The sequence below is a fragment of the Ostrinia furnacalis genome, unplaced genomic scaffold (assembly GCF_004193835.3).
Source record: "Ostrinia furnacalis isolate ACB-3 unplaced genomic scaffold, ASM419383v2 OfSCF5130, whole genome shotgun sequence".
Taxonomy (NCBI): domain Eukaryota; kingdom Metazoa; phylum Arthropoda; class Insecta; order Lepidoptera; family Crambidae; genus Ostrinia; species Ostrinia furnacalis.
The window spans coordinates 1,494-66,132 of record NW_021135369.1 but is presented as its reverse complement, the minus strand read 5'-3'; the positions used below and the strand labels follow the sequence as shown (position 1 = coordinate 66,132).

At 38.2% G+C, this 64,639-nt stretch overlaps 7 protein-coding genes across 8 annotated transcripts; 3 read left to right on the top strand and 4 right to left on the bottom strand.

Annotated features, from left to right (window-relative positions):
- Positions 1-4,044: 4,044 nt before the first annotated feature.
- Positions 4,045-5,216, top strand: LOC114360737 (uncharacterized). The gene is made up of 2 exons (XM_028315525.1): positions 4,045-4,234; positions 4,764-5,216. The coding sequence occupies exons 1-2, from the start codon at positions 4,054-4,056 to the stop codon at positions 4,883-4,885; spliced, it is 303 nt and encodes a 100-aa protein (XP_028171326.1). The 5' UTR covers positions 4,045-4,053; the 3' UTR covers positions 4,886-5,216.
- A 3,221-nt stretch (positions 5,217-8,437) lies between these two features.
- On the top strand, positions 8,438-10,035 carry LOC114360735 (uncharacterized). Its single transcript, XM_028315523.1, has 2 exons — positions 8,438-9,001; positions 10,003-10,035. Exons 1-2 carry the CDS (start codon positions 8,438-8,440, stop codon positions 10,033-10,035), a joined length of 597 nt encoding a protein of 198 aa, XP_028171324.1.
- Hil (peptidase hillarin) lies at positions 9,838-21,637 on the bottom strand. Its single transcript, XM_028315521.1, has 12 exons — positions 21,608-21,637; positions 20,972-21,088; positions 19,842-20,041; positions 18,521-18,743; positions 17,325-17,551; positions 16,132-16,350; positions 15,076-15,284; positions 13,821-13,951; positions 13,007-13,150; positions 12,255-12,368; positions 11,376-11,553; positions 9,838-10,867 (listed from the first exon to the last, which is right to left on the bottom strand). Exons 1-12 carry the CDS (start codon positions 21,635-21,637, stop codon positions 10,731-10,733), a joined length of 1,929 nt encoding a protein of 642 aa, XP_028171322.1. The 3' UTR covers positions 9,838-10,730.
- Positions 21,638-23,433: 1,796 nt separating this feature from the next.
- On the top strand, positions 23,434-25,237 carry Mccc2 (methylcrotonyl-CoA carboxylase subunit 2). The gene has a single exon (XM_028315522.1). The coding sequence runs from the start codon at positions 23,508-23,510 to the stop codon at positions 25,179-25,181; it is 1,674 nt and encodes a 557-aa protein (XP_028171323.1). The 5' UTR covers positions 23,434-23,507; the 3' UTR covers positions 25,182-25,237.
- A 21,955-nt stretch (positions 25,238-47,192) lies between these two features.
- On the bottom strand, positions 47,193-54,246 carry LOC114360739 (uncharacterized). Its single transcript, XM_028315529.1, has 2 exons — positions 53,742-54,246; positions 47,193-48,142 (listed from the first exon to the last, which is right to left on the bottom strand). Exon 2 carries the CDS (start codon positions 48,121-48,123, stop codon positions 47,218-47,220), a length of 906 nt encoding a protein of 301 aa, XP_028171330.1. The 5' UTR covers positions 48,124-48,142; positions 53,742-54,246; the 3' UTR covers positions 47,193-47,217.
- A 90-nt stretch (positions 54,247-54,336) lies between these two features.
- On the bottom strand, positions 54,337-62,293 carry LOC114360738 (zinc finger protein 845-like). Of its 2 annotated transcripts, XM_028315527.1 has the most exons (8): positions 62,076-62,293; positions 61,477-61,596; positions 60,748-60,916; positions 59,544-59,716; positions 57,812-58,039; positions 55,885-55,982; positions 55,094-55,213; positions 54,337-54,451 (listed from the first exon to the last, which is right to left on the bottom strand). In XM_028315527.1, the coding sequence occupies exons 1-8, from the start codon at positions 62,205-62,207 to the stop codon at positions 54,337-54,339; spliced, it is 1,155 nt and encodes a 384-aa protein (XP_028171328.1). In that variant the 5' UTR covers positions 62,208-62,293. The 2 variants fall into 2 exon arrangements, with proteins under 2 accessions (XP_028171328.1, XP_028171327.1); XM_028315526.1 differs by lacking the exon at positions 55,094-55,213 and having other exon boundaries at positions 55,765-55,982.
- An 831-nt stretch (positions 62,294-63,124) lies between these two features.
- Positions 63,125-64,258, bottom strand: LOC114360736 (probable galactose-1-phosphate uridylyltransferase; the record flags this gene model as incomplete). The annotated part of the gene is made up of 3 exons (XM_028315524.1): positions 63,125-63,403; positions 63,826-64,045; positions 64,163-64,258. Coding segments are annotated over 3 exons (528 nt in total), but the record flags the coding sequence as incomplete, so codon positions are not given.
- Between the last annotated feature and the right edge of the window lie 381 nt (positions 64,259-64,639).

The following is a 64,639-nucleotide window of genomic DNA, read 5'->3' as shown; positions in this document are numbered from 1 at the left end:
TTTTTTTTTTTTTTTGCGTCAGGAAAATGTATTGAAATGCATACCCACCGGTCCGGGGGTTCCGGTGGGTTATGTGGGGCTCTCCCTGCCAGAAGGGCAGGGCCTACCCACTAAAAACCTGACGGGTCCCTCGGGTGGCGCTTAGTGGAGTAGCACGTAAGGCGCCGTTAAGTCGTTCACGTGCGTACCCCCACGCTTTGGCCGCAGCCTCACTCAAACTGTCGCCCTTAGAAGGGCAACTCTCTCCGAAGCGCGCGGGGACTCCGCGCGCACTTCGGGCCTCAATGTTAGGAGGCAGACGCCCCCGCGTCTACCTCCATGAGGCTCGCCGTCGTGCCGGCTCGCTGCGCCGGCTTCGGCTTTTGCGCCGGCTGAGGGCAATCAAAATTACGAGACATACTGTATCTGATGTAGGACAGTTTGGGCGACCTGATCGTTTCCAGCATTTACACATAGATATAGTAGGGCCTTTACCAATTTCGGCTGACGGTTATAGATTCTGTGTAACGATGATAGACCGATGTACCGGATGGCCTGAAGCATTTCCTGTTCAAAACATTACAGCGGAGACTATCGCTAGAATAGTGTTTGAGGGTTGGATATCTCGTTTTGGATGCCCTTCAAAGCTTACCAGCGACCAGGGTAGACAATTTGAAAGTGATCTTTTTAGACAGTTAATGAAATATTTGGGAATACACAAATTGCGCACGACACCTTATCACCCTCAAAGTAACGGCATGATTGAGCGGTGGCATAGAGCACTTAAAGTGGCTTTGATGGCACGCTTACAACGCAACAGTTCTTGGGTAGACGAACTACCAGTTGTATTGTTAGGTTTACGCGCCGCTACTAGAAGCGACAGNTGAAATTTATTTGCCACATATCGTCATAATGTTAATCTGGGTTATAAACAATAATACTGTAAAGTTTCAACAAAATCCGTTCAGTAGTTTTTGCGTGAAAGAGTAACAAACATCCAGACATCATGACATCCAGACATCCAAACTTTCGCCTTTATAATATTAGTAGGATATTTCACAAGCCAAACTAATATTTACTATTTAGCATTTACTTACAGTAAATATTAGTTTGGATCGTGAAATATTTAAAATAAAAAAAAGAATAAAACAAAATAGGGTTTCAAACACAGATATGGATTAGAGTAGATATAGCAAGTTGCTAGTCAAAGCGTGCCATTCCGATATGTCCAAATGGACATACATGGTCGAGTGATGTTCATGTAATCCGATTACAACAATCGGATACGATGATTTTACGAGGACAGTAGTACGAACACGGTAGAGAGAAGAAATTATATACGGATTGACAATTGTAATTAACAGCAACTAGTAACAAATATGTAATTAATTAGAATAAAGTAGCAGTAGAAGAATTACAAAACAAGTTAGATCAGTGATCGCGGAAGACAGAGTGCACTGTATAACGTCGAAATATACAAATCAAGAAGTCAAGAGGTCAGTGATCGCTGTATACACTATTACTAGTCTATGTATACGACGCCCGAGATTTTGTCGTTTAGAAACATCTTCTTCCTGACTTAGCTTTATGAAAGAAAACGTATTGGCAAAACTACACATTTTTACATTTATTATAAGCTTGAGTAAAATAGTCTTTATTTTATGAAACTAGGTCATTTACTTACTAGGATATTTAAAAGTATGGAATTAAGTATGAATTACTAGTAGTACTATTTAACATAATGGAATAACGATCATTACTTTCATAAACATTAGGCACAACAAAAATATTATTTGCAAATTAATAATGTAGAATTGTAGAATAACGTCTACCGCTACATAATTATTTTAATCCACAGTCAGACTAGCTATAAATTTAACAAAATATCAGTTTTATCGGAATTAATTAATTTTTGAATCGAGTCACACGATATCATTCGATGACTTTGCGAATGCAGTACGATGATACGATTACTTTTACGTTGCGGCAATCACTAAAATTCGCTAAAATGACACTAATGACGTTTAAAAAGTGGCACGCTCGGCTTCATACAATTTTTGACACATGCTGCATCTATCCATATCTGTGGTTTCAAATTAACTATCTATAATCTAATATTATAAAGAGGTAAAGTTTGTGTGTTTGTATATTTGTTAAATTGTAAGGGGTAATCTCGGGATCTACTGAACTGATTTTAAAAAATCTTTCACCAATAGAAAGCCACATTATATCTGAGTGTAATAGGTTATATAAAAACCAAAAAATTCCACGCGGGCGAAGCGGCGGGCGGAAAGCTAGTTTATTTATAATTATGTAAGAGCATAATTATTAAAGTCGAAGTCAAACATTCTTTATTTGTGTGGACCTATATTAACGAGAGATTACAAGAGATTACAAGGCGTCAAATATTTCAAGAAAAAAATTAAAAACTATTATAAAGCTAAATTTTGCTCTCATGGAGCCTTTACCTACTCTGACAAATTAAGACTTAGAGAAGAAACTAATAATAAAACTATTTAACTGTCCTGCAATGAAAAGCTTGATCGGGTACAACACCTCAAGTTATTTCAGAACTTGATTTCATTAAAAGACTCCGAATATCAAATCGCTTAGGTATCTAAAGTCAAACGATTCTGAAATGTCAAGTGGACTAATGAATAACCCATTAAGATAGTAGCGCCCTCCTGTCAATGACATACCTGGAACGATAGAGTTTTGAACAACTAATAAAAATGCTTTGTCCTAAATGACTGACGGATATCGTAGAGACCTGAAAGTTGGAAGGTGTGTTCTTTTTATGACGTAGGCATCTCATAAGAAAAGATTTTCCGAAATGGGGTCATGAAATGAAGGGGGTGAAAAAAGGGGGCAAAGTTTGTATGGGACAAAGTGATTCCTTGGTTCAATCTACTTGAAATTTAGTTTAACAATACCTTAATATAATTCATGAAAGACGTGTGGAACGGGTAGAAAGTAATTTTGGCAGTCATTTTCTTCGAAGTTGATATCAATACTACTTAGTGCCTTTGATTTAATTACTTTTTATTTTTACAAGTGTTTGAAAACTCCATTTCAGATTGTGTTCAATGTCAAGTGAAATCTCAAATTGAAATGTCTCAATCTCAATGAGGAGACTCTGTATTTATTCCTAGAATTCCCCAAACACCGTCAAATTACCCTTTCGAATTCAAGACAGTGCAGTTTCCCATCAGTCTGCTTCGTAATGACTATAAACAAAGCTCAAAGTCAAACTCTAGGGACCTCTGCTTAAACTCCCATGAGTGCACAGAGGTACGCAGGTAACCGCGTGTGATGCTTATAGCAATTTTCGATAGGTACAGAACCCCGTACATACGTCATACATATTATAGAAAGAAAACACCCAGACCAATACAAACAAATATGTTTCTGCAATTTTAGTATGATATTTTTATTTATTAATAAACAAAGAGACTGAACAAAATTGATGCGTACCTATACTGATTAATGTTATTAACCACATGCAAAGCTTCGTGAATTGCAACAACTATAATTAAATTTATTATCCAAGCTCTAAATAATCGCTACTAAGAGTAACTTATCATAAAAAAAAATTCCAATCGCTCGACGTAATCTTGAAATTCTTAAGCCGGCGCAGAACTTCCAGAAGGTCGGGCGACGCCACGGCCACTTTGAACCGTGTTTACTTCTGCAGTTATATTTTATATTTATTCGATTCTAGAATATATTCCCAAAAAGTCTGAAAGGTGTTTTAATTTGTGTCACTTGGATATGATTTCTATTAGAAAGTGTTGTGAGTGTGACGCTTGAAGGGAAGGAAGTCAACCTAACCTAACCAACTGCGTATTTCTATACTGTGTAGCTGGAAATTGTGGCGGGAGCTCTTTGACGCGCTGTTTTCGGCGAAGAATTGCGCGCGCAGATTTTGACAGCGCGAAATACCTACTTTAGAAGAAATACCAAGCCTTAAAGCGACACGTCACCTGTCGCTGCTGCGTGAATCGGATAATAACTTGTTCCTTTTGGACCTTTTATGAATTTACTTTAAATTAATTCACAGAACAAGAGTCAGTAATGAAGTCACAAGCAGCAAGATTAGACAACAACCAGTCGATCTCAGCTACGGAGCAGAAGTACGCAGCAGATATCCGCAGCGTGGCGTCCAGCAACGACAAGATGAAGGAACTTAATGCTGACCTGGATACTGTTCTGGACCGCCTCCAGCAAATACTCACTAACAACTTCGCTATGGACGGTGAGTGCCTTCAGGCTCCTAATAAGCAAAAAAAATCATCATAATCATCAAACACATATTGAAATCTTATTCTAGACTTCCGTGGTTTGCGGTTAGCCACAAAAGATGTGGATAAAGGTCGGAAAACGGTAAATTTTTTAAGAGCTCCAACTTTGTTTGTGATCGGACGCCACGGTACGTGACTTATGCCCGTTTTTACCATCAATCCCTAATTTTAGGTGACCCATATGGAAACAAAATTCCTGTTATGTATAGAGGTCACTTAAAAAATAAGGGTTGATGGTGAAAACGGGCATTTAGTTCTTTACCGTGTTAAGAAGACAAACGAGATTTCAAACATTCTGTTTAAGTATTTCTAATAAAATTGGAACAAAACCTGGGATGATTTGATGATGTCAATGCTGATGAAATAATGCCATGCTCATTCTTTATTGGTAACCGTTGTGTGTCAGTCATTACGAACCGCAACCTAACATAATGTGTGCCCTATTTTTGTCCTAGATCTTTAATTTATTAACCTTTTTTCCAGACTCTTGCTTCGACAACACAGCGCTACGTGAGACAGCCACTGAGATGGAAGGCCTTCTGGGTACATTAATACGCGGCGTGGAGCAACGAGCCACGCTCAACGCCACCAAGGGACTCGTGTAGAAAAGAACTAAGAGGTACCTGTGTAAACGCCACGTTATCACGAAGTGTGCTTACCATGGGGCGTAGTGTGAGTTTACGTAAACGTCGTCACTAGTGAGCGCGAAAAAAATTACATTAAATGTATGACAAATTGTACAGTGCCCTTAGCTGGATACTTTTAAGAACTAACTAAACTAACTCCAGGACACTTACTAGTGACGACGTTTGATGTAAATACACACTAAGCCCTCAGGGGGCGTAGTGTGAGTTACGTCAAATGCATTCGATATCTACTGCGTTAAAAAATATATGAAGTTTTTAGTTCTTATAAGTTTCCGCTAGGGGCGCTGTACAACCCGTCATACATTTAATGTCAATTTTTTTCGCAAACGATTTCGAATGCGTTTGACGTAAACTTACACTACGCCCCCATGAGTCCGTTGTTAGTTGTGCTCGTTAGCAAGTGCGTCAAAAAAATCTATGAAGTTTTTAGTTCTTGAAAGTTGCCGCTAGGAGCGGTGTACAATTTGTGTTAAATTTAATGTAATTTTTTTACGCAGTTGCGAGCACGCCTAACGTAAACTCGTGGTAAGCACACAGCTGGCTTTGGATGTGCGCCATGATAAAATGTTATCGATTTTTTTAGACAATGTTAGCTTATCGACTAAAATCTATATAATGCCTCGAAAAAACTAGTGTCTAGTATAATGACGCGCATTCTAGGCTAGCAGTAGTGCTTAGAGGCTGCGCAAATGTAGACACTTAATCTTCATAATAATCAATATAGATCGTTTCATCCACGAAGACGCGCCCCACCAATTTTTTTCCGAGCAATCCGAGCGACATTATTGTAGTGTGCGTGTGCACTCATGGATCATTTAGCGTGTACCGATAACACTCAAACATTAGCGGAAAAATGGTGGGGCGCGTTTCATGGATGAAACAATCTATACACAGTAGAGCATAAAGGCTGCGTAAACGCAGACAGCTATGTATCTTATGTGGTATACCCACGATTGACGTACACTAAGGATTGATTCCTAAAATGTTGAAAATTGTACTGTACTCTAAACAATATGTATAAGATATGAAATACAGTAAAGACGTCTTATGAAGCCATGGAATTTTAAATTGCTCAAATAATAGGTAAATAAGGATAATTATTTTCTGTTTGGGAATCTCAGTAGACTAAGAAAAAGTAACAGGACCTAAACAGGGACCTATGCCCGTTTTCACCAATAATCCCTAATTTTTAAGTGACCCCTATAAAATTCCTGTTATGTGTTACCATAGGGGTTACTTAAAAATTAAGGATTGATGGTGAAAACGGTCATTAATGACTTAATAATAAGGGCGAAGTCACTTTGTGTGGCGGTCTTGTGGTTTGTATTTTGTTTTGACTGTGTTATTTTTTGTGTGTATAGTTAGTATCAAATGCTTCTACTAGACAAGCTTAGTATCACAGCTTAAGAGTTAAGCTTAAGATAGACAGCTTAAGTAGTTTCAAATAACGTATTTAAAAGAATGAGGGTTTTCGCGAATGAAAAATCCGCCAGATGGCAATACGTAGACGCGAGGTCCAATTGCTGCATGATTGGTTATTTTTGACATGACATTGACAGATATGTCAAAATCCACCAATCACGCAGCAGTCAGACCCCACATCCACGTCCCGCCATCTAGCGGATCTTTCATTCGCTAAAACCCTCATTGCCATGTTGTTGTTTTAACGACGTTTTTGTTAATATTTATAACCCGGTCAAGCTAACTACGTACCTCGCTGGAATGCGACTCCCTCCCACTTACCCGCACACCTCGCGTTCTCCCCGTCCGTACCAGAGCGTAGATGTGACGTCACAGCCACCAGGTAGCACCACGCAGTTAACTCGGCCGGGTTGTAGTATGGGCGGTCGGTAAATCTGTTCTTGTCGCTTGCTCATAATCAAATTCAAATTCAAATAGTTTATTCAGTACATAGGCCCTTACTAGGGCACTTATACACGTCCCAAATATGGCTTGCCCTACCACTACTTTGGTACAACATAATATGGGCTGGTGGCGCTGGTGCTGAGAAGAAGTGGCGGAAGAAACTCGGTCACCTTTTATCGACTAAATGAGTTACTGATATAAAAAGATTGTCGACACGTTGTGTCATATTATCTTGTCTAGTAGTAAATAATAGAAGTTTTTGGTTAGTGTTGTAGGATAGAAAATGTGCCGTCCCACTGAATTTGGTGCTTTATCAATGTATTGAAGACTCTCTTTATAAAAATAAGAAGGGTCAGTTTGACCGGTTCCTGATATAGTCTCAGATTATCTAACACTTTCTGTCAGATATCTTTCTGAGACCTGTGCAACCAAAAGTTGTAGTTTATCTGACAGAGAAATACCCAATAGGCTATCAGCGACTTATCAGCAAGTAGTGAAACTGGCCCTAAGTATCGTAAGTAGTAATCATTTGGGGAATGAATTGGATCTGATATTTTGTAAAAAAAATGTGGTTTTAGAAAAATAACATGCCATATATTTTATAAAAATTTACATAATTATATTGCCGCGTTTATTAAACATAATACGTTATAAATTAGAGTAATTAGACGTAAGTAATAATTATATTATTGTTATCTATACTAAAAGTCATAAATTGCTGTATTTCATTTTGTGCGTGCAACAAATTAAACTGTAGAATAATAAAATAGAGCAATCTATTTTGTATGTATCCATTATTTTAAGCGTATGAGTAAATATCTCTGATATTTCTATGAACACTGCGATTGTATAAAATAAATCATATCCAAAAATACCACAATATAATAATATATCTTATAAAGTTTATACAAAAACAAGTATATCTAATTAATTTAATTTAAATGTATATATAAAAGCAATTTCATTGCTTCAGCACAACCACTCTCAAGAATTTCACCAATGTTTTCTTCTCTCATCTATTTCCATATACAAATGACATAGAATGTAGCTATAAGTTTAAAATATAAAATAAAGGTTGTTATTGTAGGTACACATTAATCAGAGTAATAAATTAACTTCATGAATGAACAGAGAGTATTGAGTAGCGCCCTGCGTTCCCACATCATTGCCCAATACAATTAACAATAGGAAACAATAGTTATACTGTTCCTTGTATGTGTCGGCGGCTGAGCCCGCCAGTTTTATTTTAGTCGCAATTACACCTTTAAAGAAATCACATGTTTTACTGTTCCAACCTTCTGACGTACGTTTTGTGGATTTAACTTATAAAGTGGACATTACTTATAAGTGGACAACAACAATAATATACCTGAACATAACGTATATCAATATAATTACGTACATCGGGTATATAAAAAAAACGTACATTGGTGACGCCCGACGTGATCATTACGTATACAGTGTATCAATACGCCCGACGTGATCATTACGTATACAGTGTATCAATACGCCCGACGTGATCATTACGTATACAGTGTATGAATACGCCCGACGTGATAATTAGGTATACAGTGTATAAATACGTACATTGGTGACGCCAGTTGAACAATTTTTTTTACGTTTGGGACAGTGCAAGTTTTGAATATGAATCCTCAAGACGGACCCGCACCTATTTACGCCGCGCCTAATACGCCGGCGCCTTCTTTAGCGGCACCGCCCGCACAGGCGTCGACGGAGACGGAGACTTTGGCGAGTATAAGTGTTTCGTCAAGGATACCTGATTTTTGGTCAGACCAACCGCGACTCTGGTTTGTCCAATTTGAGGCCGTAGTAGAATCGCAACGACTAGGAGATGTAACAAAACAAAACTTAGTCGTTACCAAACTCAGCAAATCTGCCATACAACAAGTCAGCGACCTGCTGCTGTCACCACCACAAGAAAGACGATATCAGACATTGAAGGACCGTCTGTTACAAGTGTTTGAAGAGTCTGAGACGCGGCAATTTCAAAAGCTTTTGGGGGAAATGGAACTGGGCACCCAAAAGCCATCGCAACTTCTCCGTCGGATGAGAGACTTGGCTAGAAACAAACTACCAGACTCCACGCTACAAATAATGTGGACCAGACACTTGCCGTCGGCAGTTCAGGCTGTTCTTGCTGTCACCGAGGTCAAGGACTTGGAGAGCTTGGCAACGGTGGCGGACAAGGTTATGGAGGCAACCAGGCCAGAATATACAGAAATAGCCGAAATGAAAACCTCCACGCCGGGAAGCATTCACGAATTATCGGAAATGATTAACCGACTGCAAGTGGAAGTCGCTGATTTTACTTTACTCTTTATTCAAATTGATTTATTGTATTTTGTTTGGCAAAACATTTTTGTTATTGTGTTTCTGAGATGTTTATTGATGTTTAGTAATTGGTAATTGACATTTTTATATTATATAATGATAGACACATACAACCTTTTCTTATGTTTTTACTTTTTACTTAAACTTGCGCATTGCTTGTATTTTCGCAATGGACCAAGTGTACAATTTGATTGAGCGTATTATGTCTCTAGATATTTTTAATTGACATAGAATTTTGTTTTATAATGTTGTTTCAAATATTCATTATTTTGTTATTTACTCAATCAAGCGTTATTGTGTTTTATTTTTTGTATAAGGAGGGGGATGATGTAGGTACACATTAATCAGAGTAATAAATTAACTTCATGAATGAACAGAGAGTATTGAGTAGCGCCCTGCGTTCCCACATCATTGCCCAATACAATTAACAATAGGAAACAATAGTTATACTGTTCCTTGTATGTGTCGGCGGCTGAGCCCGCCAGTTTTATTTTAGTCGCAATTACACCTTTAAAGAAATCACATGTTTTACTGTTCCAACCTTCTGACGTACGTTTTGTGGATTTAACTTATAAAGTGGACATTACTTATAAGTGGACAACAACAATAATATACCTGAACATAACGTATATCAATATAATTACGTACATCGGGTATATAAAAAAAACGTACAGTTATTTACCTTACATTGGACGGATTTTATTTAATTTTAGCCTACATAGAGTAAGGTTTCATTATCTACATTTGGGTAAAAATCCATTATAAATATAGTAATTTAATAAAAGTACAACCCACCGAGTCATTCAACAACTATACTCTCTTTTTTACTCTAATCTAGCAATGGGCGATTGTTCCAGAGAAAACAATCGATTGAATCGATAACCAAGTAAATATCGACTAACGATTATTCGTTATTCGAATGGAATGAACGATCAAAACGTTTATGCGTTGTAGCTTCGTATTCGTAACATTTGAGCTTATTAATTCGTAATAAAAGTATATGTTATCGATACGCTATCGAATAATATCGATTGTAATTCGAATTGTATGTAACAATCGCACCATTGTATCGCGTCTTCAATCTTTTAGTACTTAGTTTGTAAAGATTAGAAATTCTGGAGATGCTATAATAAGTAACTTAGCGGTATCTCGGTGATCTTTCAAGTTGAGTTTGACCTACTCCTCGAAGTTTCATTGAGCTGGAAGTTCGATAACATTGCAATATAATCGTGTCTGGTCTGATGATGAAGCCAGAAGACGGCTAGTTTCTTTAAAAGATTCTTTAAACACGTCATCTTTTCCAACTTTAACTTTTTTTCTCATACGGTTGGCCTATTAATTTTAATCGGCAGTGACACTAGTTTAAAATAATCGATTCCGTGGCATATCAATATCAATTCATCGAGATTCCTTATCCACTTATCGTCACGTGAGCTCTATTCTCCTACAATTTTTAGTGCATCCCAATTTGGCGGTCATTGGAAGGTATTAAGGTTCAATTTCTCTTACTGCTGTTGATGAGGTGTTTGCAGCAGTGGGCATTTTAGTGTATCCCAATTTGGCGTTCATCAGAAGGTGTTAAGGTTCAATTCCTCTTGCTGCTGTTGATGAGATACTTGCAGCAGTGTGTGAGGAGGTGCTTCTCTTTCTCCGTGGAACCGTTCTGGTGGATTGCGGTGGGTCCGCCGCGCTCGCGAGTGTAGATGTCTAGCCCGTATTGACCTGTATAGAGAAATTAACGTTAGGTGTATTGAAATAAGGTTATGTGTTGCATAATAAATACTGGTGCAGTATTGAAAGTTTTTAAACACACAATCATACGCGGCATTGTTTCACGACGCGATCGTGGTAATCTACGATATATATCGCAACGTGTCTCGACTCTCGACTCGTCGTGTCGTGTCGTGTATCATAAAAACTGACGGTGCTCTCGTAAGTCTAATGTTCATAGGCAATATACGATCGATTGAGGTCAATCAAATCCCAACTCGAGGAGCACTATGGGTAATGGGACAAAACGTCAAAACAATTCACGTTGCACTTTATCGACGACGTCGTTGCACATGGCGATGTATCGTAGATTTCACGGACGACTGCCGTCTTACTCATATCGTCTAATTTTAAAGAGCCCTAAGGCCATCATCATTTAGTCTCCACTGCAGGGGCAATACTATCTCTAATGTACCCTAAGGCAGAACATGAAATAGAAAAACGTCAAAAAGACACGTACCTTCTTCAGGGAAAGTGATGTAGAACGACACTATATCATCCGACACGTTCTGCTGCACGTATTTCGACAGCCGCTTCTCATCGACGCCGTTTTTGTGCAGCGTCGCCATAAAGTCGGCCAGCGGGCGCGACATTCGGAACTGGATCTCTAGTTCGCGCCCGGCAAAGACCAGCGCCTCCTGCGGGGTTCAAGTTAAAGTGGTTGTAAATTTCAGTTTCTTTTTACGACATTATATTTTTGTGGGAAAAATCAATTAATCCATTTCGAAACGGAGCTCAAAAACCAGGTTCAAACTCAGACATAGATTCAAATTGATCAAGTCTGAATTGTTGAACTTCAGTGTTGGAAGCAATCTTAGGTTTGAATCGAGTTTCGAGTGTCGTTTCATCATGTACTTAGGAGTTCTACAGGGTGTTAGGTAAATGGGTATATGAGCCGACACTAGCCCATGTTAACATGGCCATATAAATGGTATGGTGAAGTCAGAAAATTGATATCTTCATTTAAATTATTTGAATATTCATACAAATCGGATTATATAAAATTTATTTTGTATGAAAATTTAAAAAAATAAAATCATGATATCAAATTTCTGACTTCACTATACCATTTATATGGCCATGTTAACATGGGCTAGTGTCGGCTCATATACCCATTTACCTAACACCCTGTATACTAGGGACTTTCTTCAGAACAGAATTACTGTTGCGGGATCTCACAAAACTGGACTTGTGTGTTTGCAGGTGCAGGAAGCTACTAGCACAACTACTAGTTAGAATACTTCTATTAAATTAAACTGGCTCCTGCTGTTTTTTACTTATACAGATGGTCTGGAAAGAGCTCTCAGATTACTATTAAATGTAACCTTCAACAACGTACCTGATGAGTGATAGGTACAAGCCCGAACAGGCGGGTGGCTTTGGTCGGGCCCCATTCGCCGCTCGCGCAGTCCGGCAGAGGCACCATAACCGTCTGGAGCTCGGCGCAGCAAATCTGAGGGTTAACGTGATCAGTACAGGGTAGGTACTATCGGCAACAGTGTTAACTGCCCATTGCCAGTCATGTCATCTCGTTCTATCGCAAAGAATCACCATTTGATGAGAGCGAGAGCAAAATCGGAAATAGATAGTTAACAGTGTGGCCGTGTGTACAGGAGTCAGCGTTGGTAGAAGACGAAGACATTCCGTCATGACCAAATGCGTCTGTCAAAAGTGGCTTCTGCTATGATTGAAGATGAAGTAGTAGGTGATTGTGGAAAGTATAGTCAAAACGTGATGATTGACAGTTTCAGGAAAAGTCCGATCTTCGGTATACTTACATAAATTCGTTTAGGTACAGTATGGGTACAGTAAAGAGTTTAGAGAAGGTACAAATATCAGGACTGACAAGTCCTCGTGGTCAGCGTATTTTTGGGATAATATGAGATAAAATGTGTTTATCAATGATAATAATCATAATATACCAAAATAATCAATCACCAAACAGAAAAAAGATCGTAATGTGGCTAATCAACAAGGTTTCCCAAATTCTCGTTCTCTCGTCGACAAGGTTAAGTTATTAGATGAATGCAAACCTAAGTGGGGTACTTTCTCCCTGTGAAGATATTAGTAAATCTAAAGTGGCGTCAGTACCTTGAACTTGCAAACGCTCTTGAACTTCATGGGCTCGCCGGTGAGGTATTCTCGCGGCGTGACGGCGTTGGCGAAGATGTCTAGTAAGAAGGCGCCGCTGCAGGGCGCGTGCACCCGGAACGACACCACGTTGCCCACCACTGACTGGAATGTAAGGAAATGAGGGTATTAAGAGCCACTGTTTTGTTCCGCAGTCGATGAAGCACATGATGTCGTGCCCTGAATGCCCGAGCAACTGCACGCTCCTGCGTGAATGCTGTCGATAAAGCCACTCTTGTAGCGGAGTTTTGGGATGACACTGTGTAGGTTTGTTGTCGACACGATAAGAAGAAGAAGTGGCACTGTGAGTGACAGGACCTTACTCTACAGACTGGTCAAGACCACAGCTAAGATGGTGTGGTACTAGCGTGAGTGGTGCAGCGGTATGAGGATTATAGGATTTGCTGTCTTAGCTGTCTTCTTAGCTACTAGTGAGTGCAAATGCTGCAGTTTTCTTACCGCATCAGTGCTCACCAGTTGGTGACATTGTTGTAGCCTCTAGTGAGTGATAAGACGTTTTTTACAATGAGCGTAGCCCTATCCGGCAAGAAATTCAGAGATGAGTAAATTTTTAGATCATTTCACCTATTGCGAACTAAAGCACAGGCAGCACCATCTCTTGGTGGCAAAGGGAACTGCTAACAAACTCTTTTGGCGATAAGTTACGTTTGAAAAATATTCTTATTTTGAGACAGTAAAGTGAATTGAACATCTAAGTACCAATTGAGATCCAAATCAAAGGCTATTAAATGAAAAATCGTCATAGTTTTTTTACCTGCATTACAAATCTCTTTAAACTGACGCCGTCGAAACCATCGCCCTCTGTGTCGTAGAACTTGAGGTTGTAGTGGAAGATCAGCGAGCTCTGCATGTGTGCTGGCATGGCTATGCGCATAGTCGCCGCACCTGCAACAGAATATGCGCGTTTTACTTTCGATAGACACACGAAAGTCATAAAAGAACTATCAGCCTAATGATGTTTAGACACATTTTGCTCACGTTTGTACAAGAAAGTCATAAAAGAACTATCAGCCAAATGATGTTCAAGTTGTTGGAATTTTATATTTCTCCCATTACTTTTTGTGGTTCAATGACGTTTTGTAGGAGTCGATTCCAATAAAACCAGGGGTGCTCCCACTATCGTTGAATGGTGTCTTGGGTCCCGACCAAGACGTCTTCCGCAGTTTCCTCGCCCTATAGGTAACGGCAGCAGTCGCTTCGGACCAAAAATCCCACTTTATGGGGGAGCTAACGGGAATAGCCAGGACGAATGGGGCCCGTGCCCCAGACGCTCTCGCGCCTGCTGACCTGATCCTAACCAAAGTGAGGTAAACGCTCTAGGTTCAAGTCCAAGCCATTGCAACTCACCAGTGGAGTCAGTGTACATACCGTCGTGTGTAGCTGATGGTTTCCAAAGAAACATACTAAAAGTGGCTGCCTTGCTAGTGTTGGAAACTTGGGGACAACTTGACTCACCAGTGGAGTCTGTGTATATAACCGCCTTAGTATTGGGGTCGCTAAAGTATAGCCCGTATCGGAAGAACAGCGATCGCACGAAGGGCAGCTCTTCGAAGTCGTGTAGCTTCACGCTACACGGGCGCACATCAGGAAATATATTTTTTTGTTGCAAAATTGCGCCTATTATAGCCACGCAAGTTACCACAGTGTTTTGCTTAACTTGCCGTCGTCTGTAGCTGATGGTTCCTAAAGAAACCAACTAAAAGTGGCCCGTTTGCTAGTGTTAGGGACTACTTTACTTCTGGTCCAAGGACGCGCGCCGTATTCCTCTTAGACCCGTCCCTTTTTCTCGCGGTATCGGCATGTGCCCGGCCGTTTCTCTCCCCCAACCTATGTTAGGTTACCGTCACCCAGCAACTCCCTAGGCCGAGGTCCGAGCCCCACTCAGAGGCGCCCTTAAGCTCGTTGCTTAAATTTTGAGGTTGAGAGCCATCTGTGCTCACCTATTGCTGAGAAAGCCGCTCTCGGCTATCAGCACAGTCCATCCAAAAAAAAAAACTGGTCCAACTCACCAGTGGAGTCAGTGTACATGACCGCCTTGGTATTGGGGTCGCTGAAGTACAGCCCGTATCGGAAGAACAGCGATCGCACGAAGGGCAGCTCCTCGAAGTCGTGGAGGGTGATGGGCGTCTTCAGCAGCTGCCAGTCCGGCTGCAGCGGGAAGAACTCGTAGATGAACTCGCGCGGGTCCGTCAGGAAGTAGTGGTCGTCGTATTCGTACCTGGTAGAGGTTATAGCTTAAAACTCAGATAAGTAACAAGGAAGAAAGAAGAGCAGGAAGTAAGACTGGTAAGACAATGATTTGATACATGATTATATGCTAACCAAAGCGATGTGAAACCAAAGCGTGTGTTACTTTCCAATAGCATTTAATCACACACAATCAAATCACAAAGTCTTACCAGTCTTACTTTTTAAAAATTAAAAATTAAAAATTGTTTATTGACAAAAAGTTTTATACAATATTTGTGCGGAGGCTTCCCAGTAAGTAATCGGAGATACTTGTGTTGGGAATGTCTTACTTCCTCCTCTTCTTTCTTTTTATACAGCAATATAGGCTTCTACCGCTTCGTATTGCATTCCGCTAATTCCCTTTCATTTAAGTATGTCGTGAAGACATTAATTTCATATTTTTAAGTGGTGGAAGACAATAATCTTCACTGGAGGAGAGGAGTAACTTCAATTGAGACAGTAGTTGGGTAGTAAGTAGGTAGAGTAAGAAAGAGTACTTCTCAAATATGTGAGAGTTTGAGTGAAAACTTTGTTAGTCCCGTTAGTCCCGTTAGCCCCTCTAAGGCTGAGTTGCACCAATTAACTTTGATCGTAAACTACTACGTTAACCGGTGTTTTTGTATGGAGTTTGACAGATTTTTGACGTTTGTCAAAGTTAAAGTAAGATGGTGCAACCCAGCCTAGATATGCTTGTGTTACGAGTGGGCTCACCACAATAGTCGAGCGGCGGTGGGATTGGAACCCGCGTTCCTCGGATCTCGAATCGGCTAGTTCGACCCCTTCACCGTTCGGCTATCGTGGCTTAATTTGCCCTACAGTACAACTATTCTACGCACCTCAAGCTATCACTCTTCCCTCTGTTCCCTGGCTTGGGGGCGTCTTTCGCGTTGACCAGATGCCTCGCCCCCCAGTTGCACTGGACAAACCGCCAGGCCCCTGCCACGTATACCGCGTTCCAGGAGTTTCGGAATCTGTTGTCTTCGAAGCGGACGCCAGGCTGGTAGCCCGCGGATTTGCTGTAGCCCTTGATCACCACGCAGTGCAGGCCTGCGTAGCTGTATGGAAAAGGAAAAGTTATAGTCAGTTCTTCAAATTGTTTGACTAGTATATTCTAGTCTTTTTTGACTTCTGAGTAACTTTCTTCCTTCAGGATTGAGAACATTATAGTGGGTCCTGTAGTAAGCATGAGCGCACCCAGGGAGACTTATGAAGGCACCTTGAGTTCTTGCTAGTTTTGACATAAAGTGTGATGGTCGGTAGATGAGGTACTTTGACTTCTGAGTAACTTTTCTCATTCAGGATTCTGAACATTATAGTGAGACATATCTTGTAGACATGAGCGTATCCAGGGGAGTTCGGGAAGGCAGCTGACCCCATGGAAATGTATGCCCCTAATGACTACCTTATGATGCCAAAAAATCTGATTTACAAATTGACTTCCCCTCCCCTGGGTCCAAAACTGTATAGGTACGTATCCTCACTTTGCTGTGACTACTAGACACATCTACTGCTGCATGGCACTAAGATAGCATCCTATCTTACCAACCTCTTTGGAAATTATTTTTACGAAAAATGTTGACGAAGACGGCTTTTTCTTCTCCTTACCTGCACAACCTCTTAAAAAGTACATGGTAACTCTCGCGTATTGCCCCACTAGTTATCAGACTAAGCCTTACCTGTTTCGTCCTTAAGTAGCTAAGCGTGGAGGACCATAAGCCTAAAACCTTGATTGCACCCCCTGGTCGAAATGGTCCCTTCCGTCTGAGCCAAATTGCCCCTCCTATAGAGCCAGAACCCGAGTCAATCCTGTTCAGTGCTGTGGATGGACTTATCTACTGCTGCATGAAGCACTGAGATAGATGATCAAGCTCTTTTAAAAGTATTACACGAAGAGTTTTGATGAAGACTGCTGTTCTTACCCATACAACCTCTTAAACAGTACATGATGACTCTCCATTTCGTGCTTGATGAAACTAAACAGGGAGGATTCTAGGAATTTCATAAAATTATGACGAAGACTGCTTCTCACCTGCACAACCTCTTAAACAGTACATGGTAACTCTCCGTCCCGTGCTTGATGCCGCGCAGCAGGCCTAGAGGCGAGTCGCCCCGCAAGTTGTCGTCGAACTGGATGTTGTTGAGGTTCTTCACCGTGATCCAGCGGAAGATCGTCCGCGCCTTCTCCACGTCGGTTGCGCATCTCCCCACTAGCTGCCGGACTAGATCTGTGAAGGTTTTTTGGTCTTCTTGCGCCACCTGGAATTGATGAGTCATTGTAAGTCTTTGTTATGGTTGTGGTGTGGCAATAGTGCTATCAGTCATTGCTTGGATGTTGTGATGTGACCGATTCAATGATAAAACGAAAATTGTTGTAGAGATTGACATAAGCCATAATTATGCAATATGCAATGCCATAAAAACCGTTTAAGAATCAAACACAGGATCTAACTCTCTAACCACGCCAATGATCACACTAGATGATGATACAAGCATTGTGAATCCGTTAGATGCAGCTCTGTAATTCTATTTACTGTGGGAAACTGTAAGCAATGGATGTAGAGCATTAATTATTACATCCACTAATTATAACAGACACGGCCGATAGTTGGTTAGAGCGTCTTCCAACTCGCTGTTGTGATTATATGAGACATGATGCTCATTTCAAGCAGCCATTGATCTTAAAATTCTTAAATTACCTACATACTAAAAACGTTAGTGTTCGCATTGGAAGCCATTTTTGTAACCAAAGTTCAATGAAATGCAACTGGTTTTTTATTCTGCGGTGCAGTCAACATTTCATTTTTTACGAGAATAGTTAATTTGGACGTATGACATATCGTAACATTTTGGACTCAAACTACAGCAACAAACTAATACCTAGTAAGTTATTTAAAAGTAAGTTCTGGTCTTACAACTCTAAAATTCCTTCTTTTCTCCCCAAGAGGCCACTCACGGGGCCACGAGGACTGCGTCGTAGTTAGCAAGAGACGTTCAGTGCAAGAATTCCAGTCCAGGCGGCCGTCCACGAAGACGCGCCTCACCATTCTTCCGTGAATGTTTGAGTGTTATCGATATCTATGAGTGCACACGCACCCTAAATAATGACGCTCGGATTGCTCGGATTAAACTCCCCGCACCCCGCGTTTCCCTCGACCAAAAATTTGTGGGCACGTCTTCGTGGATGGCACGATCTATTCAGGCTAAATTAGAAAATGGCTGACTCACCGAGATAGCGATTTTGTCAACATCCGCGAACTCCGCCGGGTCGGTGTATATGTGAAACTTGGACACCAGGGGAGGCTGCGGCGCGGGCGCCCTGGACGGGTACGGAGGCGCCTCCTCCCCGTCTAGGTATAGTGAAGAAGCGGCCATGTACTCCGAGCGCCTTTCCTGGATCAGCTCCATCATCTCGTGGCTCTGTTTCTCAACTAGCGCTGCCGTGGCTGCCCTGGAGATATTTGACATTTTGAGAGTATTTTGAGACAATTTTGTTGCAAATAGCGTTTTGTTACAAGTCATCTATGTAAGATGGATTTATTACAGTGAGAAGTAGTCGTTTGTCGTTTAGTTAATTTCATCTGGCGGCTACCTATTCCCTAATTTTACTTCTCTTTCTTACCGTTTTTCAGATTTAAGCATTTATACCGGCGATATTACACTATTCTAGATTAGGGAGATTCAAGTTGATCCGAAAATGCGATCCATTCGGGAGAAGCCTCATGGTCTTTGGAATTACAATCCATTCTTATACTTTTTATGAGCTGTCTAAAAATTATTCTGAATGTAAAAGGCAGTAAGTGCTTTTTTAACAATTTAAGACCTTTTGCCAGGTAGGCGCTGCCTCCCTTGCCCGTATACTTCGAACACCACTGTTACATCCTATGATGAGTTACCATGCTATCAATCGTATTCCTACAAGAGTTTGACTCTCTACTCATTCAATGTTCGGTCGGAATTCATACGCGTGTGTGAAATATTGTCGGGGCCCGATTGATTTGTCACTTTTCATTCGACAATACAAAGGATAGAAAGTTAGCAGGCAGGTTAGGTAATACGACAATACCAAACGGTGTCATTTTCCATTTTAATAAATCAACCATAACTTTGAAATGGGTTAGGAACATTACTTAGCTAGATAAAAAGTAGCTTTATGAATATGAAGATTGCTTTTAGCACAAATCTGTAAATGACGTCACACAAAGTTCTAATTGATAGTCACCAGCATTTAGGCATACTACGAAAATTACGTCAACTAGTAACGTCATAATATCATCATCATCATCATTACAGCCATAGGACGTGCACTGCTGAACATAGGCTTCCCCTAATGATTTCCATGTTGATCAATTGGTAGCGGCCTGCGTCCAGCGCCTTTCTGCTACCTTTATGATGTCGTCAGTCCACCTTGTGGGTGGACGTCCTACGCTGAATTTTATGGTACGCAACCTCCACTTGTCATATGCCTATCGTCAAAACGAGAGCTTAAGGGTGTGCCTAAGAGGCTTTCAAAATCCCATGTTTTGTGTTCCCCAACGTCGCAACTTACCTTTCATGCTCCAACATCTTCCTCGTGAGGCTCTCCTTCTTCTTATCTCTCCTGAGCGTCATGTTCTTCTCCAGGTCAGCCCTCTCTTGCTGGTGCCTGAGCGTCAGGGCGCCTATCTCGGCATCTGGCCGTCTTTTCTTCACTTGCATTTCTTGCTGGAACCGGCTCGTTAGTCTTTCTAGCTCCCTTTCCCATTCATTCTGGAAAATACAAATATGAAGACTTTAATATACTATTGAATTTGCGCAGTCTTCTGCAATTGTGTTATACGGAATTGCTTGAAATATCTACAGTTAGCAGCTATGGAGAATGAGTAGTCTATTTAAGAAATCTAGAAAGGTGAATGAATATCGACCTTCTGCATCATAATCAGCTGTACCACCCCCCCCCCCCATCGACTTTAAAAATTTAAGTCCCATCTCCACAGTGTTTATAAAAATTCAGTAATTCTCTTACTAACGCTACATACAGGGTGGAATTTTGTGATGCCACCTGGAGGAAGAGTACTCTTAATACTGTAGATATAAAATTTTACTCAAAGAAAACATTCCTTTAATTTTGAAAACAAATAGAATCGTAATTATCTTGGAATTGGGCTACTTCAAGTCTTCAAAGCCTTGTGTTATGACTGCATTAAAATTTATTTGAATGTTAGTTATTGCGACTTTAGAACGTTCATCTTATTGACCTTACTAAACATTTCTTGTGTAATTTGAAGCGTTTATTAATAGCGTGAATGTTTCGTAAGCCTAGGTGCAGACTATCGACTTTAAGTTGATTCTAATTTGGCAACTAGTCGGTGGTCTGCGCCTAGGCAGGTTTGTGGCGCGCATGTGTTCACGCGCACCGTTAGCGAAGACCAGGGGAGGTACTACTCCCCTGAAGCCAGTCGTCGCTTGCTCAAACAGAGCGAGCCACAGTCTGGGGCGGAGCCGCGAAAGAATGTCTAGGCCGTCTAGCTCGGACAATAACTCGCAGCACCGTCCCAAAGACTTCGGGAGGACACCGTCAGGTTTTAGTGAGTAGGCCCTGCCCATCTGGCAGGGAGAGCCACTGGTTCCCCCGGGCCAGCGGGTATGCAATTTCATGCATTTCTTGACGAAAAAAAAAGGCAGGTTTGTGTTACTTACTTGTATTTCTTCTCGTATTCTTCTGTTTTCTTCTTCGCGGTGTTTTGAGAATTTCCTGTACAAGTCGTCTTCTTCCTGTCGATGTTTCATTTCCAGTTTTGTTTGTTCATCGCGATCCTGAAAAAAAAAAGACAATAAAATTATGAATATTGTCCCGACCATGGTAATCTACTGTTAGATTATTATTATTGTTTAGTGTGAAAGTAAAATTAGTCATTTCATACTTGTTACTAGATACTTAGGTAACAAAACAATTGTAAATGTTTGCTATCTTTTTATTTAGCGAAAAAGCTTAACTATCTTCCAGTCGCTTAATTAAATTAGCCTATCTAGTAATTCGTGCTAATAATATGTTACTGTTTAATGAATTATTTAGCCATTTAGATTTTGATGTCAAGGATGAATTGACACCTGCATTTTATTTAGATTGCGGTAGAGATTTCAGTAATTTCTTTCTATATGTACACTCAACTTTTACAACATTATTGCTATATTTGTATAACAATAGAAACAGTAAACAATAGTATGGTAAATTAATGTGGACAAAAATTTATTATTTACAGAAAGTAATGGGCTAGTGTGCAGAACAGATTTACACAAATTATTTGCATAACCAAATGTAAAAAAATGTCTCACATTTCTGTCGCGCAGGCGCGAGCTTTGCATGTCGAAAGATAGTGAAATATTCGCATTTGGAGTGTGAAACCTCGTAACGAAAATTATGCGGCTAGGCTTGTCAATCATACAGTTTCAATATTCAATATAATTAAATTCTTTACCAACCTAATTTTCAATGAATAATTATTAAGATTCAGTGCACAGGCACGATTTAAACCGATTAGTACAGTACTAACCCATGTCAAATGCCAATAGCGGCTCATAATGTTTGACACAAAAATGATCTAAGATATAAGTAAATTCACACGATAGAACACGAAATAACTCCTTAAAAATAGTAGGTAAAGCTGAGTGTGATGGTTTTGAAGCGTTAACTGTTAAAGCGTTTGGAAGAGGTTACTAATGAAACCATTAATGTCTGTGATTTGAACCAAATGCTTTTGGTGAGACAACTCCTCCAAGTGTTTTTTGGTTTGGTCCAATAAAAATGTCTTTCAATAGGCCTGCGCAACCCTATATGTATGCGCGGGTTACAAAACTATGCCTATTAAATAATTTAATACTAAAACCACAGATAATATAATACTAGTCTAAAACGTAATAATTTGATCTTTTATGAGTGCAATAATCTGCTCGTTAATCTTCTATACGGTCGAGCTTGCACATTCTTAGTGGGTTAATGAGATTGTTCCAACTTCTAGCAACATTTGAATATATTTAGATAACAATCATAACTGTTGTCCCGTTTGTTACAAAGATCCTAACGTTTAAAGTCGAATATGATGTACTTTAAGACAATTAAAACGAAGTACAAGATCTAAATTATAAACGCTTATTTCGAATGGGAGAATTAGAAACGCTTATTTTTAACGCGAAAACCTTTTGAAAATATTTGCCGGCCGCACCCAAGACTCTATGTTACGGAAAAACTTATTTATTTATTGTACTTGTATCAGTAAGTAGTTCTACTTAATTTAACCTATTTAAATGAACTTCTCGTTAGTTAGGCGTTATCATCACGTACAGTTTATCTTAATAACATTAAATATTATTCAATAGGTTCGTTAAATATAAATAATAAAATTTATTTAAGGTCATATTATTCAGGTAGCCTACAGTTTTATTCGCAGATATTTTGTAAACGCAATTTATCAATCGCTTTAATTTGTGTACATGGTGTTACGCAAGGTTGTATGTTGGGACTTCAACTATTCATCCGATAAAAACTTTACCTACATTGTTAATCTCGTGTTACAGTTCCGGACAATTGACTAATCTGTCACACGTCATAGGAAGGAAAGTGCCGCCACCTTGCGGTCGGGTCGAAGAAAGTGAAACGATTGAGTTGTGTCGTTCACCCTGCGCCCGCGCGGCCCCGCGATCTAGCGATTAGATTTGTCTTCTGTTTGTTTAGCTGTAATTATCATCTAGAAAATGAGATACATTAGATGGGTTTTTAATTACTTTAGAGACGTATTCCTTGCAGATAGTTTTACGTTTAATATTCAAGGTAACATTATTTTCACGCTACTTAAGCATTCTCGAATACGAATCTTTTTTCGACTTATGTGGGTCATGTCGTGCTACAATGATTGAATATCTATTCAATGTGTGACCTCACCAACCAAACTGAGACGTTCAATAGCAGTCACTGCCATTTATCTGGTGCATAATATGACGCAAAGCATCATACAATCTTGAGTCAACGATACACTGTAAACATTGCATAAAATCATCGACACAATACCACATTATCATTTCATACATAATGACCGTTTTTATCAATGCGAGGGTCGAGCCCGCTCAAAGAATTTGTTTTTGTACGACATAATCGTATAGATAACGGTACGCTATCGTCAGTGGCGCGGCAGCGAGTCGCCGACCGGTCGTGTTTCGCTTCGTAATTTATACCGCAATAATGCTCAAACTAGTTAGAGGCATTCCACGGCTCGCGGCTCAATGCCGGCCCTACAGCCACGCCGCCGTCGTCGGCAGCGAGCCCAACCGAGCCGACCCCTACTACCAAGACAACAAGGCGCGAATGGATGAGCTCGTCAATGAACTCCAACAGAAAACCGCCGCCGCTATCAAAGGCGGGCCAGAAGACGCGGTCAAGAGGCACACCGCAAGGGGCAAACTCATCGTCAGAGACAGGATTAACCGGTTGGTCGACGAGGGCACAGACGTTTTAGAGCTGAGCACGCTCGCCGCTACGGATCTCTACAAAGGACAGGTGCCGAGCGCCGGAATCGTCACCGCCATCGGCAAAGTTCAAGGTCGCGATTGTATGATAGTCGCAAATGACGCAACTGTTAAAGGAGGAACTTATTTTCCCGTCACGGTGAAGAAACACTTGCGGGCACAGGCGATTGCGCAAGAGTGCCGGCTTCCTTGCATTTATCTTGTGGACTCCGGCGGCGCTCACTTGCCGGACCAAGCTGATGTGTTCCCCGATAGGGAACACTTCGGCCGGATCTTTTATAACCAAGCTAATTTATCGGCGGAAGGTATCCCGCAGATCTCAGTCGTCATGGGCTCTTGTACCGCGGGCGGAGCGTACATTCCTAGCATGTCAGACGAGAGTATTATAATTAAAAATCAAGGCACCATTTTCTTAGCAGGACCGCCTCTAGTCAAAGCCGCAACAGGCGAGTCAGTGTCCTCAGAAGATTTAGGTGGGGCGGATCTACATTGCCGTCAGTCTGGAGTCACAGATCATTATGCACAAGATGATGAGCATGCGTTGCATTTAGCACGAAACATCGTTGCCAATTTGAACTGGAATAACGAACAAAGAACCAGAATTTACTCCCCAAAAGTTGATGAACCCTTACATGATATAGATGATTTACATGGCATCGTAGGAGCAAATATACAAAGGCCTTTTGACATGCGCGAGGTTATAGCGAGAGTGGTCGACGGCAGCAGGTTTCATGAGTTCAAGCAACTGTACGGCGATACCCTAGTGTGTGGATTTGCATCGCTTTATGGTCAGCCAGTGGGTATTATTGGAAACAATGGCGTGTTGCAGTCGGAAGCCGCTTTAAAGGGAACTCATTTCATTCAATTGTGTGCTGCTAGGAAAATTCCGTTGATATTCCTTCAGAACATAACTGGGTTCATGGTGGGAAGGGAGGCGGAGGCCGGTGGTATAGCCAAGAACGGTGCTAAGATGGTGACTGCTGTGAGTTGTTTCAAGGGACCTAAGATTACAGTCATTGTTGGAGGCAGCTTTGGTGCTGGGAACTACGGGATGTGTGGTCGTGCTTATTCACCTAGTTTTATGTACATGTGGCCAAACGCGAGGATATCTGTGATGGGAGGACCACAGGCCGCTACTGTTCTCACTTTGGTGGCTAAAAAAAAAGCCTTGAGGGATGGGAAGACGTGGACTGATGAGGATGAGAAAAAAGTCAGAGCTCCTCTTGAAGCCCAGTTCGAGAAAGAGGGTTCCCCATACTACAGTACGGCCAGATTATGGGATGATGGTATAATCGCTCCTAGGGATACCAGAAAAGTTCTTGGATTAAGTTTATCGGCTGCTTTGAATGCTCCATTCAGAGACAGCAAGTTTGGTGTGTTCCGTATGTGATGAAGTGTTAGTGAATTGACTAATTTTCTATTGTTATTATATGTTTATAAAAACTTCACCTCTTTCTTCTTTCAAACGGAGATCGTTCTCTTACACCGAACTTGATTAATTTTTGTCAATCAATCAAGCTCGGTTCGTTGTGAAAGACCTACCTAGACAAGATTACAAAACACATGAAAAGAAAGGATCGAGAAATAGGTACACCACCCACCAGTCAAAATAAATAATGCGATATTTCTGCTTCTCTTTTCATTTTTACTGTAGAGCTAATTAAATTTTCAGATTTCTAATAGCCTTAAAAATGTTAGAAGTTATCTCATTTCATTTTGATAACTGATAAAAGCACTTTATCTTATCATTGTATGATAGTATGCGTACCACCAGCACTGATCTAAGAACGCTATCGTAATATTACTAAGCATTATACTGATTAGTTTTATACTCTATCCTATCAAAAATAAATCTGTACCTTATCAAACATTGTAATTATGTAAGCATTTGTACAATAATTACTTAGCACGTATTTGTGATTACTGGCTTTAAATTTTTTATAGCAAGTTTGCAAATTTTGCAATAAAGTCTTCTCAAATGGGTTAGAGGTCAGAAAATAAATGATTGGAATAACAGATTAAGAGTCGCTTCAGTCCGAATAAACCAAAGATAAAAATTTAATAAGGTTTACAACAAATTACAAAACATTATTGGTTAGTTAGGCAATTAGTAACTAGGTATAATTAAACATAATTAAATTGGTTTTATATTTAAACTAGGTTATTATCCTGGAATTCAATAAGCCACAAAAAGTTACTTATTATTGCAATATGAACATAATCTTAAGAACTCAAACAAACAATAGCTCGATAACAGGAACAAATGACTGATTAAAATGCAAACTACTTGCGGCGACCCGCGAACTTGAGTTCAAGTTTACAACTAAGAATAGATTATCACTTATTTACTTTTTATCCGATGGAAAAAAGAGGTTCTGATGTCAAGGCTCACACCCCAGCAAAGCTGATGATAAAATACAGGTAGATTGTGTCATAGGAGTTATTGATAAGCATGATGACGTTAAATACATAGCTTTGTACGGACGACCATCACAGCACATTAAGGTAAACACAGTAGCATCTTTAATAGTTGTAACAAGTACTATTTTGCAACCAAAATGTATTTGTGAAGGGGTTGAATAATAAGTAATCTTTTAATACCATTTCCATCAATATCATGACAAAGATAAGCTACGGAACACCGTTTGCAAGCATGTGCATAATAAGAAGGGTAATGATTAAGAAAATAAATTATCCTAATCCAATCAACTATGCAAGTGGCTAGAAATATGCGTGACAGATAGGGTTGCCAGGTAACAACAAATAAATACGTTTAGAATACCATTTAATTCAACTACTCACTTCAGACAAGTAGCTCAAGTCTCCATTCGATCTCAGCATCGATTAATAATCTCTGATTGGTTGAATTTCAATATTTTGACTATTCATAGGCCAGCTCTATGTTTGAGTTTAAATAGAGTCATTAAGCGTACTTTACTTCAGTTATTCTTCAGAGCATTGCGGTCGCAGGAGTTCTGTAAAGAATTTATAGGAGTGGTAGCGTTGACATATCTTCAGTTCCTGTGAGTAGTTCAAGACTACGAAAATAGAATCAATTTGACTGAGTTAGAGATAAAGATGAATCGTAGCTGCTGTTATGATAAACTTTGTGCATTCCACTTACACGCGAGAAGTGAGGCAGGATTCTGTCGTAATTTTTGTTCTGGGGCCCAGAAACCCCATAAATTAATCTTCGCACCCCTAGCACGATACAAATAACGCCATGTCCACATACAATAGATCGCCACGCTTTCCAGTCGCCACGGTGGTCGAGCGTACGGGCGTTTTTCTTCTGAATTCCTCGTAAGAAACCACTCAGTCTATTAACGAAGTTAATTGCGCATCTACGATGGCCTGCTTTTGATTATGAGTATTATTTTATAGTTTACTATCTACTTAATGTATTGACACTGGCTTGCAGCAAAACCGAAATCAAAGCCAGCATAGCAAGAAGGCAGAACAAAGTACAGAGTACAAAGGATTAAAAGGAATAAGGTAGCGGGAAGGTGCTGGATGCAGGCCGCCACCAACCGGCCATTGTGGAAATCATTGGGGGAGGCCTTTGTCCAGCTGTGGACGTCATTCGGCTGAAACGACAGGAAGGAAGATAAATGAAAATGTATGAAATTCACCATGGCGTTATGTTGAGGTAGGTTGAAGAAATTAGCTTTGTTAACCTTGTCCAATGGTAATAGCGTAGTGTTTGGTACGTGGTTCCGTATGCGTAAAGGGTAGAGCATAGGAAAGCAGTAAACTGCGCGTAAGGTAACGTAACCGTGCGTGGGCGCAGAATAACATGAAGTGGCGTTGAAAACTAGATTCTCTCAAAATGAAGAAAGATTTGAGATAGTGATACTCTATTTCACATTTTACACACATCCGTATCTTTAACTATTTTGTGTAGATTCATACTTGATATTGAAAAGGAATAAAACGAAGTAAAATTGCAATTCATGGTCAAGTAGGTACAGATTCAGGTTTGTATTATTGTTTGGGTTGACCACATACTTGCTTGAAACTATCTATCGAAAACATACCTGAATGCGACCGCTTAAAAATAACTCTGATTATGCCACTTGAAAGTATTATCCCAAGGTTCTTTTTGTCGCTAATTCAATATTCGGCGACGAAAAATGTCAGTTCCAATCTTTGTTTGGCATGAAGGTGATTGGCGAAAGGTCGAACGGCGTGATTAATTAGATATTCTTGTTTAAAAATATATTAATCGACTGACCAATTTCTTAAAAGGCCAGTTGATTTGTGAGTGGGAAAATGATCAAGAAATCTTTAAATTGACATTTTAGCGAAGTCAATATTGGGAGGACCGTATTTTCAATATCATCTATTTCGTACTCTTTTTAAAATTTAAAGTCAGCGTTAAATAGTTCGTGCAACCCAAAGTAGTCAATAAGTTCGCAACACGTCTTTGTTACGAATTGAAATAAGGTTGTGTTGTCAGATATTGATAAGCTGATTGTATCTTACACATCACACCCATGAACACTTACCTCAATTATAACCTTGTGTACTTAACAATGTTATTACTACTAGCAAATCTATCACGTAAATCTAATTTGTAACTAAGGTGGAAGAGCGAGGTACTCCCAACACAAGTATCTTACGATTACTTTCTGGGAGACCCCGGTAACTTTATTGTAAATGATTTACAGAAATAAACATTTTTTTTTATCTACCTAGTTCATAAATAAAATACGTGCAAGAAAATTCACAGAGGTTTCACAGACTATGATACTCCATCCTTCTGTTAATAGGTATGCCAAATAAAGACATAAAGTTAAAGTTAACCTACATAAAAATGGCCTATCTCCCTTCCCCAGTAAACTTATTGACAATTGCACATTCTAGACAGCAGGACGACTTTATGTAGTTATACATATGGGCTAATATACAACGAAAATATATAACTGATGTAAGTAATCAAGAATCCAAGTAATACTTGATTATGATATGATCTCATACGCGCATTCCACTTTAATAATTTTAACAGAAGTTTCCTTGTAATGCATTTAACCTGGCGCTATTAAATTCCACTGTTTACGTCTGTATCACTACAGTATCAGTTACACTGGAAGTAGGGATGTGCCAATATTGCCAACCCAAGTCTAAATTGGTTGAAACAGTTCATTTTGAGTTGGGTGCTTTAAAATTTTCTTTTTTTAAAGCTGAATGTAGAAGAAGGCATTAAGAAGGCATTAGATGCAGGCCGCTACCAACCGGGCAATATGGGAATCATTGGTAGAGGCCTATGTTCAGCAGTGGGCGTCATGTTGCTGAAATCTTGATGATAATTTGTCATGAATATTTAATAAACTTCTATGTATGGAATTTATTCTGAGGTATGGGTTACATTCTCAAGACAACCAGTCTATTAATCACGAGAAATATTTGTTTAGAAAAATATTTTGCCCAACACAAACAGCATGTAACATTAGTCTTTATAACTTCTCATATGAAACAATAATGGCGGTCATTCTAGATTGATATTTATGTGAGTTTTACAACTAGAGCCGTTTCTTTAATTAGACATACCCACTTCAAATACTCGTATTACCTAAGAAACTAAGTAGTAATAGCAACTCTGTATTGGTCAGACAGGTAGAGAAAAGCATGTCAACATGCAGATATTAAGTCCAGAATACACTGGGGGGACAAATAGAGCAACATGTTGCGGATTATGTCGCTGACTAAGTACGTGACATAATAACGCAAACGTGGTCGCCCCAAGCAAACTTGGCGGCGCACTGTGGCAGACGAGGCGAAGAAGATCGGCAAGACTTGGAGCGAGATCAAACGCGAAGCTTAAGACCGAACGCGATGGAGGACTGTTATGGACGCCCTCTGCCCCATCTAGGGCACCTTAAGTCAAGTAAGTCAAGTACGTGATATTACCGGTGATAACGAATTGATGTCAGGGCGTCAATACGAAATTTAACATGTCCCAGGTCACGTAGAATGTTTCACGAAATATTGAGGGACAGTTCGTGCCACTTTGGGAACGTTGCTGGAACACCTAGTTGCACACATTTGTCCACTAGTGTACCCGTAGCTTTATACCTAATTGATTTCGTCATCGGTCAGTGGACACCGGTTGTCATTACTTCACCGAATTCGCCAAATATGTCTCGTTACGTCACTATCATAGCAAAGGTATTTCCCTGTACAGCCATGCATTGGAATATTACACAATCGCCAATCACCCGGTGTTAATTAACAACTTTCTCTCAATACTGAGGCGAGTCAACGAACGAGGTAGGCTGTACGCTCCACAACATCATTGCTCTTGTGATTAAAAAAGTTGGCCAAGTTTAAACTTGGAGCATGAAGGTTCCGTATGTAAAAAAGTGTGTTAACTCATGTTAATAAAAACTATGGTGTGTCTATTTTTGTTTATTTACACAGTTTTTCTATTTTTTACGTGGATGTCTGAAAAAGCAAAGAGATAAATATTCGAACATCATGCCTCCCTAATCTGTCTGGCCAAAGCGGCGATAGTGTACTTAGGCCAAATTCTTCATTTCATCATCATCATCATCATTTCAGCCACAGGACGTCCACTGCTGAACATAGGCCTCCCCCAATAACTTCCACATCGCACGGTTGGTAGCGGCCTGCATCCAGCGCCTCCCTGCTACCTTTATCAGGTCGTCGGTTCACCTGTGGTGGCCTCGACTCCAGAACCTTGCTGCCCCATCGGCTTCTTCATTTGCTTTTGGTAAATTAGAGAGGGTTGTGTGCTCCTGCAGCGGCGACTAAGTGACCTGATGATGATGATGATGATGAATTTTCAATTAGTGGCTTATCCTTTCCAGCAAAGTCAACTTTAAACCATTTTTATAAATATACTAGTCTGCCCTTATAGCAAAGAAAATCGTGGATTCTCCTAAACGTAACGGAATCCTAAAAATAATTAAAAAGTTGATTGCTTGGCGGCCTCCCCATGAGGTATTGTGCTTGTACGTGCCACATCTAACAACAATATCTAGCTTTTTCTGTTTGATCAAATGGATTCCGATTGGCGGTAGTTTCTTAGTAGTTACGAGTTTGGGTTCTTGTATTCGTCTTTTTCATACCTGCTACAAGTAGTGAAGGAGATGGATGATAAGATACACATAGATGACTTATGGCTGATTTACACGTATAACGTAGTTAAGTAGGTTACTAAATTTTAACTTAATTTCAAGCGATTTTAAATTTAGTTGACAACTATATTTTAACTTGCAACTTCTAAATTGTGAGTTTACACGTAATTAATCACTTGAAGTTAAAATTTAGTTATCTACTTAACGCATGTAAATCAGTCTTTAAGGCTTAGTAGTTTTAATGGCAAGAAAACAAGCAAAGAAGGTATTAAAAGTATTAATTGGCTTTATCTAAAATGGGCCAAAATCCATGCGGGCAATTAAAAGTAATTAACAATCGGAAACGTTTAGCAAATGTGTTGTCAGATTATGTAGTCGCCATTTTAGGGAATATCCAAAAGTTACAAGACCTTGGGTCCGCCAGATCGCCACAATAGGAATTTTATGGCTATTTCAAGGCCATTCTTGCTGTTCATACTCAAATGACGTAATTAGTAAAACTCTTCCTGCCTTACTAATAAAAAGTTAAACAGTTGTTGAACAACTGTTTAACACCGAAGTCTACTATTGATTTTTTTTTTACCTGTGTGACATTATGTGTCCCGCCTTAGGCAGTACAATTTTTTCAAGTTGTTTATTTCAAAAAAATAGTTTGAAAAGCGACTCTATTCGCTAAGAAATTTTAATCAGTGTGATAAGTTCTATTCCACTTTTGATCACCTCGGTGACCACTAGTGTCCTTTGATCACTCTTGAATATAATCAGCTAGGTGTTGACTCCAGTTTTTATTCAACAGAAGTCACAGTTTTACAGCAGTTTAAAAGACACGTAGCCCTCGCTCCATGGTGAATACTGCGAAACTGGACAATGACTGACGTGATCAGTGGAGCCACAAAAACTACAGGACTGTAAGTACTTATTGACTGACGCCCCTATTCACAAACATTACTATATGTGGTCTCACAGCGTGACACACGAACCAATCACAGAGCTCTATTCAATGCTGTGCGTTCGATTTTCTGCTTCACTTAAGCAAGCATCGTTTGTGAATACAGGCGTGAGTTATTGTACCTAATATAAGACATACAACTCCTATCGACTACATTGAATGATATTATGATAAATCTCTTCTTACACAAAGCACATTCCCATTTTCTGTTTCAAATATTCTCCAAAATTATTGATGTGGCCTCCTAAGAGCAGTGATAACGATAAAAATAACGTATTTGTATTTTAAAACGTATTTATTTATTATGTCAGAATTCTTAGAATGCCTACAGAAGCCGTAACTATAATACATACTTGCCCTGCCAGTGTGAGGAGCTCTATTGATATGTAAATAACTCTAGTTTATACATAAACATTGAGCCTACATTTCCATTTTATTACAAGTTTCCTTGAAAAGTAACTTTTGCTGACAAGTGGAGATACAATAGGTATTTTATACTATCAACGGCCATACAAGTTCTATTCAGTATTGAATAAAATCTTTCTTTTACTATATCACATAAGTGTCTTGTGTGTAAGAACTGAAATACTCGTAGATACGAGATCAAAGCTTTTACTGTTTTAACAAAGTTTTCATTAACGGCATTGCCATCATGATCGCGACTGTTTATTAATCTTTAATAAGCGGGTCCTCCGTCCACCGAGTCTGCAATCTTCCCCAGCTATTATTATTCCGCTGGTCTGGTAAGCTCGTATTGTTACCGGTACATGGTACCGGTCGGTAATGCGGTAGGAAGGCGCGACCGAGCGTGACGGCTAGGTTATTGCAACCACTAAGACACTGGGGCTAAATAGACGTTGTGATTAGGAAGTAGGCATTATTTTATAAGAATAGAAGAATGGAATAGAACAGAATGGACTTTATTGAACACAGTGAGCACAATTTATAAACAATAACAACACAACACGAAGAGAAAAAAAGAAAATTAGGCCACTGCGTTAGTAGGCCCGCTCAGCATTTATCTTAACTTGACTGTAAGGTCTATTCTACTTTGATCAACTGGCTTTGATGACCCAGGTGATCAAAGTCCACTTCCAGCGACAATTTAGTGTCCTTTGATCACCTAATTTTCTAAAAACCGCAACAAACAATTTGGTCTTGTATGTGACTATTCAGAGGTATAATTTATTTATAGGTGATCAAAGGACACTAAAAAAAATAATTTAACTGGAGTCCACTTTGATCACCCAGAGCATAGTATCCGTAGGTGATCAAAGGCCACCAAATTGTCGCTGGAAGTGGACTTTGATCACCTGGGTCATCAAAGCCAGGTGATCAAAGTGGAATAGACCGATTGTAAGGGCATCTCAAGAAGCTGGTCTCCCGTTTCAGATCTTTTGTCTTTAGTTAGGATACCTTGAAATCGAAAAATCTTTTCGACATGGAAGGTGACATCTTATAATTTGTAATAATATGTTACAGTCAGCATCAAATACAGTCAAACCTGGATAACTGAGAAGTCAAGGGACCGCGATCCCTTTTTCTCTTATAGAGGTTGATCACTAACCCGAGTTTCTATAAGGTGGTCTGTCTCACTATAGAGGTCTATAAAAAATCCGGCAAATACATAGTTCGTGACACCCAAAGTGGAAAAAAGGTTGATGACCCAACCTTATTCCGATTGTAACAAAGACGTGTAGGACTTATTGGCTATTTTAGGTGTCACGAACTTTTGATGTACTTGATTTTTGCAAAAAAAGTTTACATACTTAGTTTTATGCTGTTGACTGTACTTGCCACTAAATACGTTTTTATCAGGCAAGGTAACCAGTAATACAATGTGTCCAAATCCATCCCATTCGTAAAGTTCAATTATTAAAAGAAGATTAAGTTATCATAAGTTTTTGGGTTGACCCATACTGCCCACCAATTTTGTGGTAAGTAGACCATACATATTGCGTAATTTTTGTCTTTGAATATTTTCGAACATTAAGATATAAGAATAACAAAAAGTAGTTAATGCCTAAATACGAGTAAGACCAGGAGCTCTACATTAATATTAAAACAGTCACAATTTTATGACAGATCGCTCCTAAAACGCGCCGTTTCGACCATATGTTCGGCATAACTTGACAGTTTAGCAGAGGTGTTTAATCTCTTTCTCTACTTTATATTACGGCTGCCTACTTTATGTTGTAAATTACCTAATAACGCCCACCGGTTTTCCCACACGCTAAAATGCCTTATCTTTCGACGTGGCCGCACACATTCAATCGTAGTTGTTTTTGGAATGCCCATTGAATTTCACAAAACATAAAAAAAGGAACTTCTATGGTCGAAAAAAAATTATCTTCTCGATTGCTAAATAATTGCTCTGTGTGCCTACCATGAGTTTACGTTAGGTGTGCTCGCTAGCGACTGCGTAAAAAAATGACATTAATTGTATGACATATTGTGCAGCGCCCCTAGCGGCTACTTTCAAGAAACAAAATCTTCATAGTGATTTTTGACGTACTCGCTAGCGAGCACACCTAACGTAAACTCATGGTAGGTACACTGATCGTCCAAAAATCTTAATAACTTGCATTTATTTTAGTCCGGGAGTCTTCGAATTGGCAGATGAATTTTATTAAACTTGTGGTTGGTCATCGTCTTAAAAATCAACTAACACGTAGGGTAGGTACTTACTTAGAAAAAAAAATCTTATGATTGGTCTAAACATTCAAATTCAAGCAACCACGGGAATGAATCTATGCTATCGAATTCGCACATCGATCGCAATAATTTGACAGATACTAAAAAGTTCACAAAAGCTTTGACTTGTAAGTCGCTGGTAAAAGAATTTCACAAATGTGTTTATCAAAATTTTAATTTTCAAGTGTGCGGCCGGCAGCTTAGCAAGTTCGCTGTATATCCAATAACCCGTAGGTTGATAAAGAATTCCGTTTTAAAATCAATATTGATTATACCTATTTAAACAAAACATGTTTTCTTGAACGGTGAGATATCTTATTTCCATTTTTTTCATTGTAAAAAAATATTTGAAGAAGCTGCTTACTTTTAACCCGTATAAAATTTACAAATAATAGTAGCAAATTGAAAGTTATGTAACATTAAAAAAATATTTTTAAACAATCTCAGATAAAATGCTTGCTTGCTATTGATATTTTGTGTAAAGTTTTAAATATGATTTTTTATAGCTAGAGTCAAAATCATATATGTATTTATTAATTTAAACCACAGCTTTTTGCATGACGTCACAGCTGACTGCAGCGTTATATTGTAATGGGTTCAATTTTGAAAATGTAGAGTTTGATGTACAGTCACGGAATGAAAAGGTTCGTCAGTTTTCAAATTGATTCCTTCAACGAATCGCGAGCACATATTACCTTTTGAAACTATGTTACAGAATAATCTCGAATTAGAGAAAATAATCTTTAACTGTTCGTCAGTAAAGTTCAAAATTATTCAGATCAAAGTTGTTTGACGATTTAACTTGTCAAGAAGATTATTATGATTGATAAACTACAACCTTCTTGTTGGTTCAATCTGCCATTATCTATTAAATAAAAAAAACAAAATTTTGTAACATTGCACTGATGGGATAGAAAAATAAACAAGCAAAACCTTATTCGCTAGCAAACGTCATATTTATTTAAATGTTAGCAGCACTGTTTCTTGCACGGTTATGTTGGCAGGTTTGACTCTTACAGTACCTAGTGCAAGCGAAAACCGACACTAAGGTGACGAACCTTTTCATTCCGCGACTGTACAAGAGACTACAGGACATGAGACTCCATTTTTGTTGCATAAATGTCTTTATTACCTCAAAATAGGATACCACGCCGTATGATGACGGCAGAGTAGAATACATTTGTCACCAACCCCTACTCTACCCGCGGGTGTCGTAAGAGGCGACTTAGGGACTACACATCAAACAGAGAACGGGCAGCAGCGCTCTCTGACAAACATCAATCTTTTAAACTGCGATCTCCAACCCGCCTGCCAAGCGTGGGGATTATGGCAAAACCCTCCACTGTAGTGGAGGAGGCTCATAGTCCAGTAGTGGACTGTAAAGGGCTGTTGATGATGATGAGGATACCACAGTGTTAGCTTAAACTAAGCACAGCTTTTCGGACGAGTCTTCAAGCGAATTCTGACAACAAGGCCCAAGTTGTCGGAAGACAAAATATTTATAATCCAGCGACTTGAAACGTGGACCAAGCTAAAAGTGGGCTAATGCCCGTTTTCACCATCAATCCCTAATTTTTAAGTGACCCCTATGGTAACACATGACAGGAATTTTGTTTTCGTAGGGGACACTTAAAAATTAGGGATTGATGGTGAAAACGGGCATAAGTCTCTGTAAAACTCTTTCGGTACGGAGGCTATATTAACTATGGTCGTCGACAACTACAACAACATTATTGTAAAGTGCCACGTTACAAATGAAGAGTCTAATGAGCCTACATTTTACATACAGAATGTGAGTACAGCTGTTTTTCTTGAACCTGTGATGAGTCTAGGATGAATGACTGCAAGTCGACACAATGCACCGCGGTGGGTGCGGCGCAGGTTACTGCCATTCCCACGGCTGCGCGCGCGACGCTTCGTCTAACGCCTTGGAAGGGTTGTATGCGCGAATCGATAGAGTCCGCTGGATGAAAAACTAAATTGATTATGCTCGATAGAGTTTCAAGGAAGAAATAAACGAGTTATGCTATCGGTTCTTTACATTATTCAGTTAATTTGAATAGTAGTGTAGTGTGTGTGTTTTTTATAACTATGGTAAGAAGAATGTTTTTTCAAACGGTTGTAGCGCTTTTACAGAGAGCTTTGAAACAAAACTGATTGCAGATGATTAAGTTTAGAAAAAGTGCCCCGAATTAATAAACAAAGATTTGGCTTAGTAATATTAGTGTTTTATTTTAGGAAATTAACTCCAACACGCAAACATAGAGACGATGTCAGGTTTAAAGCTGGTCTGCACACTCTGCACAGTCTTACTTTAACTCGAACAAACGTCAAGTCTGTCAAACTCCATACAAAAACACCATGGTTACAGTCACGTAAAATAAGGTAGTGCAACTCAGCCTAACACAGTAGTAGACATCGTAGGTACTACGCACAGAGGTTGTGTGGTTTGTATAACTACGTAATCATAGGTGCTACGAGTATATTTTGTATTAAAATGTGTAGTCTCAGGTGCAGTCGATTATACTGGGTGTCCCAAAAAGTTGAGTCAAGCTGAAGCCCAGAGGTAGAGCATCACTAGTGCTATCCGAATCACCCCCATGTATGTACCGCGATATTTGATAGTTTTCGAGTTATGATTGTTTTAAATTTCTGTGCTTAGGCACTTTTTTGGTCACTGTGGCATTCATTCGGGTACGCCTACACCTAGTGATGTTCTACCTCTGGGCTTCGGCTTGACACTACTTTTTGGGACACCCTGTATATTTATCCGTTAGCCATAATATAACGTAGAGCCACGGCCAGTGATCTTCATATTAATGAGGTAGAATTCGATCGGTGCCGTCATCGGCCCCCAGTGATTTACGACGCTCGTTCGCTACTTCCTCATTCGATGCGCAAGCGCATTGCCAACTTAAAGACGGGCATAATAACTTTGCATGGGACATACACAACACCCACTTTTGAGTTTATTGCTTTCTTTTTGCCATAAACCTATTTAGATTGCGGTTTTGTGACGATAAATAATTTTGCTTGCTTCTAGACTTCAGTGTGTTCTACTCGTACGAAATGAAGATTGCGAAATTAGTTTATTGAAATTGATATTGTTTACTTTGTGCTTCAAAAATGTCGGTATCTGTTTTTGACGTTGTTATACGCCTGATTTTGAATTTAATGGACTAAAGTTCACTAAACAGTGAATTTTGGCTTTAAGATTGATTGATTGGATCTGAGAAAAAGGACATAATGTGGTCGAAAAAAATATAGGATGAAAGTTTATGGAGATTGGGGATTTTAATTTCTACTTTTATGGATTTCATTTACTGTTTTTAATGCTGGTAAGAAATAAATATTTTTGATTAAGAAATGCGCCATATAGACTGAATTTTCTCACACAATTTCGTTATTTCTTGTAGTTTAGACTTGGCCATCCAAATATGACCCATAAATCCATCTTTTCTTTTTAAACTGTAGTTATTGGAGCGGCAATTAAACATGAGAAAACTGCTGATTCGCTTTTAATTTGGCAGCTGTAAAATAACGTTCCATGAGAACGTTCTTTGGCTCAAACAATACCTTTCCCGGGCCAAAATTGTTTATTGTTAAATAACATTACGGTGTTTGCCGTGGGAGACTGAAGCAAGGTCACCGGGTCATCTTGTTACTGTTTGGAACAGTCAACAGCTTTTCAGACTAGACATTTTCCTTGCAAAATCAACCCTATTACAACTAGATAAGAGTTACCAGTGTTAAGATTGAAATGCTGTCGAGGAAGAACTAATGGATTTTTTAATTATAACTTTATTTGTTGATTTGAAACATGGAAAGCTTTTTAATCATGATGGATATCAATGGTTACTTTCAGTCATTTGGTTTTTAGTGGGACAAATGAGAATCTGATCAAAAATGCTTTAATAACATTATCGTTCATTGTTCTTAAATTACTTTCCATCAAGAGCTTCCTCCTTGTGGATAAAAAATAGTTGGTCGTAAAAGAATAAATTATGATAGGTACATTAGGTATTTGTACCTACCTATAATAGCTCAAAAAAAACCTTGTTTCAATAAAGCTTCCATAAAAACGCCGACAAAAATATTTTACCGATTAAGAGCATTGTAGAGCCTTAGGATTTAGTGTCAGAAAGTACTTAATTTCTTTCCCTCTTATGAATAAAAAGTTACACACTGAATTAAAATGATATTTCCATACAAATGACAATTTAAACCAAGTAGGGTGTAACTTTTATCAATAAGGGGGTTTGGGTTAAAGTACATACCTACATAGTTGCATGTGTTATATCTGATTAAACCCATTCTCATTTATGTCTGTTACGCATAAGATAATTTTGTGAAATCGTGAACTTCCTATCACATTTGCATGTTAAACCGACATGAACAATTAACACGCTGTTTTCAATCTGAACGGCAATCCATAACACCATGCCATGGCCCGATCTCGCAAGGGTTACATCAAAGGTAGGTTATACAACCGCCATTGTTGCTCTTCCTGGAGATAAGATCCAGATATGTCAAGATGACGGCTGTAGGTACAGGCTATGCTTTTTGTTGCAAAATAACACCTGTTGCAAATACATAAGATGACAAAGCTTGATGTGCTGTGTTTATGACTTAAGGAGACTGGAACACTGGAAGACTCTGATGGACAGTGTTCGAATTCATGACTCTATTTTTCTACTACTATCAAAGTTAACTTTATGAGTTGCTCTAAGTCATCATCATCATCTGGTCATTTAGTCTAAAGACCAACAAATGGAGGATTTGGTATAACAACTGAATCAGAGGTGGAATTGTGTAAAACAATCGTATTCATTTGACAGTTCAAAACCTACGCTATATTCTGTCAAACGCCTTGTAAAACGGATTTTATCGTACGTTTTGAACTGTCAAATGAATCTGATCTACATAAGCCTAATGATTAAGGAATCAAACTCGAACAATATGGTTCTAAAAAATTATAAGGAGTTCAAATCTAATCAATAAAATATGTGCTTAGGTTATGAAAACTTTTTAACAGTCTCATAATAATACGAGTGTTAAGTCAGTCGACCATAACAGCTTGCTCGATTAGTTGATAAGTGTCAAAAAGTTAATAAGCAATATCTCTAAGCAAATTCAAATTCAAATTCAAATTCAAATTGTTTATTACATGAAACACGGTACATAGGATGGAACACAAAATTGATGATACAGTTCAACATGTCTCGCCAAATTATGGCGTGTAACAATTAATCCAGTCATAATAATATAAGTCACACATAATAATAGAGTAGTTAAACAAAGTAGGTAATATTACAGTCCAATATAGTTAATTTAAACATTTATTTTTACACAATTATTTCTTTAATGTCATAAAAATTGTTATCTAGAAGCCACGCATACAACTTCTTTTTAAATAATTTCAATGGCAATTCTTTTATATTTGCAGGTATCTTGTTATATATCTTTATACACATATTTAAGCAACTTTTTACATACAGTGCGGTTCTAGGAACAGATTTTAAAACAAGTCTATCAGGGTTCCTTTTATTCCGAGGATATATATCACCAGCCCTATAAAATAAACGAGCATTTGTTTTAACAAAATTACAGATTTCAAAAATGTAAAGGCCTGGCAAGGTCAACAGCTTAAGTTCCTTAAAGATAGGTTTACATGTCTGGTAGGGTGGTACGCCATATATAGCGCGTATGCACTTTTTTTGGGCAACAAATGCCTTATTCACTTCAACACTATTTCCCCAGAGAAGCAGTCCGTAGCGTAAGATAGAGGCGACATAGGCATGATAGGCTGCAAGGATTGTGTTCCGGTCTGTTACATGGCGGAGTCTCTTTAGAACATACACAAAACGATTCACCTTGTTACAAACTTTGTCTACTTGTGATTTCCAATTAATTTTTGCGTCTACACTTATTCCCAAAAAATTTACTATGTCAGCTTGTTCAATGCAAGTCCCTCGATATGAAATATTTAAATTATATTGCATAAAATTATTAAATTGTACATAATTTGTTTTGGTCAAATTTATTCTCAAATTGTTTATGTCAAGCCATTCAATAATGTCACACAGTGTTTTGTTAATTTCAGCCTCATGCTTCGTCAAACCATCTTTTAAGTCATTTGTAATAATAATAGATACATCGTCAGCAAANATGAAATGTATAGAAATAGGCTATTGATGTAACTTTTGTCCGTGACGTGAGACAGATTATAACATTTGTTGAGACCAAAAGCTAGTTAGCAGTCGATCGTAACAGAATATTACTTGTTTATTGCTTCACGAATTTGATAATGATAACACAGCCAAAAAATATTTCACCTAGTTACCTACCTATATGAATAATTTGTAATATTATTTGTACCTATGATTTACCAATGGCATTATAATAAACACGATACAATAATTAATTATAGTCTATCAATTAAAGAAACTTTCAATATTAAATCAATCCATAATTCATTTATCTCGTTAGGTTCATTCATTCATTCATTTACATAACTATCGATAAAAAATTACGATCTTTTCCCAGCACTAAATGTCATTATTTGACAATTGTCAAACCTCTCCCCCCGCAAAAAGTGGTTGATCGTGTTTCCTTAGAAATCTTGTAGGTTTCGTGTCCAGTGGTTTATTCGTCCAAGGGGCAAAACGGGATTCACGCGTAAGAAGTCGCGGGCGGCCGCTAGTACTGTATAAACCTTCCTCTTAAATCACTCTATTTTATTAAAAAAAAACCGCAAACGTTGCGTAGTTTTAAAGATCTAAGCATACAAAGGGACAGGCAGGCTGTATTGATGGTACCTAAACATGTAACTGTTACCTTTGTGAAATATTTTTTATTAGTCTAAGCATGAAATCGATGGACTGACGACCTTAAGAAGCTGGCAGCGGCTATGTAGATGAAAACAGCGCGAGTTCGTGGTTTGTAGCTTTCTTAGGTTTTGTCCAGCATTGGGTTGGGATGGCATAGGCCATTGGTTTTTAACTTACAACTGGAAGATTCAGGTGGGCATTCTTGGATGGCTCAAACTTAGGAGTGCAGGTGCGGTTTTGTTCTCCAGTCGATGAAGCACATGATGTTGTGCCATGAGTGCCCGAGCAACTGCACGCAGGAGGATTTAATTAATGCTGCTGACAACGCCACTCTTGTAGCGGAGTTTTGGGCTGACACTGTGTAGGTTTGTTGTCGACATGACAACAAGAAGAAGAACTGGAAGATTACGGGAAGCACCTGGATGCAGACAGCGCAGGACCGCTCGTTGTGGAAATTCTTGGGGAAGCCTTTGTCCAGCAGTGCGCACTAGAAAATGAAGAAGAACTTACAAAGGTTCATTTAGTTAGACAGATGGAAGAGCCGCCTTCATCATAATCACCAGCCCTTTACAGTCCAATGCTGGACTATGAGCCTCCTCCACCATTGTGGAGGGTTTTGCCATAATCCCCACGCTAGGCAGGCGGGTTGGAGATCGCAGTTTAAAAAATTGATGTTTTTTAGAGAGCGCTGCTGCGCGTTCTCTGTTTGATGTGTAGTCCCTAAGGCGCCTACTCTTAGGCATTTAGATTTTTTCAAGGTATTTATAATTTAGAGCCTACAAACTTTATGATGGCACTGAAGTATGCCAATGTAGCAGACATTTAAATTACCTTTTACATTATTAGATAGATTGTAGCTATCAAAAAGCTACGGTGGTTGAGCTGTCAGCCGTGACAGCCAATAATGGACTATTTGGTCCAATAGCCCGCAATGTAATTACTGCCAATGATATTGGATGGACTTTTAATGAGCTTATTAATTTTTAAATAACAAATGCTTCTAGGAAATTTTCATAGCAGTGAAAAATTGTGATTGGTTATGGACAGAGAAAGTAATCTATACTAATATTATAAATGCGAAAGTAACTCTGTCTGTCTGTCTGTCTCTCTTTGACGCCTAAACCACTGGACCGATTTTGATGAAATTTGACATAAAGATAGTTTGAGTCCCGGGAAAGGACATAGGATAGTATTTATCCCGGTATTTGAAACAGGGACGCGCGCGATAAAGTTTTTCTGTGACAGACAAAATTCCACGCGGGCGAAGCCGCAGGCGGAAAGCTAGTTAGGAAATAAAAGCATTTCAGCTGGACATAGTTTAAAACCTAATTGGTAAGTAAATACAGCTCATAGATTTGTCTGACTACGAATAATTTTAAATTAATTGTGATATCAAATCGATACAATAAAGTACCTATATCGCTAGATGTGTTCCTAAGCGCTTAATTCGGAAAATATTTTTATAAAGGATTAAATTTTCCCAGAAAAACGTAAAAATCTCATCTTTTTCTATACAACGATTGACAGAACAAGTCATCTAGTTAAAAAAATAAAAAAAAATAAAAAATAAGACCAGTGGGTCTAGACAAAGTGCAAATTACAATCGCAAACCAACCGAAAAGTGGTCGAAAAGCCCCTTTTTTGTATGGAGTTTTGACGGATTCGATTTTCGATTCGATCAAAAAGTGCGTTTTGTCTAGGGGGGCAGTTTTACAGGTTGTCTAAAAGTTTGTTATTTGAGATGAAAACAAAGGTTGTGCAGACTTCGGCGACTCTGTCATTGAAAATAAGGGAAATCTTTATTCGTTCTTCTTCGTTATTTTAATTAATACGANCAGTCCAATATAGTTAATTTAAACATTTATTTTTACACAATTATTTCTTTAATGTCATAAAAATTGTTATCTAGAAGCCACGCATACAACTTCTTTTTAAATAATTTCAATGGCAATTCTTTTATATTTGCAGGTATCTTGTTATATATCTTTATACACATATTTAAGCAACTTTTTACATACAGTGCGGTTCTAGGAACAGATTTTAAAACAAGTCTATCAGGGTTCCTTTTATTCCGAGGATATATATCACCAGCCCTATAAAATAAACGAGCATTTGTTTTAACAAAATTACAGATTTCAAAAATGTAAAGGCCTGGCAAGGTCAACAGCTTAAGTTCCTTAAAGATAGGTTTACATGTCTGGTAGGGTGGTACGCCATATATAGCGCGTATGCACTTTTTTTGGGCAACAAATGCCTTATTCACTTCAACACTATTTCCCCAGAGAAGCAGTCCGTAGCGTAAGATAGAGGCGACATAGGCATGATAGGCTGCAAGGATTGTGTTCCGGTCTGTTACATGGCGGAGTCTCTTTAGAACATACACAAAACGATTCACCTTGTTACAAACTTTGTCTACTTGTGATTTCCAATTAATTTTTGCGTCTACACTTATTCCCAAAAAATTTACTATGTCAGCTTGTTCAATGCAAGTCCCTCGATATGAAATATTTAAATTATATTGCATAAAATTATTAAATTGTACATAATTTGTTTTGGTCAAATTTATTCTCAAATTGTTTATGTCAAGCCATTCAATAATGTCACACAGTGTTTTGTTAATTTCAGCCTCATGCTTCGTCAAACCATCTTTTAAGTCATTTGTAATAATAATAGATACATCGTCAGCAAATAATATAGTTCTATATTTTGTTACATTTATAATGTCATTAATATAAATTAAAAATAGAAGTGGCCCAAGAACACTTCCTTGTGGTACGCCAAATCTATTGCAGATGTACCTGGAGCTATGTGATTTTCTTATATTGTCTTCACCAGTACTTGTTATAATTACAGACTGCTCTCTATCCTGTAAGTACGACCTAAACCACTGGAGTGGTACTCCTCTTACGCCAATTGCTTCCAACTTGTAGAGTAAAATGTTGTGATTAACTAGGTCAAATGCTTTTGTCATGTCTAGAAAAAGAACAGTAGTTAATTTTTTAAGATCTACATTAGTCAGAACCTCTTGAAACAAGACAAACATAGCAAGAGTAGTAGATTTTCCCTTTTGGAAACCATATTGATCTTTATTAATTATGTTGAATAGCATACAGTATTGCATAAGTCTTGTAAACATGCACTTTTCAAAGATTTTAGATATAATTGAAACAAGAGTAATTGGCCTGTAATTCGTCAAATCGTTTTTGGAGCCTTTTTTATGTATTGGTATTATAACAGATAACTTTAACCGCTGTGGGAATTCGCCTTTTTCAAAGGACAAATTAATCAAGTACGTTAGAATAGGTGTTAATTCGTTAACACATTTTTTAATTACATTTGTACACAGCTCGTCTGGGCCTTCAGAATTCGTATTATTCAAAGACAGTATTTGTAATCTCACTTCATCCTCTGTCATCGGCAAAAGAAACATAGAATGACCTAGACTAGCCCCCATAGTTTTAAGGGTTAAACTAGGTTTTATATTAGGACTTGGGATTGATGCCTCAATGAAATGTGTATTAAATGCCTCAGCTATAAGTAGCGGGTCATGGACTTCCTCCTTATTAAGAAGAATGTGGTCAATATCAAAGTAACTATTGTTATTGTCAATATCTTTTATTATTTGCCATGAAGCCCTTGATTTATTTTTGCTGTTGCCAAGAAATCTACGGTTTCTGTTTTTTTGCGCCAGAGAAATACATCTTTTAAGTAACTTTGAGTACTTTAGGTAGTCATGTTTATGTTTAATATTTTTCGACTTATAGTATCTCATTCTTAGCGTGCGTTTGGTATTACAGCTTGTTCTTAACCCTGCGGTAATCCATTTATTTCTACGGCTATTACTATAAGTTTTAACTTTAATTTTGGGAAAACACAAGTCATAGAACAACCTGATCGAATCATGGAATTTATTAAAAGCGGTATCAATATTGGTTTCCTGTAAAACTTCATCAAAAGATAATGCATTTACACATTTTTGAAATATTTCAATATTCTCTACGCTATAGTCTCTTTTGTATGTATACGTAGCCTGTGGAGTATGTTTTTTATTTTCAACTGAAAAACAGAGCATTTGGGCCGTCTCATGATCTGATAGTCCTAAGCGCAATACGGATGCCAAAGCACCATCGATATTACTCATTATATGATCAATGCAAGATAATCTTCGAGTCGGTTCATTGATATGTAATTTCAAATTATAATTTTTAGACAGATCTTGCAGAGTGCTTGTTATTTTGTCTTTTCTGAGAGTATTGATGTTAAAATCACCTAAGACAACAATGTTTCTTTTTTTATTTTTACTTAATTCATAGAGCATGTTGTCAAGAGTATTAAGAAAAACTACAACATCTGATACTGGTGTTCTGTAGAGACAAACTATTATAAGATTATTATTGGGTATCTCAATAGCACAACATTCAAAAACTTTCGCTATGGCATATTTGGTAGCAGTAATATTTTGTTTGTAGGCAAGTCCTGTTTTAACAAGTATGCAAACCCCTCCCCTTTTATTTTGTCTGCTAAAAATAGCAGCCATTTCATAACCAGTCAGTTTAACACTGTTTTCATGGCCCGATTTTAAGAATGTTTCGCTGAAACACAAAACGTCAGGCGCGTTATTAGAATAAGTGAGATCAGCTAATACTATTTCCAATACTTCTAATTTGGATAAAACACTTGCTATGTTTTGGTGCATAATTCTAAATAGTTGATTGTTACAATTAGACTCGAAAAAAACTATCATTACTTATAAAGAGATTATTTTCACAATGTTGGTCATTTTCATTAAAATTTAACTGCATTTCATCTATTTGGTATTTAAGATTACTAAGTATGGTCTTCATTCCAAAGTTGTTAAGAGATCCCTGTGGCCCGCCAAACATCTGGTAGTCGTATGTAAGATGGAGGTTTGAGTCCAATATTTCAGCACAATATTCATACTTCTGTATATTCTGGTATAGAATTCTATTAAACATCTCAATTCTTCGGTTAAAGAGATCTGCCAATCTTCCACATTTAAACGTTGGTAAACATAGTATAATGTTTGTGTGAGACAATGATGTAAGACCTTTTCTAATTTTTTCATTTAGTCTATAGTAGTTTTGCGATGTCTTGAAGTCCCTTTCACCAATCATGATCACACAGTNAAAATAGCAAGCTGCATGTCAAGCGGAACATAATATAAGTGTTTGATATAACGAATGCAATGCACCCGCGTGCATGAATGGACCGGCCTCCGTGCGGCCTTCGCGGCGCCTACGCAGAATGCAACTGCATAGCTGGCTGGTCTACTCTAACAGAATAACTGGTATTTTATAGCTTTAGGGACTATTTTCAATAACTAGTTAATTTTGACTGAAGGAAAAATGAATAAAGAAGAACGGTCATCTGTGACCCAGGCCCGACAGAAACGAGACATATCTCAGTTTTTTTGTCATGTCTTAATTAGTTAAATTATATATTTTTTATATTCGAAATCTATGTACCTAACACCAAAATATTACCCTTTGTTTTTGTTTAGGCGTTATACAAAAACTACTACGAAATGCCTATTTGTCACCAAAATTGGTAAATGTATGCACCTAAATGTCTATTACAGCTGCTATGGAATGTATCTAGGTGACCTGGAATTACAGCCGGATTATACACGGTGGAAAAAAATAATAAGTTACAAAATCCAAAAATTCAATGTTACCAGCTTCCATAATCTGTACCCTATTATTGGTACCATTTGAAAGAGCTCGTGAAGCACTTTCAGAATCAGTAACTAGTTTTTCAATATCTTGTATAGTTTAGNTCTTTATTTTGTCATTTATTGTCGCCAACAAGTCCAGAACGCCTCTATGTGGTAACTTATAGTGGCATCAGTATGTTGTTATTTTGGTTAGAGCTTATAATGCAAAGTTTCGATTGCGTTGGCTTTTCTGAGCATGTTACTGGAGATGGAGACGATGGGTGTACGCATTCAGCCATGATTGAATCATCAATAGTTCGTCTATTTTTAATTGTTGATTTTTTCACTGAGCGTAGTCTACTTTTGGATGCTGATGGTTGGTCAGTGTTCTTGCATATTGACGATAAGTTACATATTTTGGATTTATATTCTTCAACTGTCTTTTTTAAACTAAAGTTTTCTGACAAGAGAAACTCAATTTGCTGTTCAGCAGATTCAAACCTTTGTTGTAGGTTATCAAGCCTAGCTTTTAAAGCTTCGTAATCTAAGTGACTTTTAACAATAATTTCTGGGCAGCTTCTGTTTAGTTTCTTGGGTGTACTACTAGAGATGTCTTCATTTTCATATTCGCTTACCTCAGTTTGTAAGGAGTCGAATGAGTTAGATGTAGGAACATTCACTAATATTGCCTGCTTCTTACGATATGTAACATTATCGACTTCTTGATTAGTCGATAAGTTAATTTTATCAGCCGATGTTGGTATCAAAATAGGAGAATGATTAGTATTATTTTCTGCTGATAAATTGCTTATTTCATTCTGAGTTTTACATTTATCTGTAGATTTAGAGTGTACAGGGGTATTGGAAGTGCTATTGTTCTTTTTCGTGCAGTATTTTTTACGATTGCATTTGTCGCAAGTCCACTTAGATTTTCGTTCATTATCCATCAAATAGTACAATTTTTCTTTATTGGTGCACTTCAAATCATATGTCAAATTACAACGAGAACATTTAAGAAATTGCTTGTGTTTTATAACTTTGCGACATTGAGCGCAAGTTATATTTTCTGTCTTTGAGTTATTCATAATTGTATTTTTGTTTGAAATTTAAATATGTATAATAAATTATGTACTAAACTATAATGTTCCATTTAAGATTTCAGTAAGTACCTATGTAAGTGATAGATCGCCCAGGGTTTCGTTAGTAAACAGTAGATCTTATGTCTAATCAAGTTGGCCACCCCTGCACCTATACCTACTTTAGTAGAGGTGAAATACCTCATTATCAAATTATCGACTCTTGAACTAATTTAAGTCGTTGTGTACAGCGTCATCGTATTAAAATTTGTATTATTATCAAAGTCGAAAGTGATTGTTTGCTAATTCTTATTCGGCGAAACCACTCTCACTGTCAGTCGCTATTTTTAAATACGATTCTTATCTCTGACGCACATAATAGGTCAAAAAGCACGGCAATATTTTGATATGGAGCTGTAAAGACGCGTAATTAGTAGCACTTTATTTATTTATTGGTAGTTCAGATTATTGCACTCGTTTCCTTGAAAGGACATTGTTTTTATTGTAAAAATTGGATAAGACTTTCATATTACGCCACAAGACGGCAATACTTACCTGGTAAGTACTATAGAACTTCTCGTGCTCTATGAACTGACGAAAAAACATAACTGGCTGAATGAAAGAGCAGAAGATCGTCCAGTTTATCAATTCTTGGAGAAAGCTTACGCCCAACAGTGGACTACCACTGCCTGGTATCATGTACCTGAAAGACAATATTTGATGGATGAAAATCAATGTTTTAAAACTTATAACCTCAGGTAAGATGCAGAGCAAGAGCTTCCTTGTTAAGGATAAAAAAACATAGCTACTTGTTTTCTCCCCTCAATATAAAACTAATACTATCACTGATATTGTTATTAAATTACAGATTACTGCACTCTTATCATGCGCTGCTGACTATTTGATGACTCTCATGAATCACGGGGCTTTCTCCTTATTGATAAGCATTTGTAAACATCAGCCCCGACACAATACTGATTGGTAGTAACTGCCTACCAATTTAAATAATAGACACTAAGTTAAATAACTAGCACACATATTTATTATTATTGGACTGAAATCTAACTAAGCCTAATCAATATTCAATGAAACAACAAAATCGGGATCGTTTCGTGTCGAGGAGTCAAGCAATTCTCGTCTCTACATGCAAACTCGTTTGGTAGACATTCCTAAAACCTCAAGGCTCTTGCAATTTATTCTTTATCTACACACGCGGAAGCTAAGATGATGCTAAAATCATTTCAATGCCTACGTTTTGTTAGACTAGCTAGTAATATGACGTCACGTCGCTTAATATACGATGACGTGAACTTCAGAAGCCTTTGTTGCTTGAATGCATATTTTAAGGCCAAATGGGAGCAGCCGTGAGTACATTATGTAACTCTTTCATAAACGTCGCGTTAAAACCTGTGTCTTTCTATTTTAGTTCAAATGGAAGAACTTAAAAAATAAAGAAATTAATTAACGATCAATAAAAAAATAAAAAGTCATTTTAAAATGTTAGCCAATGAAAACAAAGACCAAATAAAGATTGTTTAGTAGTTGTGAGTTCATTGTTCTAACAATTTAAGGTGCTCATAGATAGAAAATTAGTAAGTAGGCACAAGGTAACGAATTTTAATAGTAAAAATGTTTGCATGAATCTTTCTCAGATCCCAAGCATAGCAATCATAGCAATGTCAAATTCTTTCGATCAATTCAATTTAACGACAGCCTATTTCGGACAAATAAACTAGCAAACATTGACCTTAAAACAATTTAGTATCCGTACACGAATTCTCTGTCTAAATCGCTCACTTCCTAAAGTTAAAAAGGATGTGCGATCGTATACAGATAGGTATTAATCTTTTTAAAAACAATGTGTGCACAGAGCACGAGACCAATTCAGATTTTATAAAATTCTGTTATTTATTTCATGAATCTAAGAAAAAGCTTGTATTATAAGCACTATGTTGACCTTACATGAGGTTAGAGGTCTACGACCAGCCTTGAACTGATAATACTGAAGCTATGCATACCTCTACATAATGTATGTAATCAAGTAAACAAGCATGCTCACAATAAATATAGACTACTACTATTTAGAACAAAGTTCACTGACAACAAATTGTTATTATGGATGGCATAATAAATCATTTTAAAGTCTATCACGACGTCCTCTTTTACACTGGAATGCAAATGTGTAACGATTACCGAACAAATTCTTGCTCTAGAAATATTAAAAAATGTTTCTTTTAGTGTTTTTAATATCTGAATCCGATATTCTCTGAAATTCACTAGCGTTGTTTCAGTATATGTAACCACATTAAATATAGCTGTGTTTCTTTTGATAATGTCAGTATTCGTTAATTTAACGTTAATATACTATTTACGTACTTAGAAAATACTTTGACAATTGTAGAGGCACAAAAATACCAGAAATGTTTTGTTTTATAAATTTAACTTATTGCCAAATTATTTACAAACACTTGATCAATAAACCCAGCCTTGACATTTAATCTTAAAATTGAGCTTATCAGTGCTTTATCGATACCACACGAAATAACTACATTAATATTGCACTCAGTTTATCAAGTTATTGTTACCGTTACACAACGGTGTGACGGGTGACGTACCACGAGCGTTCCACGTGACAATGTTATCATAATGTTTACAATGGTTTCGCTTTCTGTATAATTATTATGCTATTATTATGTTGAATGAATAGAAATAAATCTTATTGATAGTTAGTTACAATTGATTATACCTACCTACAGTTCGATAGATTTTGGCTATTACTGAGGAGTCAAAGGACTTTTATTAGAGAAAAGATTTACGATCAAAGTAACTTACTAAGTTACTTGGATTAGACTGGCTGAATTTGAATCAGGCAAAACTTAGGCTGGGTTGCACCATCTTACTTTAACTTTGACAAAAGTCAAAAATATGTATGTCAAACTCCATACAAAAAACATCCGTTATCGTTATAGTTACGGTCAAAGTTAGGTGGTTCAACTCAGCCTAAAACTGTCAATTTGCCAAACTTATTATTCAGTTAAAAGTTATCCGACGTTGAAAAATCAGCCCTAAAAAAATATTTCGAAGAGAAGCCAGTTATTGATATAAAAAGCTATTCTAAATAGCGGTAAACAATTGAAATAGAAAATTGATTTACTAAACAATTACACGACGGTGTGTCTAATGCCTAAGCACGAGGTAACCACGTGTTTATCAATTAACAACAGTCACAGATTACCTAATAGTTATTTGATTACCTAGGCACTATTAATATGTATTTAGGTACTTGTTTTCGCTTCTAATGTTGATAAACAAACTAAATATGAAGCCTATGCTCCATGACTCACACCATGTTTTGATTCGAAAAAATCATAGCACAAAAAACTGTAAAAATCATTAATATTCAATTGAATTAGTTACAAACGAATTTACGTTTCTTAATTTTTGTCAATAGCACCATTGTTTGTATAGGCCTACGCAGAATACATTTGAATATGCAAAATTATTCGGTCTCTATATTCGCCTGACTAAGAACAATAGTAGAGGTTCGTTATGTATAACTGTGTTGCAAAATATTTACTGTTCAACATGAAATACCTCTTCTTGTGTAAGTTTGTACGTTTTTGGATTGGCATTACATAAATCATTAACAGTCAATCGGTAAACATTTTGGAAAGTAAAAGTCATAATTGAGTCGTCTAGTTTCAAAACCCGCTAAAACGCTCCTGCAACGAATTTCTGTTTATAAAAATAAATGACGTTACTGCAATTTTCTCATCATACTGTTCAATCATTTTCGATCAAAATTCGCTAAAAGACTACTAAACTAGCACTTAAAATTTGGTTTGTGTTACAAACTCCGCTAAAACGCCGTCCGTTTCTTTCAAAACCCTCTAAAACTTGATTGACCAATGGCAGCACGGTATTGTGGTCACGTGACTGCGAAATCAGTATGGAGATTTTTTCATAACGTGCTTAAGGTTGCTGCGGTTTTTTATTGTTTTTGATCCAAAATAATGAAAGATTTATCTCAGTTCGTGGAAAAATGTAACCCTAAAGACGCAAGAAAAAAACCACGTAATGAAATAGCCTGGAAACGCACCAAGGAGCGCCAGAAACGGAAAGAGAAATTTGTTAAAAAACTACTTTTGATGCAGCTTTGATGGTGTTATGCAAAATTAACCATTTAGCTGTCGTTGGTTATTGTTACTATTAAGTGTTGGTGATCACTAGTGGGATTATAGAAACTTCACTAGCTCAATGCCTTTAGACGAATTTAATTATAAAGGTATGTTACTTTTTACCCGAGTGCAGGAGGGTAATGTGTTTCGAGAGTAGGTAGTATGTATGTGTGTACGTTTATATCCCTGAACAGTCAGACAGTGAAGTAAATAAATAAATATTGTGGGATGTTTTTTTTTTATGTGACAGGAGGCAAACGAGCAGATGGATCACCTGATGTCCAGATGTCCAGGAATAAATATTATGTTATAAAAAGGCAAAGACGAGATTGAGAAAATAATTTATAAGAGTTGATTTTTCGTCGGCCGATAGTTTAGTCGGGCAGTTGATCAGTATGGGCATGTATGGGAGTGCGCACACTACGCCGATTCAATTTGGCCGATTCTTCATACAAATTAAAATCGGGCACAACTATCGGCCAACTAAAAATCAACGGTGTGCGCCTACTCTAAAAGTTTCTTATTTACATGCTATAATTTAATTGTTTTTTTTTTTTAATAACCGGATAAAACTTTATTAATCTAATAACCTAACCAATAAGTGCAATCGCTTTGAACATTATAGAATGGACAAATGAATACGGACAATTATTTATTTTATCATTTTTTGGTTTATTTAATATTAGACTTTACTGTAGAACGCCATTCATGCATTACAATTTGTTCTTATCAAATCCCGCTAAAATACAACATGTCCGTTTCAAATCCCATTAAAACGGAATGTTTGTAACAAAGTACGCCAAAATGAAAATAGTTTTCATTATAATTCAAATTATATTTAATTTAAAGGTGAATAGGAATTACTGTTAGTATTTCCAGATGACAATAATAATTCGTATCATATATTTTTTTGCCTAAGGCCAAAGCTATATGGATAAGCGGTTTTTTTCAATTTCTCGAAATCTTATCAAAATCGTTTTAGCGGGATTTTAAACTAGACGCCTCAATTATAGGAATAAGGTAGTGTTGTCAACATTTTAGCCACTTTTGTGTCACGAATTATTTGACACTGACTATACCAAAGAAAATATTTTCAGTTTTTTCAGTGCAATGTTTATAATCTTTTATCTTTATTATTTCTCATTCAATGGCTTATCGTCACAAAACTCGCGTGTAAATGCACAAAGCATTCGTAAAGCTCAAAATATCAGAGGATGATACTATAATCTACGCCAAATTGGTAGGCTCAGCGTGGATTTGTCAGTCAATCAACAATATCTTTATTATACATATATAAGGTCGGTTTGTTGGATGTGACGCATGATATTTATAACTACATTAACTTATCTACGTATTCAACGGTTATTACTTACATAAGTTATGGAATTGTTTATTTTGCCGATAATTGCTTACCTATGTATCTGTTGTATCGACATAANTTTGTTTGAAAAAATCCAAAACGAGAATAGGCCGGATTCGAACTTGGTTCCACAGATTTTGCACGGCGCGCCGAGTCACTATACTCAACCGCTACGCCAGCGCATTCATAGTTAGTAGCGGCGAAAAAGTGCTAGCAGTCCAACAGTTGTGCGAGATACACAAGATTCTGGTATCGGGTAGATTGTTTCTCACAAAAGTTATTAATACCGTCACTTTAAAGATTACACAGTCAATATTTACAAATAATAAGTTCTTTTAGCTATATTTGTGATGGAAATAGCACTGTAACAGTTTTTGTTGATTAATTTATATTCACAAGTCATTAACAGCTGATGTCAGCTTGTATTAAGTTCACTGTTTTTTTAGCACAATAACGTCACTGTTTGTTTATAATTATTTTTGCAAACACTTTCACACATAGTCACAATAACGTACTGTCTTTTTGCTACATTTTTTCGTTGTTTTATTGCCTTAGACTTATTATTTCTAATTTATTATACGGAGCCAATGTTTACGTTGCGTACTAGCGCCACCTGTCGCACAGTCGCGACAGCAATTATATAATTACCGGACCGGACTTTATCTATGGTAATATTAGGTAGACTTACTTGAGATGGTGTCGCAGCATCATCTTGCTAATAAACACTTTGCCACAGCAGTCGCACTGCAGTTTCTCTTTGTGATTCTTCGTTCGATGGTAGGAGAGTTTTGATCTTGATCTGAAATAAAAACTATTGCATTAAAAAAATACAAAAACATACCTTTTTAAAACAAGCTTTCATTATGCCTTCTAGCTTCATCATCAGATCAGAGTCTGGATATCATTTAATACCAGAGTACTTGTCAAGGGAATTAAACCAGGGTTTCACCGGTCATCATATGGTAACCTTCCGGCTCCATACTTGAAAAAACTGTATGGTCTTCGCAGATAGTAGTTACTGAATTCCTTGTCATGGTGCAGGTAGTTTAAATTGCTTTTTTTTACAAAAAGTTTTAGATGAGATCATAAAGGTAGCAGGAAGGCGCTGGACGCAGGCCGCTGCCAACCGGTCAACATGAAAATCATTGGGGGAGGCCTATGTTCAGCAGTGGACGTCCTGTGGCTGAAATGATGGGGTAGAGGTTAGTGAATTTTCAAGACCTCTGTATTGGACTCCTGGTACCTCTGGACTCTTGAAGCTGTGTTTTAACCTTGAATTCCTTACTTATCATGGTAGCCTGGTCCTTTAAGATGCTTACCTAGCGCAAGGTGAGGCTACCTTACGGGCGTTTTGGTTGAGAGCTCCTTATTCTTCATAGTCGCCTGGTACTTTAAGATGCACTACTCTATGAAAACCCTATCCTGGTATTTGAAAACTTACGGGAAAGTTTTCCCACAGTTCCTGCACTGATATTCCTTCTCCTTGGTCACTGTTTGATGGGTGGCCGCATGCTGTCTCGCTCGTCTCCTCACAGACGTGGCGTGACCACAAGCAGAGCACCAGTATGCTGTGAGATGGAGCTAGCATTGAGGCTGTTACAGGTGTTAGGAAGAGTTCCTTGAGAGATATATCAGCCTGGTACTTTTGGATGCTACTGGGAGTACCATTGAGGCGTTAGATAGAAGGAGAGAGCTCCTTGAGAGATATGAGAGCCTGGTACTTTAGGATACTTTTGACATGATGGTAGTGACTTTTCAAGACCTATTTGGTGGGTATAGACTCCTGGTACCTCTGATTTCTTGAAGAAGTTGTATTGTAGACATGAACTCCTTAATTTTTATGATAGCCTGGTACTTCAGGATGGTATAAATATGGAAGTGGGGACGACGAAAGTGGTTTTTGAGACCTCTGCGCTAGGTATAGAGTCCTGGTACCTCTGGATTTTTGAAGAAGCCATATTAATCATGAACTCCCTATTTGTCTTACCTAGGGACCGTGCCTAGGGTGAGTTGGAGCCAGCATAGAGCTACATACAGTCGTTTGAGATGAGAACTCCTCACGCCTCATAGTAGCCTGGTACTTTTAGATGCCTTAAATAAATAAATAGTTACGGGAAAGTCTTCCCACAGTTCCTGCACTCATATTCCTTCTCCTTGGTCACTGTTTGATGGGTGGCCGCATGTTGCCTCGCTCGTCTCCTCACTGAGGTCGCGTGACCACAAGCAGAGCACCAATATGCTGTGAGATGCTGAGCTCTATGCGTGAGCAGATGATCCTTGCCAAGGAAGTAGGATTTGCAGATGTCGCATTTGTGGCAATCTTCGCTTTTCTGGAAGAGTGTAGGGTAGTTTTAGAAGGTGTTTGATAAATAATATCTAAAGTCCGGTCGCCGAGCAGATAGAATTTCGTACAATGACCCCAAGCTACCCATCCTTATCGCTCGCGCGTAATTATATTGCTGTCGCGCTCGCACACTCACTGCGGGCGCCCGTCGCACAGTCGCGACAGCAATATAATTTCGCGCGAGCGATAAGGATGGGTAGCTAGGGGTCATTGTACGAAATTGTATCTGCTCGGCGACCGGACTCTAGGCAGGCGTCGCTTAACTCAGTCAGTGCCTGAGGTATGGCAGCGGCACGGGAGGGGTGACATTGACATATTATGACGTGACAGAACATACAAGTCTGAAGCAAAGAAGTCTCGCTGACGTTTGTCCTCCCAAAAATACTCAGGCACTGAGTTAAGCGCTTGAACTATAGTTGCCTTGAGTGATCGTCAATCATGTATACAGGGTGAAAACGATAGTGATCTCACTCGATTATTTCTAAACTATACAAGATATCAATAAACTAGTTATTGATTCTGAAAGTGCTTCATGAGCTCTATCAAACGGTATTAATAATAGGTTACAGAATAAACTGGATCTATCCGAAACTTCAATGTTTCCAGCTTCCATACATTTGGTAAAGTCACATTATTTTAAAAACTACATTATGATATCGTAAAACTGATTACTGATTCTAAAAGTGCTTCACAAGCTCTATCCAATGGTATCAATAACAGGTTACAGAATAAACTGGATCTAACCAAAAATTCCATGTTTCCTTCTTCCATACATTTAGTACTACCACAGTCATGACACTCATCTCTTGACAATATTATAGCAAGTAAAGCCTAAAACCAATGTTTTTCATTAATAATTTAAAATAAGAATACAATTTACGAGTTTATTTTAAGTATTTATTATTAAATTAAAAAAATGAGCATGTCTTGGACTTTCTTAAAAGATGTGTTAAACTCAGAATACCACCGGTGGTGTTGAGAAACGCGTTACTAGAGGAATGGCAGACATTGCCCCAAAATACCCTTCATATCATTAACTGCAGCATGCTCAGATGAATGGAAACCATCATCAGAGCAAGAGGGGGAAATACCCATCATTAATTCATTCATTTGGATAGTGATAAGCTACCCTAATTTTTAATCTGGCCACAATTTCTAATTTTTGTTCAAAACTGAAAAATTGAAATTTCGTTTCGATGATTTTTTATTAAATAAAAACGACTAAATATTTAAAAAATATATGTTATTTTATTTTATTTTAATTATCTCTTTATTTTGTATAATAAATATTTCATAGATCAGTAGTAATTTTCCTTATTTTCATACTTTTTTTTTGCGTTCCGCTAAATCTGCCGGTGTGTGTAGTTAAAAAATAATCGAGTGAGATCACTTAACGTTTCCACCCTGTAGATGTCCAACACTGAATCATCCCAGCTATGACATTGTTAGGAGGGCGCTACTATCAATACTGGATTATAGTTCCGATTTTTGCCACGTTGGACAACCATATAATTATGACATTTACAGGAGGGCGCTACTATCAATACTGATAAACTACACTGAACCGTCCCATGCGTGACATTGACAGGGGGCGCCACCGTCAATACTGGATCGCTGGTTCAGAGTTTTGCCACATTGGAAACTATACAGTTCAACGATGGTGGTGCCCCTCTGTCAATGTGTTTGGTGGGACAGTTCAGTGTAGTTTCATCTATAGTTTTGATTTTTGCCACTTGACGTTTCAAAATCGTGTGACTGTACCTCAGGCCTTGATCGAGTTAAGCGCTACACCTATACAACTCCAAAAACACTCACCAGTCTATGCTTAGCCAGCGTATGTTCCTTCATCAGCTTCTCCGAGTTGAACGTAAGCAAACAATCCTCACATCTATGCTTGTACCTCAAGAATTCCTTATCCTTTAGATCCTGGTTCCTCATGACCCACATTTCTTCTTCGGTCATGGTGTAGATGGTGACTAAATCTTCGGGGAGGTTCTTGAGTAGTTTGTAGGATTTTTGCTCTGTTTTTGGCTTGTCGCTTGACTGTGGAATAAATATCTTAGTGATTCTGTGTTCAATTTATAGAAAGACATATTTTATACAGGATCCAACAAGAGTAATAATATTCATTTCCATTTTTTAAAATACGCAGAAAAATACGCAGGCACATAGTACGCAGAACTGACGGCCGATGGGGCAGCAAGGTTCTGGAGTGGAGGCCGTGTATCGGAAAACGCAGCATGGGACGTCCACCTACAAGGTGGACCGACGACATCGTAAAGGTAGCAGGGAAGCGCTCGACGCAGGCCGCTACCAATCGATCAACATGGAGAGCATTAGGGGAGGCCTATGTTCAGCAGTGGACGTCCTATGGCTGAAATGATGATGATGATTTTTAAAACTACTAGATTTTTGTCCTGATTTTTCTCAGCACTGGCCCATTACTGTTCCAAAGCAGTGGCAGGGTAGGGACATGTAAAAGAAGAATGTGATGTCCACAATACGCGTCGCAAGAAGAAACGAGAAAAAATAAATAAATTGTATTTTTATTAGTCTTATTAACCCCTTGGTAAGCTAAATATGCTTGTGTTGCAAGTAGTTTCACCACAACAGTCCAGCGGCAATAAACACTATTACTATAGTCTGGTCTGCGAGCACGTGGAATTTTGTCCAATGACCCCAAGCTACCCATCCTTATCGCTCGCGCGTAATTATATTGCTGTCGCGACTGTGCGACGGGCGCCCGCAGTGAGTGTGCGAGCGCGACAGCAACATAATTACGCGCGAGCGATAAGGATGGGTAACTTGGGGTCATTGGACAAAATTCTACGTGCTCACAGACCGGGCTTTAAAACAACGCATCATCATCATCATTTCAGCGTCAGGACGTTTACTGCTGTACATAGGCCTTCCCCAATGACATCCACATCGCCTGGTTGGTAACTTAAAATGCTTCGTTCGTTTCAGCCGAAAGACGTCCACTGCTGGACAAAGGCCTCCCCCAAGGTTTTCCGCAAAGACCGGTCCTGCGCCGCCCGCATTCAGGCACCTTCCGCGACCTCCACCAAATCGTCCGTCCACCTTGTGCATTGATTCCCAAAGTGGGAGGCGCGCCCCCCAGGGGAGTCGCAAAGACCTTTAATGGGGGCGGGGGCCATCTGTGTAATCCCAACTAATATTATAAATGCGAAAGTAACTCTGTCTGTCTGTCTGTTACGCTTTCCCGCTTAACCTCGCAACCGATTTTGATGAAATTTGGCATAGAGATAGTTTGAGTCCCGGGAAAGAACATAGGATAGTTTTTATCCCGGTTAGTTTTTCTGTGACAGACAAAATTCCACGCGAGCGAAGCCGCGGGCGGAAAGCTAGTTAAGTATAAAAAACCTGCGACCGCTGAGAGAATGCATTCTAGACTGCTCGATACGACCAATAAAATCATATAATCTTGACTTGGGGGCGCGGAATTGTTTTTATGGTCGAAAGGGGGCGCGTCTCAAATAAGTTTGGGAACCAATGACCTAGTGGGAGGCCAGCCCAAAACGCTTACCTCATCTGAATTCTTCTTTCTTCTCTTCTTAGCCTTCTTTTCTTTTTTCACCTTTTTCTCTTTTAGTTTGGACAGCTGCATATCATCTTCAGACGTGGCGTTTTGGTCTGGCGGGAAGTCGTCGGAGAAACGATCGTCTATGTCCGGAAACTCATTTTCTATCTTTAATTCCTCTGAAAACAAAAATCATCCATTATAGATCCTTTTTTTATCCACAATGAGGAAGCTCTTGGCTTGTATCTCACCTGATAGTAAGTGACGATCAGGCCGAAGGTGGAAGCGAGCTTCACCCGGAATCCTCAACCACAGAGGAACTGGCTATCTTACCTCTAACTGCCGGAACACAACAATGCTGTTAACATTGTTGTTATGGCAATAGACTTAGGTAAGATGGTGGTAGTTAGCCAGACGGACTTAGAACAAGCCCTACCACCAACCAATCCGAACAGAAAAATTACCCCCACTGGGAATCGAACCCGAGACCTCTGCGTCTGAAGCAGGTAGTCTTATTCGTGTCATCCACGAAGACGCGCCCCACCATTCTTCCGCTACTGTTTGAGTGTTATCGGTACACGCTAAATGATCCATGAGTGCACACGCACACTACAATAATGCCTTACGGATTGCTCGGATCCCACTCCCCGCACCCCGCGCGACCGAGACCAAACATTGGTGGGGCGCGTCCGAGTGGATGAAACGATCTATACAATAGAATATTTGACACCATTCCCCAATAATTCAAATCGCAACTTTTTAAAAAGACACTTCATTCTGGTTTTAAAAACTTAGTTCATCATCATCATTTCAGCCATAGGACGTCCACTGCTGAACATAGGCCTCCCCCAATGATTTCCACATCGCCTGGTTGGTAGCGGCCTGCATCCAGCGCCTTCCTGCTACCTTTATGAGCTCATCCGTCTTCCTTGTGGGTGGACGTTCTACGCTGCTCTTTCCGATACGTAGCCTCAACTCCAGTACCTTGCTGCCCCACGGCCGTCAGTTCTGCGTACTATGTGCCCTGCCCACTGCCACTTCAGCTTGCTAATCCGGCATAATGTCAGCGACTTTAGTTCGTTTACGGATCTCCTCATTTCTGATTCAATCTCGTAAAGAAACACCGAGCATAGCCCTCTCCATAGCACGCTGTGCAACTTTGAGCTTCTGTTTATGGCCTAATCAAATCGCAACTTTTTCTAATACTCACCCTGTTTAGGCAGAAGCGTTTCGTTATCTTCCGGCTCACTCTTGACCTCTATTTCTATTTCTTTCACATCCTGAACATCTAGAACATCCGATCCAACTTCCACTTGAGTCCGTGTCAGGTTGGTTGTAGCGTATTGAGTGAGGTCCCACGGTGAGTCCAGGAATGGGTTCTGAAGAAGAATAAATGATTGTTAGTGATTCAAAAATAGAAAAAATGATGGACATATGTCTCTACCAAAGATTTCTACGACCTACGACCGCCCTGTGCTGCCTACATTCAGGCGCTTTCCGTGACCATCACCAAGTCATCGGTTCACCAAGTGGAAACCTGCTTACACTACATCTTCTGATAGGTGATTGAAATTTTTTTACTCCCCAACCCCAACTACTATCAGTTTTATTTTTCATTTCAAGCTTAATCGCACATCCTTAAAAAAAATCAATTTCAGACTAAATAGAAAGTAACTCTGTAATTTACCAGAGGCCCAGAACAGACGGTGAAACGCAACTGCAACGAAACTGCAACTGCTAGTTACTTTTGAGTTGCATCTAAGTTTCTGCCATAGCGTCCGTTGAGAGACCACACATGATTGAAAGTTTCAAACTGTTCGCGTCATGTGTGGTCTCTCAACTCAAAAGTAACTAGCAGTTGCAGTTTCGTTGCAGTTGCGTTTCACCGTCTGTTCTGGGCCACAGGCAATTCAAAAATTATGTACGAATCAGTACTCACCTTAGCAGAGTATTTGATAAGTATCGTATAAGCTCTCTGGATCTGCTGACGGAACCTCATCACGGATCTGACCGCTGCCAGGCACTCCCAGCAGACTTGGATAGATAAATAATCAGGGACCTGCAAATGTTACGTTCATTTTACGTGTAAAGTGAAACGTTATTACGATTTGCAGTTTTATTGTATAATTTTTGGTAGGTGATAATCTCATATCTTATTGTTTTGTAAATTAATGGTTGATATCATAATTTACTTATGACACCGGCTATTATGTATGTTCAAATAGCACAATGCCATAGTGACTAAAAAAAATCTAATAAAAAAATTTTTTTATCTTGCTATTTTGAAGGGAATGGAAGGACCTTGGAAATCATTAAACATTTTTATAATGATGAAATCAAAACTAAATTAAAAGTTAAAAAATCTAAATAAAAAAATCACAGAACAAAAAGAATGGCGCATCCAATACTTTTTGTTCTTGTTTACATTCGGTATTTCTCATTTTCTGACAAAAACTACGCTATGTTACTTTAAAACTAGTTTTTGTATGCATATTCGTTCACTAAGCACCAGATAAAGTAATGAAAAAACACACTTACGTCGATTTGAGCTAATAATTTGAAACAATCCTTTACTTCGTCGATGTACGACATTTTCCGATTGTGATTCAAACAGCCAACACATATTCCATTCACGTTGTACCCTTCAATATTTATATCAATTTCCTGCATTTTGGAGCTTTTTTTATTGTTTTGATGGAGTAAAAATATTTTTAGTCACAAGAAAGCTTCATGGATTTTCTTCGGCCATTTTGAATAATAACTCTAGTGACGTGATCGATTGATAAAAAAACAGTCTTATCGATATGGTCGAACCCCGCGCAACATTCAAAAAATTATCCATCTTGCAAACTTGTTCAAAATAGTAGATACTTTTATTACATTGCCGTTGTTTTTTTCTTACTTAAATAAGTAGTTGATTAGTTGATAAATGCGATAGTCAGCAATTTGAATCTTTGCTTTGATCAACAGATTGTAATTTTTTTTTCTTTAATTCTCTGCATACGAACTGATTACTAAAACTCTTGTGTGACTCGTTGGTTGGGAACACAGATTACTCTTGATTTTAATCGTTAGCACAGATCGATAGCTATAAGATCGATAGTTTGTCATCACTACTTTTGCCGCTTTGACAGTTAAGTTTATCAAGTTGGCTAACCTGCGTACAGTAATAATTATTGCTACCGTAAAAAATAATATTATATTTGGGAGTTTATTTTTAACCGCCTTCAAAAAGGAGGAGGTAATCGGTTGGGTTGATATGTTTTATTAAAAAGAACTGAGCGTTGTGGAAAACCTTGGGGGAGGCCTTTGTCCAGCAGTGGACGTCATTTGGCTGAAACGACGAGCGTAATAAGCGAAATCGTAATAATCGATTCGTACATATTATTAGTAAAGCCACAGTTCCGTCTACATGCTTCCTCAGTTCAGTATGGACCGGCCTATTTTAATAAAGTTCTATAATCTTAACTTTATTTCTAAGAACCATAATCATTTAAGCAACGGTATAAAAACAGATAGGTATGTTGCATGACTTGCATGTAGAACAATATGAAGGGACAATAAAAAAGAAACAGCTTAATAAAATATTTATAATTAAAAAAATATAACAAAAAATTCACAAAAACACCGACAACTTTACTTCGTCTTATTCAATCACTTCTTAAGTTTATAATGTACTGTATCACACTCTCTCAGCGTATGGGCAGCCTGTTCTGGAGTCAGGTCACGCTGTGGCTGCGCTAACATTTCGTACCCCACCATGAACTTTTTTACAGTAGCGGAGCGAAGCAGCGGTGGAAGATAGAGGCCGTGAAGTAACCAGTGCGGCGAATCTCTTGGTGTGTGGCCTGGACCAGTGGGTGCACCTATACAAGCAGAAAATATAAACTTGAGAATCTTTACTCCAAAACGCATCTACTTAATTAATTGTAAATGACTGAAATTCTAGACAAATAATCTATTTCATAGTTGCAATAACTATTTCAAATAGGTATTCATTTTCGTAATAAATTCAATGCTGCCTGCGAAAGCCTCTTAGTGGGGAATAAGAAGGAATCTTATTAATTTACATAATTTAAATCAGTGCTGATCCTAAGCCTTGTTCAACGTAGGTAACTAGATTTGAATTATTTTAGGTAACATAATTTTCCCAAAAGACAAATTATTGATCGAATGAATAAGTAAAGCATAATTATTAAGATATTTATAAAATATGTTTTAGATATTTTTTTTTTTGCATTTTTTCAATTACCTACTAATTTATTTATTTACTTAAATGACAACTTACCATGCCAACCCATACAGTACGGGAAGCTGCATTTGAACAGATTATCGTATTTCGTATTCAAACCCTTTATAATTTCTGCCAAACCCTTTTTTTGTTCGTCGTTAAGGTCTGTTAGCCTCTGAGGTTGTCCATTCTTCGGGAGCAGCATAGTTTCGTAAGGCCAAGCTGCCCAATATGGCACGAGAGCTACCCACTCAGCATTTTGAATAACTATACGGTCCTGGAACAAATAAGTAGAAAGTTGAATTTGAAAAAAATAACATTATTTTTACAAGATTATAAATTTTTGTAAAAATCTAGCTCATAAAGTAAAAAAAAAACAAAAAACATTAAGTACCTTTTTTACTAGCTCTTGCTCTAAGTAATCTACGAGCAGAGGTTTACCATATTGAGTGAAGTACTGCTTTTGAGTTCTGGAAAAACAAAAGAGAATAAATTACTTCTTACAGTCTTGCGTAGTCTGACAGACAAGCGATTTTAGTCTCGCTTTTTTCATCACAGAAACACATCTTTGCTTTTTTCGATCGCCTCAAGCCTCAAGTCTCAACTCTCGCTGCCCGACCTTTAAGTACATTTTTTTTTATAGCCTGACCAGGAACATAAAAACCCTGGCATAGAGGCGCGTCAATTGCATTTGATAGTGCAACACTGGGTACAGTCGTACCTGTATTAAATTAATAGGCTAACTTTATGTATCAGGATTCAGGATTATGGGCTAATTTAATATTTTCATAAAGTAACAAAAAATATTATAAAACAGGTAAACTGGTTTAAATAAATTAAATGAAACCATCGATCGAGCAAGTAGGATTTT

Coding starts and splice junctions, on each gene's coding strand:
- LOC114360737 (XM_028315525.1), top strand. CDS start 4,054: ATGAAGTCACAAGCAGCAAGATTAGACAACAACCAGTCGATCTCAGCT. Junction 4,235..4,763: donor TAACAACTTCGCTATGGACG/GTGAGTGCCTTC, acceptor CCTTTTTTCCAG/ACTCTTGCTTCGACAACACA.
- LOC114360735 (XM_028315523.1), top strand. CDS start 8,438: ATGAATCCTCAAGACGGACCCGCACCTATTTACGCCGCGCCTAATACG. Junction 9,002..10,002: donor TGGCAACGGTGGCGGACAAG/GTTATGGAGGCA, acceptor CGATTGTTCCAG/AGAAAACAATCGATTGAATC.
- Hil (XM_028315521.1), bottom strand. CDS start 21,637: ATGCAAAGCTCGCGCCTGCGCGACAGAAAT. Junction 17,552..18,520: donor TTGACAAAATCGCTATCTCG/GTGAGTCAGCCA, acceptor CATCAATTCCAG/GTGGCGCAAGAAGACCAAAA. Junction 15,285..16,131: donor GGGAAGAGTGATAGCTTGAG/GTGCGTAGAATA, acceptor AACCTCTACCAG/GTACGAATACGACGACCACT.
- Mccc2 (XM_028315522.1), top strand. CDS start 23,508: ATGCTCAAACTAGTTAGAGGCATTCCACGGCTCGCGGCTCAATGCCGG.
- LOC114360739 (XM_028315529.1), bottom strand. CDS start 48,123: ATGAATAACTCAAAGACAGAAAATATAACTTGCGCTCAATGTCGCAAA.
- LOC114360738 (XM_028315526.1), bottom strand. CDS start 62,207: ATGCAGGAAATTGATATAAATATTGAAGGGTACAACGTGAATGGAATA. Junction 60,917..61,476: donor TTATCAAATACTCTGCTAAG/GTGAGTACTGAT, acceptor ATTCTTCTTCAG/AACCCATTCCTGGACTCACC. Junction 54,452..55,764: donor AACTGTGGGAAGACTTTCCC/GTAACTATTTAT, acceptor TTTTTATTTCAG/ATCAAGATCAAAACTCTCCT.